This window comes from Mercenaria mercenaria, chromosome 2 (genome assembly GCF_021730395.1).
Source record: "Mercenaria mercenaria strain notata chromosome 2, MADL_Memer_1, whole genome shotgun sequence".
Lineage (NCBI taxonomy): Eukaryota > Metazoa > Mollusca > Bivalvia > Venerida > Veneridae > Mercenaria > Mercenaria mercenaria.
Genome location: NC_069362.1, coordinates 21,247,878 through 21,319,966, shown reverse-complemented (window position 1 = coordinate 21,319,966; position 72,089 = coordinate 21,247,878). Strand labels below are relative to the sequence as shown.

The 72,089-nt window shown below is 34.4% G+C and overlaps 4 protein-coding genes and 1 long non-coding RNA gene across 5 annotated transcripts in view; 3 read left to right on the top strand and 2 right to left on the bottom strand.

The window, feature by feature from the left end:
- Window positions 1-11,278, top strand: part of LOC123563465 (uncharacterized) — a 14,104-nt gene extending 2,826 nt beyond the window's left edge. The window contains exon 2 of the mRNA XM_053532054.1: window positions 8,727-11,278. Within this exon, the coding sequence (XP_053388029.1) occupies window positions 8,734-9,876 (1,143 nt within the window). The 5' untranslated portion in view covers window positions 8,727-8,733 and the 3' untranslated portion in view covers window positions 9,877-11,278. The remainder of the gene's footprint in view (window positions 1-8,726) is intronic.
- Window positions 11,279-15,966: 4,688 nt separating this feature from the next.
- LOC128551277 (toll-like receptor 4) lies at window positions 15,967-18,040 on the top strand. Its single transcript, XM_053532047.1, has one exon. It carries the CDS (start codon window positions 16,033-16,035, stop codon window positions 17,590-17,592), a length of 1,560 nt encoding a protein of 519 aa, XP_053388022.1. The 5' UTR covers window positions 15,967-16,032; the 3' UTR covers window positions 17,593-18,040.
- Window positions 18,041-22,018: 3,978 nt separating this feature from the next.
- Window positions 22,019-26,035, top strand: LOC123563464 (toll-like receptor 4). The gene is made up of 2 exons (XM_045356299.2): window positions 22,019-25,160; window positions 25,637-26,035. The coding sequence occupies exon 1, from the start codon at window positions 22,529-22,531 to the stop codon at window positions 25,118-25,120; it is 2,592 nt and encodes an 863-aa protein (XP_045212234.2). The 5' UTR covers window positions 22,019-22,528; the 3' UTR covers window positions 25,121-25,160; window positions 25,637-26,035.
- Window positions 26,036-31,777: 5,742 nt separating this feature from the next.
- LOC123563463 (cadherin-related family member 1-like) lies at window positions 31,778-38,204 on the bottom strand. The gene is made up of 9 exons (XM_045356298.2): window positions 38,072-38,204; window positions 37,414-37,533; window positions 37,104-37,182; window positions 36,190-36,311; window positions 35,241-35,444; window positions 34,720-34,878; window positions 33,613-33,754; window positions 32,919-33,003; window positions 31,778-32,786 (listed from the first exon to the last, which is right to left on the bottom strand). Exons 2-9 carry the CDS (start codon window positions 37,420-37,422, stop codon window positions 32,663-32,665), a joined length of 924 nt encoding a protein of 307 aa, XP_045212233.2. The 5' UTR covers window positions 37,423-37,533; window positions 38,072-38,204; the 3' UTR covers window positions 31,778-32,662.
- Window positions 38,205-62,390: 24,186 nt separating this feature from the next.
- On the bottom strand, window positions 62,391-64,458 carry LOC128551265 (uncharacterized). Its single transcript, XR_008368750.1, has 3 exons — window positions 64,340-64,458; window positions 63,624-63,789; window positions 62,391-62,516 (listed from the first exon to the last, which is right to left on the bottom strand). It is a non-coding gene; the product is annotated as an uncharacterized LOC128551265 (long non-coding RNA).
- Window positions 64,459-72,089: the final 7,631 nt, after the last annotated feature.

Below are 72,089 nucleotides of genomic sequence, written 5' to 3'. Positions count from 1 at the left end.
ACGATAGTCTTGACTCCATTATAGCATTTTTAAGAAGGAGTGGATAATCGTCGGTTGCGACGGATGCCTTTTAAATTTTGTTTGTCTTATCGAACGCATTTTGTTGTCCTGTTTGTCATGAGATCTTTAAAAAATGAAAGTGGTTTATTCAACTGGCGTATCCACCTTTGAAAACATGTATCTTTTTAGAAAATTTTAAATATTTTGTTGTACCTGGGTTAGGTCATATAGAAAAAAATTTGATAAAACCATTTTTAAAATTTCTTTGGGTGTTGCGCTCAAAAAGTTAGCAATTATGTTGGTGGCTTCATTTAAAAACTTTGTCCGCCTGTAGTCCCGTACTGACCCCATTAAAGGTGGCAAAAAATTTCGTTTTTCTATATGGTCTGCAAAAGAATTGTTAAAACCTTATGTAAAACACACCGTTTCCCAAAATATGCAGCATGTGTAGAAGGTTTATATGAATGGGTCATTCAACACCAGTTGGAGCCAATTATAAATTCATGTTTAAGGCTGTTTTCACTTATGTGTTTGGATTGGATCTGTATAGGACTGGTGTCCGAAGAGGGAACTTTGATGTGTTTTACTGTGCATGGCATAAAACTGTCTTCTCTCTATTACGGCCCTAATATGACAGGCTACATGGAACTGAATTATAGATTTGATATAATAATGAAACATGCGCCAGATGAACTTTCCCATTATTTGAAATCAAACATGGCTCTATCCCAGTCTGGAAATGAAAACTGTGGTGAAGGTGGAGATTTTATACTAGAAAGTGTAAACAAAGCAGTTAAATCCTGGATGCCACCTGGAGTTCCTACTGAGGAAAGATGGCTCCGCGTTTGCCGCAACTTAGGCGAAATGGAAAAGGTAATTCTAATTGCTTGCAGAAACCAAATATATTACAAAAAGTAAATATAAATTATTATCAAAAGTAATGTGAAAATAATTTTCGTTTCAAATAACAATTTAATAATTATTTACAATGAACACTGTGCGGATGCGCAGGCTGGTCTGGATGAATGCTTGTCACAGTGAAACGCACTATGTTTTATCGTGGCGCGGCTGAAATACATTTCAACTTCAAAAAATTTTTATGGCAGTCGATTGACATTTTCTCCTTATACTACTTTCTGTCAGAAGCACACAGATTGTCATATCTTCTGGAAAATGGTACATTGCTAAAAAAAAAATACTTCATTAAAAGCGAATTTTAAATTTTCTTGTAGAGATAAATAAATACTTTTTAAAAATCAGTGAATTTAAAACCTAAATCATTTTGAATAATTATGTATTGTCAAAGAACATGTATTGAATCATTATTTAATTATATAGATGAAAGGAAATATATTCAGCGGTTTTACAGAGGATGCACAAAGACAGTCCTACCATAGGTAATATTACATACAGTATGTATATTAAACGAAAGTCGGAAACATTACACGAAAGTCTGAACAAAGTTGAACATTACAAGAAAGTCTGAACAAAGGGCCCTGAACATTACACGAAAGTTGAAACAAGGTCTAAACATTACAAGAAAGTCTGAACAATAAACGAAATTCTGAAACAAAGTCTAAAACATCACAAGAAGTGGAAACAAATTTCAGAAAATACACGGATGTCTGAACAAAATCTGAATAATACGCGAAAGTATGGACCAAATGTTCAAGCCTTGGTTTTTATTTAGAAAAAAAGTGGAAATTATTAGATGTCCATTTTTAAAATATAATTTTTATAATAATTAAAGGACAAAACATATTGATATTCAATTTTAAAAGTACATTTTTTCGTTCAACTTTGTTTGAAATTATTCCCATAATATGAAAATACTGTTTAATTTTTCCATCTCGAATTTAGATTCATATTAGTAGTATATGCAAGTTATATTTATTTACAGGAGACATAACGAGCTTAAAAAAATTATTTTTTTAGAAAACTACAAAATGACAAAGAAATAGAGTATTGGCAGAGAAATTACGAGAAAATAATTATTTCTCTGCGTCTGTTACTCCACGGCTAGTTGACGACAAATTAAAACTTGATAATGAACTGTTTGGTTTGAGGAGAAGTGCAAAGATAATAAAAGCAAGTATTTGCCCGTACCCAAATTCAAAGAAACTGGAAAGGGTATTTACAGTTGTAATGAGCGGGAAAAAATACTTCAACATTGAGAACAAAACTAAAAAAAGAGCTGCAGCAAATGATCGACGGAGATTAGAGTTTGTTATGTAAAACTTTTCATTCAAACAGTTATCATGCGGAGATTCGATGGTCATATCGTTCTAGTAGTATTTCGTGTTTGCCATAATAAGTAAATGGGCGAATAGGTTTGTCTTCGTTCACCTTCAAAGCTTGAAATTCGCCATACTACGAAAATTTTGCTACAGTGCTTTTTAAAAAACCCATAATGAAATAGAGGATGCAGCTATTTTCAGAATTTCATGGTAGATTAATGGTAAAATTTATGACTATTTTTTTTATAATAATTATATAAAATGTTTCAGTCAAAAATTGACTGTGGTGGTGTGAAGAGAATGACACCCTGTCAGAACAATGGAAGCGTGAAAAAAGAGGAACTCAGAAAGTTATCATTACGTTCTACAAAAGGGAAATTATTCAATGCTTGGGGATGTATCGGGAAGACAAAGGGAATGTAAGGATATAAAAATTTTTATTTATGGAAAGGACACTTAAAATGGTAAATTTCTTGACAAATTTAGCGGTTATCTTATTGGATTTTCCAAGTAAACAAAAGCATGAACCCAATAATCACACTGGTCTTTGTCGCATCCCACCCACAAGTCCTGTGTATGCTTGCGTCATTCTGGAACATCCCGCCACAATACCGGCATTGTTCCGGAGGGAAATTTTCCGTAACCAAACTTTCCACACTATCTGCTAAATTGCACTGTTATTCCGACGGTGTTAGATGTAACCTCAAAAACTTGAAAGTGCTGAGGACTAAGAGCCGGATTATCTGCAAATGAAATACTGTGTTAAATTTTTTTATAAAATTATACATGTATTAAATTGACATCAGAACAACAGTATATTAAATGAACAAGAAATGCCATTCGAGATACATGCAGACGGGCCCCAGTAATTAGGATAGTTCTTAATTATTACTGTTATAGCGGAGGGTGGATATGAAATTGTTAACATAAGCTTACTTGGTTAGCACTAGCAGTACAAGAAGAAGTAGCAGCAGCAGTAGAAGTAGCAGGAGCGCCGGAACCATGAGCTGCAGGGATAGCATCATTGTTATCACTTCCTAAGTTAAACGTACATTCATCAACGTTCAAGCTTTTCTTTTTCGGACACCGTATTTTTCCCCGACTTGGGCCTTTACGTATTTCCCCGTCATGTGTTAATTCATAGCCTGTAAAAAAGTATAATTAATAAGGAGGCATGTTATATATATGGTGTTCATGTTGTAAGGATGATACATTTATAACATATGTTGGTCAAAAGATCTACATAGCTTATATTTATAATGTTAGGACCTAAAATGTTTACAGAGAATGATATATAAATATTGAATTTAATTGAATTGGTACATTTAAACATGTGTATTAATGGAAAATAAATTCATCACCTTCTTAAAAAATCCGAATTTTCTTGCTGAAGGCACTGCAACCTTTTTCTGGCGTTGCTTATATATTCCCCTTTCACGGACCCTTTTCTTCGTGGTAGATCGAGATCCTGGCCCTTGGCATGACTAGTTTTGCCTTTTTGGTTTGCATGGGTCACAAAAAAAACCTGTAAAAGCCAATTTAAAAATTTATTATACACATACAGTATAACTTAGTTATATATTGGTTCGTGTTAAAATAAAACTATGATTTAAAGTGTACTTAGGACAATAGAAACATTTAAGTAAAAGCACTTTGATACTTCAAGTACTTTGTATTACAGTGCTGCAATCGACGCAGATCAGCGTGAATAAGAAAACCCGTCTGCAGTAGAAACAATATGGCCGAACAGGAGCTGTGTGTGTTTTTCATCAGTATGATTTTGGTAATTTTAATGCCATTTTGGACTTTTTTTCCACCATTAGGCATATGGGTACAGTATACATACTTTATTTTTTTTCCCTTTAAATATGTTTTTATAACTATCATATGTATAAGATATAAATTTCATGTTAAAAGTTTACCTCTTTCGGTGTTTCTTCACTGTCGGACATTTTGCGGAAATGCCTTTTATTGAAGTAATTGTCAAAAACCCGTGTAAATCGTGCGTATATCTACAAATTTACGGACATGAGCAGTCTGTAAATTTGTGGATAGTGTGTGTATTTATGGACAGTCCATAAAAATCATGAAATCCTAGACCTGATAATTACTTTGAAAATTGGCATACACACGTAGAATTATATCACGTTTTGAATTTCCGGTGAATGATAAAGAACCAAAGAATATTCAGTTCTTTCCAAAAACCGTTATGTTATGATTCAACCAAATAGTTTCCTTTGTCTACCAAAAAGGAACATTTATTCCAGACAATAAACTAAAACAATAGAAATTCTTACGTAACTCCGGTGAGCTCAACAAAGCAATTTCAAGCACAACTATTAATGTGGAATGTAAAGTAAGTTACACACTACAATGTCCTACCAAGATACTTACAAAAACAATGCATTTGCAGAATGGAGAGATGAAAATAATTTTGATAGCTCGTGAAAACTAATGACAAATTTTGACAGGTGTATGATGACTCATGACCTAATTAAATAAAATCTGTTATTTCTAACTTCCAGGTTGATTTTTTTTATAAACGGCTCTTCTATTTTGTAGCTTACAACTCATAAATTTAAACAATAAAAGAATTTATTGTTACTGTCGTTTTGTCTATCCAAGTTACGTAAGAATTCCTATTGTTTCAGTCATTTGTCACTAATTAGAGCAACTCAGTGTTGCAATTATATAAAAAAAATCCTTTATTTTCACAAGGATATTGAGGATTTATCTAATGAGCACATATATTGGAAACAATTTTAATACCGATTGTGTATTACAATAATGCAAAACTATCTCAGCCGTGACGTGTCCTCAAAAGGATTTAAAAATATTCTATACTTTAAATTTTATGAATTTATTTTGCCAGTCACTTGAGATTTCCGCGCATATAGAATCGGGCGAAATCAACGCCCGTATATGTTTTTGCTTTCATAACCATACTAAATATGAAAACAAAATTCTGAAAATTGACATACACACGCAAAAATATATATTCTTAATAAAAACTCAAAAGGATTTTAAAAACTATTTATTACTTTAAATTTTATGATTTGATTTCGCTCATTTGATTTGATTCCGCGAAACAGAAACTAGGTAAAGAGTTACAAGATATCGCAAGAATATTCATCTTGGGGGATGTTTTAAGAAATTACTGAAGATGGTGCTGATATGTTTGCATGCGACAACCATTAATCGCACTGAGATTCAGAGGACACCTCAGTAGATTGCCTGTGTTAAGAAAGACACAAGCAGATATTTTCAATAATATGTTTTAAAGCGGCATGCCTCTAGATCGTTCGACAACAAAAAAGTAAAATAATTTTTTAGATATCTTGAAATAAATGCTATATTTCTTAAGAAGGCTTTAAAACTTAATTACTGACAAACTTTATGTTATGGAAACACATCAGAATTTGCTGTTTTTACTACTTTGAAAATCGAAAAGCGTTTATCACGCTTTTACTCCAGGTTAACTGTCTCGATTATATATATATATATCTATATATTTCGAAGTCATTATTCACTACTTAGCTATATAGCGCTATTGGTTACGACGACGGGAAAATGTCTTTATTGCCGCGGCGGTTCGGGGTTCGATTCCCGACGCGGTCATCTTTTTTTTCTTGATTTTGAATTTTTAAAAATTTTTAAAAACAAAAATTCATATCCTAATGTTCATATGTCCCCCGTAAAATTTTGAAATCGTGCAATTTTGAAATCGTGCAAACCATTTCGCGCAATTTGGAGGCATTCTGTGTGTATTTATGTGATGATGTACCATATTTGCATTTTATTGTATTTCTCTCTAATAAAATGCAATTATGGTACATCATCACACAAATACACACAGAATGCCTCCAAATTGCGCGAAATGGTTTGCACGATTTCAAAATTTTACGGGGGAGCATACCCCCAGACCCCCTAGCTCCAAGCCCTTTTTTGACTGCCCAATGCCATTTTCCCATGCTAGATACACTTTATAAGACACTTACCAGTGCCAGGATTTCTGAACTTTCCGCAACTGTTCCTTTTTCACTATTTTTTTTGTATTTCTAGAGACTTTCGGTAGGGGGAACTTCCTTTGCGGGAAACAATCTATGGGTTTCTCCCTACTTCCCAAACGGGAAACTTGATACTAATTATAGTAACTTGCTTCCCGGTTGGGAATCAAAATCATTGTTTGTTAATTCTTTATTTCAAAAGGCTTTGTGTAAAAGACTATACATGATATCATAAAATAAATTACACCAATATGAACCTGACATATTTTTCAAAGTTTCTACAATTCATTTTTTTTTAAATGTACTAATAAATTTTTTATTCAACTTTTTGGATTTCCGTGGCAGTTAAAATATACATTGTTCATTTTTTCTCTTCTATGTTGCTTTCCTACCTCTTTTTAGTGATTTTGTTCAGTTTTGTTTATATCAGCTCTTAATGTAATATGAGAACACTTTAGTAAATGTACTTGCCCACAAATTTAAATGCGATTTGATGTAAAATATTTATCTCAGTTTCTCGATCGGGAAGTAAAATTTTCATAACTAAATTGATTGCAAAGTATTATATTCTCATGAAAATATATAAAATTGTGAATCTTAATACAATTATTTGATGATGTCTTATTAAAAATACAGAAACTTTGATAAGTTTGTAAGTTATTAAAAAAGGCGAAAATGTAGCTCGTGTGGGTGTGGTATTTTAACCCCTAAAGTTTGGTAGAAATCGTCAAAATTTGGAATAAATTGTTACAGTGAGCCTTTAATTGATTTAGAACAGTTACATAAGCAAAACGCTAATATCTGAAAGTCAGTAATGGAACAATCTACTAAAACGTCGTGTTCAGCAAAAAGTACTTAAATTCAAAAAGAGAGAATTCCGCATTTTTCATACACAAGGTTTACTCAAATAAGTATAGTTTTTGTTTGACATATGGTAGAAAGCGACATCCGGCCTTAAAAAATCCCGGAATGAATGTATTAATGGCTGAAGTGGATGAAACTTTGCCTAATTTCTGGGTAACGATATCGAAAATCTAGAGGACTTACAGAAACTGGCCCACAAACCATGTCTCTTACCGGTCCGCGCGTCAACCCTTGTTTAGAGCTTGAAATTTTTCTTTGTTTAAGGTTTAGGTCCATGTTTTGGAGAAAAAAGTTCGAACGTCATCAAATCATAGAAAGAAAGCATTGTTTTACATGAAAATTTATTAGCGTATAAAACATTTATATTATTCTACAAAACCATTGTCAATTTGCTGATATATGTATTGAATACCGGAAAGGGACTGCATGAAGGGGCCACACTTCTGGACAGTTCAGCGCCTTTAAAAACTCACCATTTATTAAAAGCTGTTACAGGTCTTTGTTTTCATGCATTTGCGACATCGTGCGAGTATTTAAACTTTACATAACTAGGTAAAACATCGTTTTTGACAATTGTTTACATTTTAACTTTACAAATGGCATTCTTATTTAAAGGGGGACAACTCATTAAGAATAGTTTAAGTATCCAACCCTGTGGGACAGAACAGTAAAACATGTATTGGACAGATAAGTTGTTTGTCATGGTGCTGTTCATTTACTAAAAAAATCTGTTGTTTTGTGATATACTGCTAAACCTTAACTGGCAATCAAATCGAGCCATGTTAGAGTCTTTATTTCAAACTCCTGAGACATAAAATTCAGACAACTGCAACTTATTCACACAGTAATGCTGTATGTGTCAAAATGTAATTCTGAAGTTTTGAAGGGTGTAAATTTTCTTGTGTAGTCAGCAACATAATAAAATTGATCAGAAAATTTTATCGGACACTATTATGTAAAGGGACTTGCTTCACCTTGGTCTCCACAACAGCTTCTATTACAATTGTAATATGACAAATCCAGAAATTTGAAAATACTTCAAAACTTCTTTGTCAAGGTCTTATAATCCTACAGATATCAATACATTTTAACTTCAGTGCATACAACTGGTATTTATTACCGGCTTATAGTAGTAATTCAACTGGTAACACTAGTTTGTGGTAGTAAATCAACTGGTACAAAACACAGATGTGTTGTAGTAAATCAATTGGTAATACTGGTTTTTGGTAGTAAATTAACTGGGATAACTGGTTTGTGGTAGAAATGACATAGTAACACTGGTTTGTGGTAGAAAATGAACTGGTATAAAACACTGGTTTGTGGTAATAAATCAACTGGTAATGCTGATTTGTGATAGTTAATCAACTGGTAACACTAGTTTGTGTTAGAAATGCACTGGTCACACTGGTATTGTGGTAGTTAATAAACTTCTAACACTATTTTATAATAGTAAATCAACTGGTATTAGTTTATGGAAATAAATGCCAAAAATAGTTGGTATGTGAAACATAAAATAAAATAAATTACTTCATTATGAAAGGTGAAGTTTTAGCAAATAGAATCTGTATGTCTTAAAACACAATAATGTTTTTAACATTGTTTGTTTTGTTAATTTCAGATAAGCCATGGCTGTCCCTGGTAAAAAAGTACGGCAGCAATTTTCTTCAACCCTGTCTCAAGGTTCTGGAGAAGATTTTGAAGTTTTCTGTCAGCCATGCGACAGAGATGACCTCAGGCTACCTGCCGCTGGGTACTGTATAGATTGTGAAGAGCACCTGTGTGACTCGTGCTTTAACACCCACAGAAGACCAAAACCACTTCGACATCATAAACTTCTAGATAAAGACAACATGCCACACACTCAAAATCTGTCTACAATGTCTAGTTCTACTGATGCTGGACAGCCAGATAATACATCTCCTTGCTCTAAACACACAAGTCCTCCTTCAACTCCAGCTTTAAAATCAAGGACAATTTCACATCATAAAAACTTATGTGTCAAGACATCATCAGATAAAATAGATTGTTACATAACCAGAATTGCAGCTTCTTTTCCAAACCAAGTATTTCTAGCGGATTATAACAATTACTCAATTAAAATGGTAGACATTAATAGTGAAGCTATTCAACAACTGAGCCTAGATTCATATCCCTGGGATATTACCACAACCACCAGAGATGAACTTGCGGTAACAATGCCAGGTAACCACACAATACAGTTGATATCCTACTCCTCAAACAGACTCTCTAAGAAAAACACACTTAAAGTAGATGGATTGTGTTATGGTATCAGTAACTGCCAGGGAAAATTTGCAGTAACATTTCAGAGACCTGCAAAACTGCAAATCATCGACTTGAAAGGCACTGTACTAACAACAGTCATAACAAACTCAAATGGTGAAAATATTTTCAGTTACCCAGAATATGTTACCACAAACAGCAATGCTATCTATATATCTGACTATGCAATGCAGGCAGTTATCTGGTTAAACTGGCAAGGAGAACTAATGGGTAGTTATGGAGGGATGGGAGCTCCACAAGGTATTGCCATGATAGATGACGGATCATTCTATGTGAGTGATTTACGAAAAGACAAATGTAATATACTCAATGTAACTGGTGACTGTAAAGAGAGTGCAACTATATTGAAGGACTTAAATAATCCAATGGCTATTTGCTGGTGTGATGTTACCAAAACATTTTATGTCAGTAACCACAGTGATGATAAAAAAGAAATGAACTTCATTCAAATCTACAAGATGTCATAACACAGAGAACTGATTTGCTTCTGATGTAGAATCAAAGTGCAAAGAACATCAAAATAATGTAAAAGTTATTTTTAGATAATTATCATACCCTTATAATCACACATGAAAAAGCAACAAGCTTGGACTCAACTACCGAAATAATTTGCTGACCAGTGAGTTTATCCAACTGACTTCAGTGTACACAATTTCATGAAGGTGCACATATCGAGTCAGTTCATTTATTTTTTCCTCTCCAATTTTTACATGTTTAAAAAATATCCAAAAGGTTTTAACCCTTATCATGCATGAAACATGCGACCACTGCACTGTTCGCCATTCAGTCAGTATCATTTTAGTAAGCACCCCTTTTAACAGTTAATGGTACTGTTCAGCTTGAAATATGGCCAAGTTCATTATAGAAGTTTCTACGATCATTACTACGTTTGACTACGATTATCTACGTGTAACTACGCTTAGTTCGATCAACTACGACCAACTACGATCCCTCCTTACTACGATTAACTACGTGTAGTGTGACCACGCCATTAAACTAATGGTATGTGTTTTAAACGCGACACATTTTCGTGGTGTTTGATGAAGTTGTGTGCCAACTTAACTGGAATATCCATGTATGCATAAGAAGGTTACAGAGTGTATTAAATCTTTGACGCCAAAGTGTGCCCTTGATCCTTAAGCTGCTGGTCTTGACTTTGCACGGAGCACATTGCCCTGGTTAAGGCGTGTGCCAAATTATTTGCATAAACAGTAATACAATTGAAAAGGAAAATGAGTTATATTTTATTATTCTGATTCTGTGTGACCTTGACCTTTACGTAAGGGGTCTTGCACGTGACATGAAGACACATTGGCTACTTATGCTGAAAGCGTGCAAGTAATTTTGATATCCCTGCATGCAAATAGTTATGTCATTCAACAGGCTGTGTGTACTTTTTCAACTTATTTTTTGCCATTTTGATTTATATGTTAATATGTATAGAGTTCAAACAGGCTAATGGTACACTAAATCTTACTCTTAATACCGGAAACTTTCAACGTTACCGGATAGTGTTACAAAAGTGATACCCAGTAGGGGAATCCTGAACCATACGTACATGATATTTGAATACAGAAATAAAAAATTAATGTGGCATATATGTAAAGTGATAGCTTTATGAACCATAGACATATGCATGCGTTGGCTTTGCAGAAGGCGGAAAAAAGAAACATCCTTATTGTTAAAATACCATTCAATATATTATGCATTTTAAATCACTGTAAAAACACAGTAACTAACTGATATCAAAAGATGCAAGTATGAGGTGTTTTGTTTGTCCAAGAAGACTGAATATTTGCTTTGTGGTAAAACATTTACTGATATATTATTGTTGATATGCTTTAATTTAGTAATAAAAAGTATGCTTTCTACAGAGTTAGTACATTAAAACATAATTGAGCCGTGCCACGGGAAAACCAACATAGTGGGTATGCGACCAGCATGGATCCAGACCAGCCTGCGCATCCGCGCAGTCTGGTCGGGATCCATTCTGTTCGCTAATAGTTTCTCCAATTCCAATAGGCTTTAAAAGCGAACAGCATGGAGCTTGACCAGACTGCGCGGATGCGAAGGCTGGTCTGGATCCATGCTGGTCGCATACCCACTATGTTGGTTTTCTCATGGCACGGCTCAATTATTATCAAAGTAATATTCGTGAATGTTGTTCTTCTGTTTTTATTTCCTTGTTTAAAATTATACGTGTTACTTGTGGCTACGCTACTTGGTAAATGATTTAATTTTCAAAAGTACAAAAAATGAAAAAGAATAGAACAAATCTTTATCACCTCGCAGAAACAAATGCGTTTTCTATGACTTGAAATCGTAAAGATACTTGTCCCTCAGCTTGGGTATTCGCAGCTTCTTGGTAACCGAAAAGACAAAGATCCAATAGAAAAAGCCGTGTCAAATAAGTTTAAACCCCAGACTGAACTGTATGAATATAGATAATGATAGATTTTTTTGGGAAAGGGGTGCACATACAGGACTTTAAAAAAAAATATGCAAGAAAATACAACAAATAACATTATCATACTGGATTTATTAAATAGTTATGACAGGCACACCCGTCCCCAAGGTTTCACAAAAAAAAGAAACTTCTTTTTCCTTGGGGTCCTTTGTTTTGTGGTAGATATAGAGGGGCATAACAGAGTTTAAAGAATCTTTGGATAATGGAAACTGCGCAACTTATAATTTAAAAAATTTTGTGCCGAGGGAAAATGCAAAATTTTAAAAAAAAAGTAAAATGCGAGCTTGATAAATAGATCATATATCGAAAGCAATTTAAATAGTTAAAACACATTAATTAATTATGAAACTTTTTACAAATGTTTTAAAAACAAAAATTTTCTCGGTCTGTGCATACTAGCAGGCAACTTTAAACTGAATAAATTTACTTTATGTATTCTATTATAAAGGGGTATATCTACATAAAAACGGGTAGCACAAATAAATCAAAAAAACAACTTTTTTCTTTTTTATTACAGAAACAACAATTTCCCCGCATTGCCACATTAAATTACATCAATCTTTCTAGCTAAAGGCTTGTAGATAGGGTCCCGGTCCGAAAGGATTTCCTTCGTTTTTTATTTTAAAATTTTGGGAATGGTTTGATGCAAAAAATTTACATAAAAACATCTTATTCTTAAAATTTAAGGTTATTCAGACAGGGTTGAAGCCTTTAAGGCTATATATAATTTTCATGTCGTTTTGTCATCAAAACGGACATAATGTTAAACTTTAAAATTTTAGACAATAATCCTTTTGTGAAAAAACCCTACTTAAAAATGCTCTCCCCGGCATTTTAAAAATTTAGTCAAAAACATGCGACCGTACATTAATTTGATTATAAAATGACTTGTAGTGAAAAAATTTTTTTTCCTTTTTATTAAGCTTGAAATGTCTTTTCCAACGTCTTTTTTTTTCCATTTTTATATGCACATTTGTTTTCCCGAACGGTTATCGTGATGCTCGTTTTTATCTTTTCTTGGCAGCCTGTTTTTAAAAGTACATTTTGTTTAATGAAAAAGATTATTTTGGCAAAAATTTTTTTTTTCAATAAATATTTTTAAAAAAAACTGTTTTCATAAAAAAAAAGTTCCCTCCCAAGAATAACAAAAAAATACCTTAGTATTTCGCACTATATAGCAAGTAAGGGACCCTGCCAATATCAAGATATCAAAAAGAGCGCTTGCTGAAATTTAAAAAAAAATACTGTAAATTTTCAAAAGAACAAAAATAATAAACATTGCAAGAAATGTAGAAGTTCCGCTCTTGAGGCCATGAATTCTGTGCACACTGTGAGTATTCTCGAGAGAGGGGCTGAAATGCGGTTTTGTCTAAGGGACACAGCCATTGCGTGGTTGGGGGGGGAAAGCAAGAAAACACTATTAAGGCAAGGCGCGTCGTTAGGCCCAACGTTCTGCGGGTATGGGAATTAAACGAGAAGTGTCTTTCGGGGCCGAAATGCTTAAAAATGATCCGAAACCACATCTCCCCAAAGACATTTTCCTCCCGCATTTTCTTAGAAAAAAACAGAAACCTTCTCCGTGTTGTATCCGGGGAACTTTAGTGGGTTTTCCCCCTTACAACACAAGGGGAATGTTCCACCAGCACGTAAATACAATCAAGAACTGAGACTTCTCCCGAAATTCCCCACTGGCCGGGGAATTTTTTTTTTTGCCCCGTCTGCCCAAAAAATCGGGGGTTTGTGCAAAAAATACCTAGTTTCGTCAATTTCAGTTTTTCCTGGGCCAGTTACCCAGTCATTTCTATGTTGCTTGTTTTTGATGAAAATAAATGCGATCCCTGTACTTGAAAGGAGATTCTTGAAGCCACCAGAAGCACCCCACTATTCGACCAAGTGTTAGGCCCCCCAATGGGAACCATTTGCACAACGCTTGTCTTGTTTGGGATTTTATTTGGGGTGGGGGGCTAAATTCATTCAAAAAAGGTTTTAAAAACGTACATAATCCCATGTTGTGACGGCAACCAATACCTTTACCATCTTTAAAAAACTCACCATCCATTAACTAAAGGAAAATCGGTCATTACAAACAAAGACGGCGTCGCAATGACGGACAGTCACATCATGTGTTCTCAAAAGTTTTTGATCACTGACGGGGTTCTTGAAAAGAAAAAATCTGTCACAAGGCTTAAAAGAGAATCAGCCTCATTTCAAAGAAAACCTGTCGACATGTTTTTGTTTTTTTAATAATTTAACTGACAATTAAAGGTTGTTTCATTTATTTAAGTTCATTTTGTTTGTATTTGTATTCTTTAATATTTTTATCCTATTTTTTTTGTATTTTACATTTATTTTAAATTTAAAAACAATATGTTTTTGCAAATGTAAAAAATATTCTACCGCCTCGTTCTCCTAGGGAAGCCCCCGCTTATAGGGCGGGGGGTCGTCGTTCTTTCATGCCGGTCAAACCAAATCGTAAAAAGGTTACCGACTTCCTTGTTTGGGGCCCTTTAGCATTAAGGAATGTGCTAGGCGGGTCAACCCATGTCAGTATAATGTGACTGTGGGGGATCATGTTTGTGTGTACGGGTGATTTTCCCGGGAAAGGCCACCATAAATTTTGGGCTTGGGCCACTGCTAAAAGTAGAAACCGAAAAAAATTTTAAACATGAACACACACAAACCCCGCACGCAAACACAAGCACGAGCTATATTCCCCAATTTTAAGAAACGTTTTTGGTTCCTTTCCCCCGTTTCCGGGTCCCACTTTCAAATTTTTTTGGGGGGTTTTAAAAGGGGGGTTAAAAGGGGGGTAGCTACCGAGGCGAGAAAGAAATTTTTTGAGAAAAAAAAGGGGGGGGGCCCCAAAAAAAAAAAAAAGTTTGAAAACCGCCCGAAAGAACCAAAAAGAAAGGAGTGGAAAAAAAAAAGGGCCGGCGAAAAAAAAAAGGGGGGAAAATTTTGTTTTTTTTAAAAAAAATTTTTTTTTTAAAAAAGGAGGGGGGTGGAAAAAACGCAAAAAGGGGGCAAAATTGGACAAACCCCCACCCCAAAGGGAAAAAAATTCGCCCCGGAAAGGGGGGGGGCCGGGAAAAAAAGAAGCCCCGAGAAAAAAAACAAGGGGGCGAAAGGCCAAAACCCCGGGAGGAGGGGGGCAAGATCAGCGGGGGAAGGTTTTTTGGGGGGAAGGCGAAAGGAAAAGTGGGGAAAAGGGGAGGAGGGGGGAACCAGGGGCGCAGAGAAAGGGTTTTTTCCCCAGGGAAAAGGGGCAAAGGGGAAAGGGAAAAAGGAAAGAATTTTTTAAGGAAAAACCCTGAAGGGAGCCAAAACAGAGATAGGAAAAAAAGAAAAAAAGAAAAAAAAGGGGAAAAAAAAAGGGGAAAAAATTGGGGGGGGTTTTAAAAGTTTTTTTTTTAAAGAGGGGGAAAAGGGGGGCAAGAGAAGCGGGACAAGAAGAAGCAAGGGAAAAGGGGGGAAAGGGGGGGAGGGTTTTTTCAAGGAAAAAAGGAAGGGAAAAAAAGGGGGGGGGAAAAAAAAACCCCTTTTTTGCAGGGGGGGAAAAAACAAGAAAAAGTTTGACCGGGGGAGAAAGAAGATTTTTGGGGGGCAAAAGAAAAAGCCAAGAAAACCGGGGCGGGGGGGGGACGGGAGAAAACAAACCGGGAAAAAAGGGAAAAAAACAAAAAAGGAAAAAATTTTCCCAACAAAAAAGGCCCAAAGAAGGGAAAAAGAAAGAGTAAATGGAAAGATCAACGGAAAAAAGGAAAGGGAAAAGGGGGGAAAGGCAAAAGGGGCCAGAGAGGGGAAAGAAACAAAAACGCCAGCGGAGAGGAAATGAAACCGAAAAAACCAAGCAAAACCCCGGAGAAAGGGGGGGGTTTTGGGGGAAAAAAAGGGGGGGGCAAAAACAGCAAATTTTTAAAAAGGGGAAAAAGAATTTCCGGGGGGCCCCCGGGGAAAACAACAGCCAAAAAACAGAAAAAAAACCCCCCAAAGAAATCGTTTGGTATAGGAAAAATTTTTTGGAAGCCGGAAAAAGAAGAACGTTTTAAAAAGAAAGACTTGAAAAATTTTTTTTTGGGGGGGGAGAAGTTTAAAAATCCTCCGCTTAGAAGACAATAAATTTACGTTTGCACCTTATATACTACAATTTGCCTGTATGGTTAATTTGAGAGAAGTGTATGCTAGCGATCAAAATAGCGCTCATAATCCTCTTTTGTATGAAAAGGAACCGACTGAAAGCTATAGCGTAATTACGAGTGACGATTCTGGTTGTCCGTATATGCAAACTGAGTTCTTGCGAAATATAAGCAAAAGCACTGAAAACTGTCCTTATTTTGAAAATAACCATATAAATGTGTCCTACCCATATTTTCCAAAGAGCCTAAAGAAAGTGGAACTTGCTCGTAGTAATATGAAATATAATATTACAACATTTCCAGTTTTGCCAATGAATAACACGGCTGAATACTTGGATTTTTCTGACAATATCATTTATGCATGGACAGGGCCTATAGGACCATTTCCCAAACTGAAATATCTGTATTTATCTCGAAATTATTGTTCACATATTGGAGTTGGGTTTTTTAACAACTTTAAAGCTGTTGAAATTCTCCAGCTGGACGAAAATTTCCTAGGATTAGTTCTTTCAAATGAACACTATGGTCCCGTGATATTTGAAGGGTTAGTGAATGTCAAAATTTTGAACTTATCATCAAATATCATATCGTACTTACCACCAACAGTATTTACAAACATGTCAAGTCTAGAAACATTAGATTTAAGTGTGAACAGCATCGAATTTTGGACTATTGATGTAAATACATTAAACAATTTGGTACATTTGAATTTGAAATCTAATTCTTTTCACGCGCTCCCTACTGTACTCACAAACAAACTTAAATCAAACGCTAAGAAGATCGGTAAAAAGTTCTCAATTGATCTTAGGAACAATTCATTCACAACAAACTGTGACGAAAAAGTGTTTCTAGAATGGATGGTCAAACACAGAGATAATATGCTCCACTTTAAAGATTACATATTCCGCAACAAAACAGGCGCGCCACTTTCAGCTGAACTATTTGTTGAAGCCGTTAATAAACTTGATACAGAATGTCGCTCGTACACAGTTGTAATTGTTTTCAGTTCAATCAGCATCTCAGTATTTCTTTCAATTGCTGTTGGAGGTATCATCTACAAGAACCGCTGGAAATTAAGATATTTAATGAGGATTACTAAAATCAGACAATTAGGCTATAACAGACTTAATAATGATCTGAATGAAGATTTTACATATGATGCGTTCATATCTTATGCAAATGAAAACCTACGTTTTATACTGGACAAGATTATTCCGCGTCTGGAGGAACAGGAAATGAAGTTGTGTTTACACGATAGGGACTTCTTACCTGGAAACAATATTGCAGACAATATAATTGAAGCTATAAGAAACAGCAGAAAAACTGTTGTAATTCTATCAAAAGAATTCTTGAAAAGCAAATGGTGCTTATATGAGTTCAACATGGCGAGGATGGAAAGTATTTATTCTCGAGGGGGTGAAAATTGTCTTGTAGTTGTTATGTTTGAAGATGTCCCAACCAGAAATATGACCACTGAAATGTTGCAATGGATAAAGTCCAATACGTATATAGAATACACGACAGAACGAGAAGGGGAACTACTTTTTTGGGATAACCTTATTGAAGCGTTAAGGCAATGATTTCATGTCACCCAGTACTAGAAGTTTCAATTTCAAGAAATTTAATCTTCCGCGTTTATTATTTCACGTGATCATAAACATTATTTCTTTGTAATTTGAGACCGATGTCTTAACTACGACAACGCTCCAACCTAAATTAAGGTCTTCATTCTCACTGCTCATTATGTGCGATTTCATGAAACGTCAGTTGAACCAGTGACTTAAATATAGACGATAAATAAGTATATTGATTAAGGTTCTGACATACCTCCAATTCAACTTTTCTAAATAGCACTGGCGTAGATCTTACTCCGATGAACAAGGCTATTTGTTTTTAAACTTACATTTTATCTCCGGATTATATATATATTTAGAGAATGTCATTTTATACTTCTAAATCCTAAATCTTTTATTTTGACTCTCTGCTAAATAACTCTTCTGAAATCAATAAAATCTAAAGTATGTTTAATTCCTTCTTTTACCTATATTTAAAGGACATACAATTTTAATTTTTTCCGTCCATTACAACAGCATAAATACTGGTATTTTTCGTTTCAACATATTTAGGTATCATAAAGCCTCTCATCTTCAGTTATGATATAATACCAAGTAAACAGTCTGAGTTTAAGAAAAATCATTCTTTATGAGATTATTTGGTTATGCTGAATCTGGAAAATTACGGAAACAATGAAGTCGTTAGCATGATATACGGAGGACTCTAACAACGCTACATCGTAACCTTAATTAATACAGACTTGTATGCCAAAACACTTTACAACAAAACCTTTATTACATCTATGAATGGTAAACTCTAATTAAGATACCCTTACACACAAAGAAAACAAAATGTATGATGGTCGACTCTACATTGAATTTTATATAATATGATTTATAAATGTATGCATAATATAAGGTATATATCTGTATGACTGAAATATTGAATTTTTCAAATAATTAACTACATAATCTGCGCTAACTGTCTCACAAATATAATATTATTATAGTATTATTAGCAGTACTTGTACATTCTGTTCATGAGCGCTAATGGAATGTGCAACACCTATCACGCCCAACGGCACCGATTCAAACGGGATTCTATCATATAGATATTGAATTGGCTCGATGATCACAAAGAAACAGAGCATATAACAAAACTGATTCCAAATACGGAGAGATATTTTACGACCGCCATACGGCACTTAAATATTGTTGTAGTGATGTTTATAAAACAAGTAGAATCAAAGCGCTCAGCGCTGATAATGGCTGCTAATCAATTTGTAAAATATTGGAAAGAAAGTGACATCTGAGGAATTTTTAATATAAACCGGAAGAACTTCAGTTTTTCAAAATATTCAGCCTTTGTTTCAAAATTAATCCTTTTTCACTGCCAGTCATTGTTTACATACACACTGATTCAGTCTTTAGCGAATAGTTTGGGTCCTTTTTGATTATTTGTGACGAAAACTACAAAATAAATTACATCGACGGTGTTTTTACTATAAATACATAATATAAGCTTTTTTCATAATCATTCAGCTTTTAAGATTTCTTTCTTTAGAAAGCGTTTGGACAGTACCTGTCATTAATTATATACATGTGTGTACTGATTTAGTTCTTATCAGATAGCTGTGGTTTTCATGAGATTTTTGTGAAAGAAAACACCACAAACATGCACCACAAATGTTCCTCAAAATGTCAGTTCTACAACCAGTGCATTTTAGAGGTGCATTTTTATCACTCCATCTCTTATACTCAAAAGTCCGCTATACATAACAGCAGGCTTCGCAAAAATGCTGGACATTCAGTCAGACAAACTTACAACTTTAGTCAGACTGAGAAAAAAAATCGAAAAATATGTAACTGGGGAAACAAAACCGTTTTAATTTTGATACATATATTTGTATCAACCCAGACATATTCTTCTAGAAAATTTGAGTCGAACCATGAGAAAACCAACAAAGTGCGATTGCGACCAGCTTGGATCCAGACCAAGAAAGATTATATCCTCTTTTTCCAGCTTTAATACACTAAGTCATAAAAATATAAGGCAGAATGATCATACATTATACAACAAAGTTTTTTACTTATAACAATTGTGAGTATATCAAATAAAATTCAGCAAAATTTCGGATATCTAAGAATCCTCAGTAAAATTTCGGATATCCTAGAATCCTCAGCAAAACCTGATGTTTTCGATTACTCTTGACATACGTTTTGACATTAACTCTGAACTGTCCAAAATTTTAAAGAACAATTTCTAACACAACTACCAAATTTATTAGAACTGTAAGTTATTAAATTATGGTCAATTTTTATAATATTTAAAAACAGATGAATTTCTTAACCATACATAATTCTAAACAAAAAGTTCTAAACTAAAATGTTATATACAGAATCAAACACGAAAAAATATCTCTTACCTATGAAAATGTAATAAGAAAGATTATCTCCTCTTTTTCCAGCTTTAATGCACTAAGTCAAAAAGTATAAGGCGGAATGATACTGCCTGCTTGAAAACGGATGTTTTAAGGGGTTCTCTCACTGTCCATTGGTTATTTGTAACTGACCAATCAATATACTGCATTACTGGGAGGCAGGGCTGAAAAATTCTAGCTTATGGTTGGAAAAATAATGTGAAATTTCCAACATGCTAATCTATCAAACTTAGACCACTTAATTACTGAATCAGTGAATGTATTTCACTGTGCAAATGTTAGAATAACACTTTGTTACTTGAAACCTTTGTAACTGCTAAAAGTGATAAGTTATCAGCACTTAAGGACGCTCGCTATAGTTTCGTTATTTTTTTCTCAATAATAGATTTTGATGAAATGTTTTATATTAAAAGATCATGTTATGATGTATTGAAAAATGAAATAAAAACACTAGGTCAACAGCTTTGTTTCGGTTTAATTTGCCCCTAGATATGGTGCTATCTTTAACATTTTTCAAAATTTCTATAATCCTAAAATATATTTCAGTAAACAACAATAATCAGCATAAATTTGATATCTAAGCACTTTTATAACGGAAAACAATATTATATCTATTTGAAACATGCTCAGAGAAATCAAAAGAAAACGATTTTGTAAAGAAAGGAATACTTGTCAGCAGACCCAAGGGCTATTTTTGCATATTTTTGTCAATTTTAAGTTGGTACTTCTGCTATTTTATCGAGTTTCACATAATAGAATTTAATCAAACTCTGCACATACCTTTGGTTATGTCTACCCAATCTAAAACAAAAAGAAAATTGATAGGTCATCATATTAGATTTCGCTTAAATCAAATTACAACGAGGTGGGATGTGGCGGGCATTTATACAACGCAGGTTGGTACGAAATACTCTTTCAGTGTTTGAGCAAATGGCTTAGAAATATATCAAATTATCAAACGGCAGATTTCTTAATAAGCGGATTTTAAGGTGTTTTTGAAGCATTTTGATGTCATAGAACGATGAAAGTTTCCGCCTTTCTCCGAACAAAACCTATAGTTTACGAATACGGATGTACGGTATGGGTATGGTACAGGATTAGAAACAGCTGTAACTCAATGCAGAGTTGGGGCGCCGGTATAAATTACAGACTCCAGTATATGTCGGACTGAAGCAATTTGAAATAAAAGTACTTTAAATGTACATATTATGCAACCCTGGTGATACTTACCCTAACCTCTAGTCAGTATATTATACATATTATGCATTAAATGCATGCAACATACAATAATTTGCGAATTTTTGCCGTACGCGCATTAGATAATCACTTCCAGGCATGCGCAGAAGACCGCACCAACTCTGCAATGAGTTACATCTATTAGAAACACAAACAAATTGGCACGGTGTTGGGGTAAATATCGACCCGTCCGGAAAAACTGTAGCGAGTGCCTTTAAGCTGTTTCTGTCACTGGTTTCAGACATTCTAAGTGACCATTTAAAATGTATATGGCATGTATTAAGATTATTAAACAAGGAATCTAAGGAAATGACTTTCAACAGATTATTTCTGTGTAATGTTAAACACCAGAAACTTTTAAAATAGCTTACCTAAACAATTTACAAAAATCAAATAATAAACTGAATAATAAAATTAAATAAAATTAAATAAAATGCTAAGTATGCACAGCATAACATCTTCCTCAAACACAAGAAGCTATAAAATCGCCTTATGACATACATTGTTTTCCTGACTTAGAATTTCAACAAAGACACCATTAAGTACATGTACCAGTAGTACGCTCGTGCGTATACAAACACTAATTTTAAAAGATATATCTGTATTATGTAGTCTGTCTTGACATCAGTTATTTTATCCACATTCTCAGTGAATAAGGCCTTGTTTATGTTTTCATTCATCTATAAATGCTACAATACTGGTACTCTTGTAGATAATAGTGTGTATTTAATGAACCGCATGGTTAACTTTTCATAGCTGGTAAATTTGTGCAACTGAACGATTTCCTGTGAAATGTTTTCTTAAAAGTAAATAATTAACTTAGTGTTAAGGAGTGCAGGTCATTGAAATATTTTATGTACATGCAAAATGTGAACACAAATGTCCTGATCAAGCCTTTCTTCACCCCACTCAGTCTTTAAATATGATAACATCAACTTCTGTTCCCTTAGTTTTTTTGTGCATTATGTACTTTAATAATGTTTACAGTTTATAGCTACTCTCAAAGACAGCTTCACAAAAGATGACTGTAGTTCAGACCATTCATGTCATAATTTTGCAGCAACTGTTGAGAATACTTTGCTGGATAAAATGCAACGAGTATTTTTCAAACACTAGGATTAAATATCTCAACACGCAAGATGTCCATATCTTATTTCATAAATTTTCATTCAATTGATAAAGGAAGTACAATTATGCAAATAACGTTTAGATAAAACATGAGATATTTCATATTGAAAAGTGTTTATGCAAAGATTTTACATTAAAACGTTTCAGTAGCGGGCAAAATGGAGGCAAGATTGATTATTTTTCTTTTGGTCGTACGAGGTGTTGTAATTTCAGTTCCATTTTTTTGTGGACCAGATGGAATATGTTTGTGTGAGGCTTATAATCAGATGGATTGTTCCAAAACAAATTTATCGATGTCAAAAGTATGTGGATTTATAAGAAACTCATCTATTTTCAATGTTTCAGTCTTGCGTTTGGAGCTGAACGATTATCAAATGATAAAAAAGTTTGACTTGGAAGGATGTGATGAACTGAATGAGTTGTATCTTGGACAAAATGAAATAAGCTCTATAGAAAACGGTTCGTTTGCCAGATTTGATCGTCTTGAGCTACTTGATATTAACAACAACTGTTTGGCTATATATAATGGAACAGTTCAACAAGGCTTTAAATTTCCTCTAACAACAAAGGCACTTAAATTGAATGGAAATTCGAAAGCAGATACAAGTGGACAAGTATCATATCCGGATTTATCTTATTTAAGTAACCTTGAAGTTTTGTACATGGATGGTCTGAAGGACAAAATGTTTCCAGAGTTCTATCGCATGATTAAGACATTACAAAAGCTAGTTCTGTCTGGATTGAACGGAAACTGTAATATCTCTGTAATTACAAACTCTACATTGCAAAACCTTCTTCATGTGAGAACTTTGAATATGTCTTCTTGTAACATAGAAAACATATATGCCGGGGCTTTTAAAGGCATGCAACATTTAGAAATATTAGATTTATCTAAGAATTTACGTCTTGGATTTCGCATGTTGGAAAATATTTCATACAGCTTACAGTTTACTAGAATCAAATCGTTAAACTTCTCTAAAGTTTATAATACGTTTGGTATAGGAACACAGTTAAAACTTCGTGATATTTGTTACCTTTGGAATACAACATTGAATGAACTTGTTTTAAACAGTAATCGAATTCAGTTAGTTCAAACAAATTTGTTGATACTTGTTCCAAGAAGTTTAAAAACCCTCCGCGTAGAAGACAATAAATTTACGTTTGCACCTTATCAACTACAATTTGCCTGTATGGTTAGTTTGGAGGAAGTGTACGCTAGCGACCAATATAGCGCTCATAATCCTCTTTTGTACGGAAGGGAACCCGCTGAAAACTATACCGAAACTATGAAAGACGATTCTTATTGTCCGTATATGCAAACTGAGTTCTTGCGAAATATAAGCAAAAGCACTGAAAACTGTCCTTATTTTGAAAATAACCATATAAATGTGTCCTACCCACATTTTCCAAAAAGCCTAAAGAAAGTGGAACTTGCTCGTAGTAATTATAAATATAATATTACAACATTTCTAGTTTTGCCAATGAATAACATGGTTGAATATTTGGATTTTTCTGACAATATCGGTTATGCATTGACAGGGCCTATAGGACCATTTCCCAAACTGAAATATCTGTATTTATCTCGAAATTATTGTTCACATATTGGAGTTAAGTTTTTTAAATTCTTTAAAGCTCTTGAAATTCTCCAGCTGGACGAAAATTTCCTTGGAATAGTTCTTTCAAATGAACACTATGGTCCCGTGATATTTGAAGGGTTAGTGAATGTCAAAGTTTTGAACTTGTCATCAAATATTATATCGTACTTACCATCAACAGTATTTACAAACATGTCAAGTCTAGAAACATTAGATTTAAGTGTGAACAGCATTGAAAATTGGAATATTGATGTAAATACATTGAACAATTTGGTACATTTAAATCTGAGCTCTAATTCTTTTCACGCGCTCCCTACTGTACTCACAAACAAACTGGAATCAAACGCTAAACAAAAAGGGGAAAAGTTCACAATTGATCTTAGAAAGAATTCATTCACAACAAACTGTGACGAAAAGGAGTTTTTAGAGTGGATGGTCAAACATAGAGATAATATGCTCCACTTTAGAGATTACACATTCCGAAACAAAACAGGCGCGACTCTTTCAGTTGAACAATTTGTTGAAGCCGTTAATAAACTTGATAAAGAATGTCGCTCGTACACAGCTGTAATTGTTTTCAGTTCAATCGGCGTTTCAGTATTTCTTTCAATTGTTGTTGGAGGTATCATCTACAAGAACCGATGGAAATTAAGATATTTAATGAGGATTACTAAAATCAGACAATTAGGCTATAACAGACTTTATAATGATCCTGATGAAGATTTAACATATGATGCGTTCATATCTTATGCAAATGAAAACCTACGTTTCATACTGGACAAGATTATTCCGCGTATGGAGGAACAGGAAATGAAGTTGTGTTTACACGATAGGGACTTCTTACCTGGAAACAATATTGCAGACAATATCCTTGAAGCGATAAGAAACAGCAGAAAAACTGTTGTAATTCTGTCGAATGAATTCTTGAAAAGCAAATGGTGCGTATATGAGTTCAATATGGCGAGGATGGAAAGTATCTATTCTCGAGGGGGTGAAAATTGTCTTGTAGTTGTTATGTTAGAAGATGTCCCAACCAGAAATATGACCACTGAAATGTTGCAATGGATAAAGTCCAATACGTATATAGAATACACGACAGAAGAAGAAGGAGAACTACTTTTTTGGGATAACCTCATGGAAGCGTTAAGGGAATGATTTCATGTCACCCTATAGTAGAAGTTTCAAGTTCAGAGAAGTAAATCTTCCGTATTTATTATTCCACATTTCTTCTTTTATTGTAATTTCAGACCGATGTCTTAACTACGACAACGCCCCAACCTATCACTAAAGTCTTCATTTTCTCTGCCCATAACGTGCGATTATATATTTTATGAGAATGTCAGTTGAACCTGGTGACTTTAATAATAAGTATATTGATTAAGGTATCGCCACACCTCAAATTCAACTTTTGTAAATGACAGTGATGTAGATCTTACACCGTAGAACAAGGCTATTAAATTCTGCTTTATTTCTTATATTTATGTTCGGATTATATATATTGCAAAAATATGATTTAATACCACTACATCTTTAATTTGAACACTGATAAATATATACAAATCACACTTCTGAAATCAACAAAAATTTAATACATAATTATTTAAATCATTCATCTATATATATTGTATTTCTTAGTGATCATATGCATTTCTTCTTTTGTTGTAATTTCAGACCGATGTTTTTACTACGACAGCACCCCAACCTACTAATAACGTTTTCATTTTCACTGCTCATTACGTGCGATTTTATATTTCATGAAAATGTCTGTTGAACTCGATGACTTTAATAATGACGTCTTATAAGTATATTGATTAGGGTATCGCCACATTTCCAATACAACTTCTGAGCTTATTTAATGTCGCTTAATCAAATAAGCTCAGACCTTTTCCGCGTGCGTATGAGAAAGCGAACTATCGAGAACATACAAGGGTACTTTCTTTTGCTTGTTTAAATATAGATTTCATTACTCAATAGCTGTATGATGTGTAACTTGTATCTGTATATGTTTGTGAATCACTGGCGCCAGATCAGAAAGAAAATGCCTTTGTACATGTTATACCCTACCCCTAGGTATTCTATAAGAACCATGGTCATGAACGGGAAAATATACTAACCCATTTCAATCGCGTATTTCATACCTAAAACACGCAGTTCAGTAAATGTGTACTACTGATATTAAACAAGCGATAATTTATCTTCCATCGTGCACCAGTCACATTGTCTCAGTATTCCGTATTGCAGACATGCTCCGTATATTTTATGCTTTAGTCAACGTTACAGAAAAAACTTGCGAGAACTCCCCCAATGAACATCCGGTCTAGAGGTCACGGCAGTGTGCACATGTTAAGCGAAATGTAAACAAACAAAAACAGAATGCAATATATTCACAGTTTTACGATAAGACTCGAAATGATGAATGAAATTCATCTTGTATATGATTTTGAATTTGAAATCATACATTGGTAAACATCTATTCTGTTTATTTAATTCATTTTGCACATTTATGCTGCATATAAACATTTAGCATACACGTGTAGTAAAATGACGACTGACATACATTTTCACATCAGCCAATCAGAGTGTGTCTGTAATCTAGACCGGAACTTCACCAGGGAAGTTCAAGCAAGTTTTTTGTGTACCTTTGAAAAAAACTATAAACTACACATTGTTTTTCTAAGATAAGAAGTATTGAAGAAATGTGACCGGTACACAACGGAAGATAAATTACCACTTGCTTAATATCAATAGTACACATTTACTGAACTGCGTGTTTAAGGTATGAAATACGCGATTGAAATGGGTAAGTATATTTTCCCGTTCACGACCATGGTTCTTATAGAATACCTAGGGGTAGGGTATAACATGTACAGAGGCATTTTCTTTCTGATCTTGCGCCAGTGATGTGAATGCCTATTTGCTGCGTTTACTGTTCGGTACTGTTGTGATGTATGCATCTATGGGCTTGTTAGCCTAACTGGAACGAAATAAAATATCTGTCTGTCTGTCTGTCTGTCTGTCTGCTTGTCTGTAAATGGTACTGGTGTAGATCTTACTTCGATGAACAAGTGTAAATTTTTTGCTTTATCTCATATATTTATCTCCGGATTATATATATTGCGAAACACTAAGTCTTTAATTTAGATTCTCTGATAAAGATAAACAAATCACCATTCTGAAACCAGTAAAATTCAGCACGTGTTTAAATCCTTCATCAATCTGTATTCAAAGGATTTATAATTCTAATATCATTATTCCGTACATTACAAAAGCTGGTACTTTTCATTTCCAAAGTATATATGTCCAATGTAGCCACACATCTGCAATTAAGTTAAAATACCCAATAGACAGTCTACGTTTAGAAAATAATCGTTCGTGCAATGCAACATTAATTTGATTATTTGATGATACTGAATCTGGAAAATAACTGAACAATTCAACATGGGTTAAAAAGAGGCGTTTGATCTTAAGGATATACGAATGACAAAGAGACGCTACGTCCTAACTTTAAGAATTGCTTATATGCCGTTGCCTCGACACTGTAACACTCCGGTTCTCAGTTATCAGAATTCAAAAGACTTTACAATAAAACCTTAAGTACATCAATGAATGATAAATTCTAATTAGCATATCCTTATACCCAAAGAAGACGAAATGTATGATAATCGACTCTATAATGAAGGCAAAAAAATATAATACTCTAAAATTGAAAATGAATTTATGTAGATAATAATGCTTAGAAAGACATTGAATATTACATTTGATTTATAAATGTATGCATAGCATAAGGTATATATCTGTTTGACAGAAATATTGAGTTTTTGCATAATCTGCGCTAACTATGTCACAAATATTAGATGTTGTACAAATTATCTTAAAGATTCATTCTCGCACTTTGAAGAGCGTCAGTATTTGAAATAAAATACCTGCTGAACTTCGGCGTTAATATTTGAAGTAAAATACATACTAAAATTAAGCAATTAAGGACATAAACATTCAAAATTAATTTCACACAAAATTTGTACATTTTACCGTCCAGTGCATAGAATAAGGTTTCTAAGTGTTTCCAGAGGTTGAAGATTTTATCGTTTCTTTTTTTTTTTTTTTGTAACGTTTCGATTGTTTTATGTTTCTTCGTGAAATTGTAAATTTTTGTGTATACTGTACAATTTGAAAGCTTCATTGAATAAAGATTTTATTACTATAATATTATTAGCAGTAGTTGTAGTAGTATGAGATGTACATCTTGTGCATATTCCTGTACGTAACGTTTACTTTAATTCTTAGGAAGCAGATTGTGTGTAACGATGGCGATGTAATTCTCTTAAAAGATAAATGACTTGTATCGTAAATTATTTGTAACGACACACGATACCGTATTGTATTGTAAAGTAGGTTGTGTGTATTTATATGCGATACCGTGATGTAATCTCCTAAAAGAACAAATTAATTGTATTGTTATGTGCGGTAATGTGATGTTATTCTGTGATGTTATTCCATTAAAGAACAAAAAACCATTATTTAAGAATAAATTACTTGTATTTGTAAAGTAGGTTGTGTATATTCAAAAATGTTGGCAACTGATTACGCTTGTATAGCATGCAGCGGCATGAAGAACGCACAACTTCTGAATCGACATCTACCTGACAATTCCATATCGTCCTGAAGTGTTTGAACAAGATCAAGATTATTAACACGAACTCGCGGCAACTCTACTGTAAAATCCTGCCTTTGAAGCCATTTTATTGCTTTCTAGACACACAAGGTGCGGAATAAAATCTGGTTACTACTGCAACACATCTTGAACTCATTGCCGTCTGATGAATAGCAAAGCAAATTACAAACGATGTCTGGCGGTCGTATTTTCAACATTTATGCGAATAAAATAATTGTCTCTAGTCTCAACAGCTTTAGGTCTAAATTACATTTCCTGGCAAACCGAAAATTAAGTCACGGTATGTCCTTTGACCTTGTCAGTTGTTTTATAGAGTTTATCAAACCGGCTAATGACGCACTTAACTTTACGTTAAATACCCGTTAAGTTCCAAAGTTAACGGACAGTGTTATGAAAGTGATACTCAGTAGGCGAATCTTAAACTATATAAATACAGAAATGCAAAATTAATGTAATACACGTGCAAAGCGATAGCTTTACTAACCATATCCGCTTGCACTCAATGGTTTTGCAGAAGGCAGAACAAAAAATAACACCCTTCATGACATTGAATACATTACGCATTTTTAAATAAGCTAACTGATGCTACCATAAGGTACAAATATGAGGCGTTTTATTTGTCCAATAAGATTAAATATTCACTGTGACAAAATAGTTAGATTATTGTTGATTAAATTCAGAAATGAAGATAATGTTTTCTCCCATCTTATTACATATAAACAGACTTTCAAAGTAATGATCATGAAAATTGTTATCCTTTTTATTTCCTTGTTTAAAATTAAATGTTTTCGTTGTGGCTATGCCACATGATAAATAGTATCACTTACAACGTAAAAAAATGATAAAGAATAAATATTTTAATCGCTTTACTACGGCGTTCCGTTTGGGCAATCGTGACTTTTTATTTAAAACTAAACCGCGATGCGCGATGGCACGATGATGAAACAACGATGGTGCGATGGTGAAAACGCGATGGCACGATGATGAAATCGCGATGGTACGATGGTGAAATGTCGATGTAATATCGCGTTTTCGTCATCGTACCATCGCGTTTTCACCATCGCACCATCGTGCCATCGCGTTTTCATCATCGTACCATCGCTTTTTCATCATCGTGCCATCGCGTTATCACCATCGTACCATCGCGTTTTCACCATCGTGCCATCGCGTTATCACCATCGTACCATCGCGTTTTCACCATCGTGTCATCGCGTTATCACCATTGTGCCATCGCGGTTTCACCATCGTACCATCGCGTTTTCACCATCGTACCATCGTGTCATCGCGTTTACATCATCGTACCATCGCGTTTTCACCATCGTGCCATCGCGTTATCACCAATGTACCATCGCGTTTTCACCATCGTGCCATCGCGTTATCACCATCGTACCATCGCGGTTTCACCATCGTACCATCGCGTTTTCACCATCGTACCATCGCCTTCCGGTTAGAAATGCGTAGTTTCGTACACTTGAATTTTTATCAACAATAGATGAATGTACCTCAATGTATTTTGTGAGAAGAAATTTACCATTTAGATTCTGCTGTTTTGCAAAATGTTTTTCAAAATGTTCAGTGCTCAACTCATTAAAACTGTGTAAAATCTTCAAGGCCACGTCCTTTGTATTTATGTATGCATGAAAGTAAATAAAAAGCTGGATGTAATAGTTATTCTTGTTAGGATGTAGAAGGTACATAGTGCAATGTGAAAATGAGATTTATCAAGCCTGTATTACTGACACATATACTGTACTTACTGCGCATGACCACCGGAAGGCGATGGTACGATGGTGATAACGCGATGGTACGATGGTGAAAACGCGATGGTACGATGGTGATAACGCGATGGCACGATGGTGAACACGCGATGGTACGATGGTGATAATGCGATGGTACGATGATGAAAACGCGATGGCACGATGGTGAAAACGCGACGGTACGATGATGAAAACGCGATGGTACGATGATACGATGGTGAAAACGCGATGGTACGATGATGAAAACGCGATATTACATCGACATTTCACCATCGTACCATCGCATCATCGCGAATTCATCATCATGCCATCGCGTTTTCACCATCATACCATCGTTGTTTCATCATCGTGCCATCGCACCATCGCGTTTTCGTCATCGTACCATCGTTCATCGCGGTTTAGGATTCAATAAAAAGTCACGATTGTCCAAACGGAACACCGTACTTTGCAGAAACAAAGTTCATTTTATGGTTTGAAATCGTGAAGACACTTGCTCCTCAGCTCGGGTATTTGCAGGACCTTGGTAAAAATAAGGACATAGATCGAATAGAGCCACGTTCGAAGAATGTATACCCCTAGGACTGGAACTGTATGAATTTCAGTAACCCATCCGACTGTGTATGAAAAATGGTGTTCCCTAGATGCCCGCCATTCTCTAAAATCTTCCTTCACATTAAAGCTTAAAAGTTGTAATTTTACATTAATTGTGAGACTGTTGTTTTGTCCTAACACCATGAAAACAATAAGTTTTGCTTCTCTTAAAGATACGTAGTGATTACAAAAGCAATGTTGAATAACGGTTACCCTGTTTTAGTGATATATTATATAGAGAATAATAGGTTAGTGCCGTAGATGAGAAAGTTTATCTGGCGAGGTGGAGGAGGTTATCTTGTCATTACTTCATTTTTCGATATTTGGCAATTTATTTTACAAAAATAAGTGTGCGACAACCGCTTTAATGACGTCATATTCGTAATGACGTCACTTATATAATGATGTGATTACCGGCAAAATCGCAATAACTTCTTCGTTTTTGAATAAAAACTCATTATTTGACCATTCATTTTCTTAGTTCGGACATTTCCAACACAATGATGATGGTTTCGTTGCAAAATTTCTTATGACAACAATATCGATCATAAGGTCACATGATCAACTGACCGTATATCACTGGTCACATGATCAACTGACGGTATATCAAGAAAGATATACGGCACCCTGATATCGGGTCGAAAATACTGCAAGTGACAGGATAAAAACAAATGTTTATCGATGTATCGTCATGTAATCAGGGTGCTTCCATGATTCTAAATCTAAAAAACTTTAATTATTCAAAACATTTTACACTGTGTATTCTATTATAATAGTAGATATCTAAATGTAAACTGAAATGCACAAAAAAAATCATATAAACAACAATTTTTGTTTTATTACATAAACAATAACATGCTGGCAGTCTTAATGTTCAAAATCTTTTAACAATGTCAAGAGTATCAACAGAACTCATTAAAGGGTTATTAAACACTTTAATAAACAAAATACTCTTAATATAAGATGGAGAAAAATATATATTAATTGCAAGTCCAAACAAAGGAAAATGATTGAACTATGGCATTTGCTAGCGACTGAATCATTTTAATTTTGTATTTATATTATGAATTAGAATATCACAATTATAACCATATTTAGATAATTATTAATATTTCTATCTTGATAGGCTTAGTAGAAATGTTACTGGTCTTGTAAAAGTAGTTTACTGTTTTGTTTTTTTGTTTTGTTTGTTTTGTTTTGTTTTGTTTTACCTTTAAATATTATTTAAATGGTTTGTTGCACAAAATATATTTTAAAAAGGGTTTGATTCTTACAAGCTAACAAAGATTATTTAGACATGGGATGAAGACTTAAGATGTCATATATAACTCCTTTACCTGCCATTATTGTGCAAACATAATTGACATAAAGTTATTCATAAAATATAGAAAACAATTCACTTTTAACGACCTGTTTCAAATGTGATCTCGATGATTATTTGTAGAATTAGTCAAAATCACACGAGACCATATCATTTATTGATTATACATAACTTGTAGCCAGTAACGTATGTCTGAGTTTCTTAATCATGTGAAACGTCATTTCGACGTGCAGTGTCTATTCCTGTAGTTTCCTCATTCTGTATATGCACATTTGTAGAATTAGTCGAAAGCACATGCGACCATATCATTAACTGATTATAAATGACTTGTAGCCAGTACAATATGTCTGTTTTATTTAAGCATGTGAAACGTCATTTCGACGTGCAGTGTCTATTCCTGTACTTTCTCCATTCTGTATATGCACATTTGTTTTCCCGACAGGGTTATCGTGATGCCCAACTTTATTTTTCCTTGGCAGCCTGTAACAGATATTAGATTGTGTTCATAAACAGTTATTACCTTTTGACAGAAATATTTCCACAAATATTTAAAAACAAAATTGCGTTGCCATGAAATAGAATTACCATAAACAAAGAAATAAATTTAATTACCCATTGTATTTCAGTACTATATAGCAGGTAATTGATCCGGCCCATATCAATAATATCACTGCTATAACTGCACCCAGAACACTGGCTGAAATTCAAAAACGTTCTGTTCATTTGCTGTAATTTTTCAAAAGATTAAACAAAACAAAAATAACACTGCAAGAAATGTAGAAGCCCCCACTCTTTAAATATTTCTCCATATAAAACTTTCAGCTGATACTGCAATATGTGTAAGGTATGGAGCAAAATACACAACATTTAAAATAAATTATAGCTTCTTTTTTTTTCTTTTTCTTTTTTGTGGGGGGGGGCATTTTTTTTTTTTTTTTTTTTTTTTTTTTGTTATGCGCTTTTGAACACAGTAATTGCCACGGGTATGGTATGTTAATAGTGACATACCTGCTTCTAAAATTATATCTGGTTCAAAAATCATTGAAGATGAAATTTTTATAACTTTGAATAAAGAATAAAGTATGAAATGTATCTAATTCCCATCGCACAAAGTCTAGTGCAAAGTATTACAGCGGGTCTAAAGATTCTTAAAATATTAAAGCAGACTACTGCATGTGTCAACAGAAATATTTATGAGAAAATGATATTGTATCAACGGTAGCTAATATGCATGTATTAAACATTTCTAAAACACAATTGTAAAATCAATCATTTTATTACAATGCTACTATAACACGTGACTTACGTATGAATGGATCTAAATACTTTGGTGTCGTTATTCTCACAGTTGTTGCCGAAGCAGTTGTCGTGGCAACAGGGAGCACCCGTATGCTTATCGTTGCAACGGCGGTGTTCTTTTGCGGTGTATCACGCTCTATTGCATACAGCTTTGAAATTAATATGAATAATTTCATTGGCATTTACTTATTACTTGGTATAAGATGCCCAGCTTTCACTAGAATACTTTATCTTTAGATATTTTCATCAAATGCGCTTAACTGCACTAAATATATAAATAAATTGTATATATATAGAGCTACATTCACAATTAAGTTTCAGGCAGTAACAATATTTTGTTTAAAATGTTCCAGTATTTGTGAGGTACTATACATTTATATTGTTAAGCTATGCCTGTATAAGTGTGTACTATTTTAAACCTAAGAACCGTTAATACACATAAACTTGTTAATTTGATGTGAATATATAGAGGATATTACATGAGTGTCTTTCCATATTGAATTTATTAAACGAGTTGAATAAAATAATAAAATACGAGGCTCTGCCGAGTATTTTATCAATTTTATTCAACGAGTTTAATAAATTCAATGTGGAAAGTCACAAATGTATTATTCTTTTTTATCACATGTTAGCCTTTCCTGTCGAAACATCAAAACTGCTACTTTTTTTAGCTATATAAACAAGTCAATTTGACTAACGTCTCCTATACTATAAATGACGTCGACGTCAAAGCTTTATTACACTAGTGTATTATCATTTTTATTTAATGGCTTTATTACACTCCCGCGACGTCAAACATGTGATAAAAGGTATTTATAGTAATTGTTCATATTTTCAAATATGAAATTTTGGTCTATTGTACCTTTAACAAGTGAGCTGTGTGCTAACAGGTATGCTTTTTTGTTCTGTTGTGGTAAACTGAACTCAAAACTGACAATATTTCGAAACAGCAACATCTTCTCCCCAACCCTCTTGTAGTTACACAATTATCTTCCATTTTAAAACAGGGAAACTTGTGCAGATGATTGTATATTGTTTGATGACCTAAATCAGTTGATTTTTTCGTTTGACGTTTCTAAAAGAGCGTCTAATAATTATTTCTAGTTACACTTACTTTTAAGATTATTTCTTTTCGTTTATTAAGTAGACCTGGTGATTTTAAAGCTATTAAAGGCCTTCCACGTGAGGCAATAACGCTAGGTATCGGTTCAAAGTCGTAAGTTATATCACCGTCTTGACTCCTTAAAACAAGTTCCAGTATACCACTAGAGCCCTGAAATTTAAAACAAATCATACGGTTTCCATTTATTTTTATCTTTTTGTTTTGTTTGGAAATTATCATTAATTTTACTTTTAATTGAATAGTCATGAAAATATGATGCATTTCATATAAATGTTTTTCACAGCAAAAGTTGTATTATCGTTAACGTGTTTACCATTAAAACCACTGGATGTAACTGATTTACTTTAGAACTAATAAGTCACATTTATGTAAAAAAAAAAAATAAAGTATGTCTAACCAGATATAGATGTTTTGTTTTTGCTATTTTCATGTTTAGAATAGAAACTTTTTTTCTTCCAAAATACGAAGGAAGAAAATAGACATTATAAAGTAGTGGATAACTGTAATTTTACCTGATCCTTGTCTTCTATGTATATTTCTGTATCATTTTCAAACTGCACTGGATAGTTGAGTTGTGCAGTATCAGCTATATAAGCACTATAGTGTTCCTCATTAAAGTAAGGTTGGTTATCGTTTTCATCTGTTACAAAGATGCTAAGTGTTGTAGTAGCAGCGGTTCCACCAAACTGTGGTGTGTGTTCTTCTATTTCCGAAACCTGTTTCAACATATTCATTTTTTCTTTTATTTGTAACATGTTGCATTTAAGTAGCAATACGTATGGTATTGTTTTTAGCCAGTTGATTTATATATCTGCTTAATTGGAAAATTTAAAGCATCATTAAATGCTAAATTTGTGAAATTAGTGTCATAAGGTTTACATTCAAATCTGTATATAAGAAAACTTAAGTTATACAGAAAAAAACATAAATACGGATTCAGTGTTGTTATATTTTCTGGTCCTTTGGGATCATGGAGTCCGCTGAATATACATGTATGTGTAACAGAGTTCCGCTTAAGCCGGTGCTAGGGGCGTGAGAGGTGTTGCACATTTCATTACCTCTCACGAACAGACTCAATCAAATCGAGTCTGCTATCATTCTGCTTGGTTGCATTCTATGCTTCCAAAGAATCTTTTTACAGATTTTATTGTCTACTTGACAGAGATCTTCACTGAACTGTGTTCAAAGTCTCGATAAGAAATCACATTACAAACACCTATAACAAGTATAGCTTGTGTTGATGATCCGCTGATAACTAATATTTATAAATACAACAGTAACTTATCAAAACTCCGATTTTCAACAAAGTTTCCGGATGCAAAATAATTAGTATAGATACATCATAGTATAATAATCTTTTGTAAACTACAACATAATTTGGCCGATATTTGCGTGACCCGAATATCGATCATTAAATGAAGAAGAAATATTTTTCGAATTTTAACAAAATAGTCATCATACCAATATAGCAATTTCACAGACACCTCCATGTTCCATAATATCCCCGGAATCTCTGTCTACCGGGCCTGTAACAGTTACCTCGCCTGTATGTTCATTTATTGCAATAGAAGATAAACATGGTCCTGAAAAAAACATTTGCATACAATACAGTAAATGTTACTTTTAAGAATTTTATGTGCCATTTTATAACTAACTTGAATTGCCAATTAAATTAGCAGAATCAATACAAAAGTTATGGTAGCTCGTTTCTGCCATTTAGTTCTAGCATGTTGGTGCGTTTGAAGAGTGCCAACACGCCAGAACGACATATTTTCTTGCCAGTACGACGAATACCTTATGTCGTATCGACGCGTTTATTTGTCGTTCTGGCATGTAGGCGCCAACACGCAAAATTCACAGGTGTCGTTTAGGAGCCATTATTGGTCTTATCGGCTTACTTATTTATCGATCAGGGGTGTTGATGTATCGGTACCGTTCAAACGCACCCACACACCAAAAGGCCAGAACGATAAATAAGCACACTGATGTGACAAAAAAGATATTTGCCGTTCTGGCGAGGGCTCCAAAACGACAACTGCGAATTTGGATTGGCACATTAAAAGGGCGTTAACACGCTAGAACGACACATAAGCGCGTTGGTACGAAAAATAAGGTATCTGTTCGTTCTGGCGCGCTAATTTGTCGTTCTGTCGTGTTGGCGCTCTTCAAGCGCACCAACACGCCAGAACGAAATGTCAGAAATCAGCCACCATAAAATACTTTGAGGACATTTTAGTTAGAAAATAAATTACACTAAATTTTGGAAGAAAGGGAGTACTGCAATTGATGTTATTGGTAAGCCTGTCTTTGACATTTCTTACACCTAACTTCGAAATGTACAGTTCCTATGTTCCTAAAATATAATCTATAAATACCTGAAATAAATCGGAACGACACTTCATTCGGTATGCCTCTATCTCCATCTATAGCCCGTACTGTGAAGAAATGCGAGTTCTACACAAGCAAAAAAAAAACAAAATAGTTTTACAGAGAACCGTGACGCTTTTGTAAATATATATAATTTGTTTTCTCTAACATCTCTACATTAACATGTAACCATAATTAACTCGATGTCCATGTATGTTACTATATTTAAGTTTTCTTGACTCTACAGTATACTGTTGATATATTGTCATGTGTTTATTCTAAACATGAACAAAATGAAAATCGTGTGAAAGGGTTTACCAATGGCATATTTTCCAATATCGTCACAACGTAAGGGGTGCCTTGAAATTCAGGCGGAGTATCCTGAATGTCCAGTATTCGGATAGTTAAAACTTCGGACGAAGACAGATTACCGCCGTCCTGTGGAATTAAATTAAATACGGTAACAGAAAATGCAATTCTGAACGCTGTTTTCGATTGCAGATTATATCTATTTATGATAACTATGTGTCAACATCGCTATGATCAGCGTACTTCCAAAATAAATTTTTCGCTGTTAAGAAACTATTGAATGGGCAAATTCAGACAAAACATGAAATAAAAAGAAAATTGTTTGTTTTACATGTTAGATCAAAATATCTTTCACTAAGGAACACTCTATCCTACATTTTCACTTGTGGCTATGCCACTTGTGAAACTATTGCATCTAGTGAACACTCGTGAGAGACATTTCAAATTTACCCTGAAACAAACAAATATCCTCTATAACTTCTTACAGATGTTTTTAGATATTTACGAGTACTAAACCTTGTTCTCGTATAAACTACTTTATAGAATGGCACATTTTTACAAAATATAATTAACTAGTAGAAACAAAATGTGTTCAGATATGTTATATTTTCAATTCTTGTAAATGCTTCATAGAGATTCTAAGACAATAAGAAACTAAACTGCTTACCACTGCATGTATTTTAAACTGAAAGAATGTCAATTCTTCGTAATCCAGTGCTCTCTTTAGGTATATATCAGCTGATTTGTTATTAATGACGAATGTTTCCTTGAAAAGTTGAGCATCTTTTGTAGACTGTAAAAACAACGTTTACTGTTTTTTACACACATCAATGAGAAATATAATTATGTCTGGTCAAGTTGTCGAATACATGACTTTGTTAAAATTTCTTTTATATATTTGCTGTCATTCACTTTAACTTTCATGGTGTCAGTCCATACCATTCCAAGGAGCGGCCGCATTTTGGATTTGAAGAACAAAATATTGGGCTCGCTTAAAATTTATGACAGCAAAACTGCTTTTGTTATCAAAATGCTTCAATAAATTATACACTTTGCAGCACACAGCAGTAATTATGAAGTATGTCCTAACAATATGAGCAAAGATACATTTCTAACTGCCAACAATCCGTACTATTATGTGTCTATAAAATGGTAGGAATACTTGCCTGTGTGATTGGCTGAAAGAGAAGTAAATACAATAAGAAATTAATGTGATTTTATCTGTGTACTTTACTTTTCAAAAGATATATTGTAAAATATAGATGAAAGCTACTATATTAAACTGATCAATTGAAAATTTTCTATCATAAATGTACTTAGATTTATTGCATACGTTCATGCTAATGTGTACTGCCACACTGCCACTGTGTACTAGTATAGATTTACGCATATCACTACTTCCATGTGGAGTTCTGTAAGCGTGGCTGTGTTCCTTGAATGCGACTTTTCTGTGTCATTGTTACTTTAATAGTAATTATATATAAATGACTTTAATTAGTATCAATCAGACTTTTTCTACAGATCTGCTTATTCAAATGACCAATAAATACCTCCATCGAGTACAATACTTTTCCACCAATGCCATGATCTGGATCAGATGTGCTTATGTTTCTGTACACGATCGTATTACTAACTTGATCCTTCAATATATAACACTAGCATGTCAAACAGTTGTTCATAAAGCTACCAATTCAGTCCTTATTCCCTTGACATGCATCAATGTCAATGGATTTCAAATACTCGTTTGTTTAATGGGAAACAATTAAGTTACAACTATTTCATCAAATGGAAGATGGTTTTATCATGCCACTGGGATTTGTTATCTTCACTATAATGACAGGATTTGACTTTTTTGCTAACAAATGGACCTTTTTACGGGATGAGCTTTCTATTCTTAACAAATACTTGCTACGTACCTGTATATTTCGATATTAAAAAATAGAAGATTATCTACAACCCCCCCCCCCCCCCCCCCCCCCCCCCCCGCCCCCAACCTTGAAATAAGAAATTAGATTGAAATGTAGAACAATATTGTAGAAATAGTACACAGAAGTTTGTTAATAGTCTCAAGTGAAATATAATCTGTCAATAAGTCCTTACAAGATGATATCTTAAAGGAGAATTTAAAATAATCTTTTTTTGAGAATTTATCGTAGGGCCTTCTACAAGAATTACTTTGCAAGAAATGTGGTATCATAGAAATGAACCTAGTAACTATATTTAAAAAAAAATGCCATATTGTATCCGTTGTGTTTTAGCATTAGCAGTCCACCAACATTAAAATATTACACTAATAAATACTGAAACCCAATTAATGTAAAAGCTTCCTAGTGTACGATTAGTACCTCTCTAAGATCAAGTCTGTAAGGCAGATTCTCAAACACAGGTACCTCGTCATTTACATCTGTTATAATCAGTTCTATTGCTACTGTTATCTGAAATTAAATTTGCAAAAAGATGAAGACCCTTAAGACGTTTTGTATTATTAAGTTTATACAAAAGTATTTTAAACTGTTAAATCGGACCTACATATGTATAAAACGTTGTCATATACAAATATTTATTGACATGGACAACAAAACAGTGTAGTATAAATTACAGGTATGATGGTAGCTTAAGCTAAGATGAGGCGAATAATATTTATACCTGAAATTTATTTGAGCTGCTATCTTCTATTTCAAAATACAACCATCTTCTGTCAGGGCTCTTAAAAAAGAACAGTACACGGGTTTCATTACAAATTTGATACGGCTCAAGTGTTTTCAAATTACCTATTTTAGTTATGCAAAAGCTGATAATTTACAGCTGCGTGCATATCAAGATCGCTTAAAAGCTACTTTGTTACATATAACATTCAGATCTTCTTTAGGTGGCAGGGGAGCGGTTTCGTAGTTTGGCCCCGGTCGATTTTCTGTATAAACAGGACAGGGTAGATATAAAGGCATATCTATCTTACTGGTTATTTATCATTATTAATTCTTTAATATATCTGGGGAATGAGGAACGGTTAATGATTCTACACGGCGGGTGTTTTAAAATTCCTAGCTCCGTACTTCCGGTTGAGGCTAAAACATAAACATCAGAACAAAAAGTCGGCCAGACGCTCGGCTGTCATCCATCCACATTTTTTTCAAGTGAAAATTAGGGAAATAAAGTGGTGGTTGGGAGACACATTCCACACCACCTGGGTATGCATCTATGTTCGCACTATACATATATGCTACGAAATTGGATTTAAAACTACAAAATGGATGAATGGCAGAGTTCAAAGTGAGGCCCGGTTAGGCTAATTTTGGTCTATAAAATTTGGGTGATTTGGCCAATTTTCACTACATCTGGCATGGAAAGCGACAGGTGCATAGGACCGGAGAGTCGTCTTTATGTAGTCTATAGTATCTGCAATAGTCCATAGTAGTTTCAAAGAAAAATAAGCAAAAACGAGATTTCTATGGATATTTCAACACTGGTACCCACACGTCAATGTGGAATTCGCGAATCTGCACTCCCCTGCCACCTTATGTATAAAACCCCTCATAGGTAACGTGTTTTAGCTTATAGACGCGTTTCGTAAGATCTACTGAGAAACTACTTTTAAAACTATGAGAGTTTTTAAGTAAGGTTATTGGACCCAAAAGAGCAAAATTGATACAGTAGTTTCAAATTCATAATTGCTGTAAAATTAAAAGAAAGGATGAACATCTATCAATTTAATAAATTTGGGAAATGTGCCTTAATTAATGTAAAACAAGATACAACCATCATAATGTTTCAATTTTCAGATTCATTTTAAGATTTACTTAACAAAACCAACAATGTTAGGATCATTTTATAACACTTCCAAAGAGTAAAAACATATGATAGTTTCTTCACTACCCAATCAAGTACCGCAAGCGATCAATGAAGCATGTACAGATAAACTTTTACCTGTATCATGCCTGGGGCTAATTTCCACTACCGGACACGGTTTTATGGCTCTTCAGCCTGTGTATTGCTGCCAAATCAAGCCAATTGCGCTGGTGTATAAATTTGTTAATTGAGGGGCCCAAAGTAATAAAAATCGTAACTAGCCAGCCAGCTGGGGGGGGGGGGGGGGGGGGCGGCCCCCCTGGCCCCCCACCTGGACACGTGCCTGAATAAACCTTTACCCTGGTAAATTTCTAAAATGGACTGGTCCATCATTCAATTTGGGCAGTACCACTTATTATTCGAAGGGGTGTTTACTGAAAAATTACTGACTAAATAGCGAACAGTGCAGACCAAGATGAGCGTGCACGGACGTGGTCACAAAGGCAGAATCACTTGCCGCCAGCAAGCTAAAGATTAATTAATTGTTAATCAATGTAAAATTTACTCCAGAAATGTTAATACAGAAATCGCATACATAATCTCTATCGAGTTTTTCTTGTAGAATGATAGATGCCGCTGCTGAGCCTGGTCCAAAGCTTGTCTGATTGATAGATACTAGTGTTTTAGCTTCGGAATCAAAATCGGGAAATCTTATCACAAGGTAGTCTCCGTCTTCGTCTTCAGCTTCTAGCACAGCCAGTAACTTACCTGAATATAGAAGTTGATCAAGGATTGATCGATCGATCTCTGTTCTTTCCTTTTAACATTATGCTCTTGTAATAATTTCTTTTGATTTTGACTTTATATAAATGGTATGCCATTAAATAACTGGTAGGTTTAATTCACAATAATATATACACGTACATGTTGTTGAATATTATTAAAGATGTAGATAATCATCGTCATTTAATTAACACTGTTCTTTGCTTATTGTACTGTGGTCTGAATGTTTGAACGAGATATGATAAGATATGCAAAATGGCCCCCTAAATAATTAGAATATGAAAACTCCATAATTGAAATTTTAACTGTCTAAAACAAAAAAGAAGATCATAATCGTTAAAACTATGACTTTTAAAAACTTTAAAACCAAGTTATTTGTACGACTCAGACCTTTAGAATAGTCGTAGTCCGTGACTTTTACCGTTTTACCACGCGATTTACACACTACATGCTCGATTTTCATTGTGAGCCGGACCTGGTGTCAAGCTAAAGTTTTGCTGAGAAAATAAGGTTATTAAAATATACATTTTCAGAAAAGATCAGCTTGACACCCGCTCCGGCTCATATTGAATTTCCATTTTTTTCGCAATTTTTAGACTCACTTTTCTTTGAAGGAAACAGGATAACGTGCTCATCTCTAAGCAACCGAGCATCAAACAGACACGCGGGAGTTTTGTTCTAATCATGTAACTGATAACTAAAAGTTGTTTTTATAAGAAAACTAAATGTTTAGAGCCGAGTTTAATACAAAAGTGAAACTGAAAGTAGATCTAGACATTTTACTGATCAGTTACGTGTTTTAGATCTACGTGAACTGTATTTCGGGATTATATTCAAGTTTAAAAATAAAGTGTAATTAAAGTTGTTTAAAAAGAAAATTGTTATTGTTTACATAAATGTTACAGAGACAAGAAAGATAACTCATGCACACCGCAACTAGTAGACACATGTAAATAGTTCTTTTATCTAAAAAATATGACGTAGTTTGTACATAAGTCTCTGTGACGCAATCGGTACGCACGGCGGCTGAAATGAAATATTATGCCTGGTGTCAGTGGTATGCGAGATCAATTCCCAAATCTGGCAAAAACGACAGAAAGTACCATTCTTTGACAATTGCAAACCATATTTAGAATTTATATCTTTAGCCACGAGTTAAAATATTTTAAACCATTTAACCGCGTTATTTCTATAATTAGTCAATTATTCTTTTACTGTATGTCTGTGATAAAGTTATAAACATGTGTTTTTATACTTCTTTTTTATGACGTATGAAAAATAGTAAGTCAACAACTCAGAATTGTTTCAACAACTCCGTTTCATCGCCGTACGAAGTTTCATAAATAAATGTATGTTGAGTCAATTAATGTCACTGACATGTCATTTCCGGTGTGAAATATTTTATTTTATGAATAAAAGATAAAATGATTTTTCCCTATAGATTCTATAATCATTTTAAAAACAAAATAGCTAAGATATATTTGTGTTTAAAGAATATCTAAAATATCGAAAGACGCGTCATTTTATTATTGTTTTTAATGATTTATTATAGGTTGATTGTGATTTGTTTTGTTTTGCGTTTTGAAGCCGTTTTTCAACAGTAACGGACAATTAACTTAACCAGAGTTCCTGGATTCCGTGCCAGTAAAAACTTGTTCTCCGCAAGTAATTGTCAACTTCCCCACATGATTATGAGATGGAGGACAAATGATTATCGTCACAATACCCCTTATCAAATCGCCACGGAATTAGAAAAACCTCGCCCGGGGATCGCACTCGCGATCCTGCGATCCGCAAATCTGCGGTGGCCTTATTGAGCTTGTGAAGCAAGTTCTACAACTTATATAAATCAATTTCGACATTTCATTCCTGATGAATCAGGGTAGGAGCAGAGAAACCAGTTTCCCGTTTAATGACAAGCATCCAAGCAAGGGAGCTACTGGTAACATTTCACACGTCTTTGGTATGACGGGGCCGGAGATCAAACCCAATACCATCCCCGCCCCAACGGAGTCGAAGCGGGCCAAGACTAGGTAGGCTCTCTGCACTGTTAATGAATAGCTTTACGCTTTTGAAATGAAGGCACGTATGCAGGTGTTATGTTTTCTCTCTCTGTAATGATTTGAAAAAAAACGGAGGAATGTATATACATGTAGTTAAGGTATCACAGAGAGGGACATGGATGTTTTTGTCATACTAAAACATGCGCACGTATTAATTACTTCGTGCTCACGTAATATCTATTACTTCCGCACGTAATAAGAATGACGTTACGTGCGCACGTAATAGTATTAAACATCTGCGCACGTATTAGTATAAAAAATACCTCTGCGCACATATCACTTGGCATGATTGAAAACTTACTATAGAGATCACTTATTAGCTATTACGTGGGCACGTGCATAGCTGTTTCTTAGACTAACACGTGCGTACTGAGCAACTATGCTGGTTCTTTATCGCTGCAGCCGTTTCGTCTCGAATCTGTCTGTATTTTCTATCTGAGGAAAGGAAAAGCGGTAATCCAGAGGAAAGTCGGGGCATCTGCTTCTCATTGTGCAACTATGACCTTTTGTTATTTTGTAAACATACCTACCGCTCTAATGAATTCAGTGTTTAATACCATTAGAATAAAATCAAATGTCTTCATGTGCGCATACAAATGTTACTACTTGGGTATATCAGTATATCCAAGGTCGTCTTGTAAACTGATTTTGATATAAACACAATATATAATATAAATGCAACAATTGTAATTTTAATATAACATAATGGAGTAAAATCAAAAAAAATTTCTTTCATCTATAACCAAAAATCTTTTGCAGGAAATCGGAAGCATTTTACGTTACCTATATAAGCGCATTTTGGCGGGAAACTGCACGTGCCTTTCATGTCACTCCTTCCGTAATGATCTGACATACGCTAATGTATATTTCGTGCTTCTCATATCGATATTATAGTTTCGTGTCAAAGGAAAGGTTTTTGATTAAATTAAGTTGAATAAACTACATAGATATGCTTCCAGAGTTGTAATACCGATCTAACTCGGTTCCGGCGAAATTTCTGCGGGTACGTGTTTTAATTATGTGGTAAGGATTTAGTAATATTCAACTCGTATATTATTTATTCAAGTAAAATGAACACTGTCGTTTTTTCAACTTACTTAAAGAAGATACTTCATTACATATTTAAATAAAAAATCACCGAAAATATGAAAACTTGTAAGACAAAGTCATGCCTCTTGATTTATTCGACGAAGGTTTTGTTTTATACGAATGTCACACAACAAAAAGAACATTCCGTATACGAAACAAACAAAAAAACCAACAAAGAAACACTAAATATGTAAGGAGATATAGAAGCAAAATTTTTTATTTTAAAAAGTTAATATTTCATCAAGTATGTGAAATAACTCGCTAAATTACTATAAATCCAAAAAATGCAAAACTGTTTCTATGTTGCTATGGTAACGCAAATGAAATGAAAGTTTTGAATTTTAGTTTTAGAAATTTTCTTGATACGAAATAAAACGAAACAGACATAATAGTTAGAGAATAAGCCAACGTAGATGTATAAAAAATAAAAATCTTATTTCTTAAAAGAGTTTTCGGTCGTCCTTACATGAAAGAGTTATCTCCCTTGTTTTTGCACAATCATTCTGTCTTAGAATACAAAATAAAAATTCGCTTCAAGAAGTTGGATCACTGTGTATTGTGACGACATACAATTTATAGGGTTCAGCAATATAAACTAAAATATATTGCAAAATAGTTTTCTATACCCCCATTCTAAATGATCAAATATCTTTTCAGCGGAAGTCTTAGATAGATGTAATAATCAATTATTTTTGGTTCATTACCGACGTCTGGTCATTATATCTTGGTGGATTTTGAAAAATATAGTTAATTACCAATGGAATGGTGTTGTTTTACATGCATATTTAGTGGAGACCATATTTGGTCCTTATCATATCCCGTCCTTTGATTAAATTTATAATTTTACAATGGCATGGGTAGTATATATTTCAATTGTAATCGGCAGTATAAACTAATACGGTTATGATCGAAAGTTATAAATTTACTATAGTCTATGATTAGTGCTTTATAATCCCTCAATTGATAATGTACGAAAGACAACCTAGTACGTCTACTGACACTGCTATGCATAAGTCTGATAAATGACAGGGAGAGGGGCAGAGGGGGAAAGAGCTTCTTCCTTCAGTGTATATAATCATATTTAGTTTACAATTTATTCTTACCAACGTTTTCCTCTTCCGATACAATGATCGGTTTGTCTGAATCATTTATTACAACAGGTGGGTGGGGCTCTCCGGCTATTTGTAATACTGGAAATAGATAAAATGATATATAAAATGCTATAATCTTTAAGAGACCTCTTCAAAAGTTATATAACGAGAATAGTAATAAACAATATACAAAAGGGCCTTAATGGCCATAAGTCGCTCACCTGACCATGACTATTTGACCTGGATGACACACTCAATCATAAATGTAACATTTGTGTTTAGTATAAAAAATAGGGCCTCTAAATGGAGCCAAGCTTAACCATATAATGATAAAAAATCGTATAAATAAAGTGGGTTTTTTTTCATTTTGGCTTCAACGGCCTCTAAAAGGGAACCCCCCCCCCCCCCCACACACACACACACACTCCACACACATACGCGCGCGTGCGCGCAATTTGAAAATTTTGGGAGAGTACTTCTAAATAATGTTACAGACCTAGATTTGTGATGGTCAGTCGGTGGTTAATAGGAAGAAACCCCTAAAAGGAACCAAGCTGAATAATTTGAACAAACTGATCGAGGCCCATGCCAGGATGCCGCTGACCCGGTTTGTTGTAATTCTGGCAAATATTTTAAGGAATAGTTAAGTAAAATGGTTGACACAGGACGATGTAAGACGGACGCCTGATAATGCAACTGTACTAATAACTCTCCCTGGACAAAATTCAGGTGAGCTTAAAATCACCTCTTTCTTTTAAATCTTTGTCCAGTTGGCCTTAATCGATGTAAGACATTATTAGCACAGTGATATAAGTATAGATGTTACATAGCTGTGCTAAGAATTAAATATCCTGATAAGGGACACAAGGCCGGAAAGTCGAAATAAAAACGTCAAAAGACGGAGTTGACATAGGCATTATGGTTCGAACAGCCAGGTGTGACGTATATTTTTAATACTGATATCCTCAGACACCATGTCTTAAATGCAGGTTTTAAATGTGTTTTGACGTTATGAAAATTTACAGCTTGGATAGTAATGTCTGGAAAATGAAGACAGACACACAATAATAAAACTTCTTCAATAATTCATGTTATTTTAACATTCGCTAACATATCAAACTTAAGGTATTTTAGCAGTGACGTTTGTAATCAATACGTTCGCTACAGCAGAAATGATGACGCTTATACTGGAATAATTGTCTATTCTACTGAAAGAAGCTTTAGTTAACTTATCACAAAAACAAGAGCTGTCAGAGGACAGGAACGCTCGACTATTCAACAGCCTTGTCAATTGAATGAATACAAAAGTCGAAAAAGGGGCATAATTTTGTAAAAATGCAAAACAGGGTTATGGAACCTGCACATGACAGTAGACAAGTATGTGAAGTTTCAATCCATTCCTATTTGCGGATACTGAGATACCAGCTTACATACAAAAACTTAACCAAAAACTGTTAAGTTGAAAAAGAGGCATAATTTTGTAAAAAATGCAAAATAGACTTATTGAACCTATGTACTGCATGTCATATCATGACAGTGAAAGAGTGTGTGAAGTTTCAATCCATTCCCATTAGTGGATGCAAAGTAGAGTTATGGAACCTGCACAGTGCCTGTCAGATCATGACAGTGAACAAGTGTGTGAAGTTTCAATCCATTCCCATTACTGAGATACCAGCTTAAATACAAAACCTTAACCAAAACTTTGAAAGTCGAAAAGGGGGCATAATTTTGTAAAATAAAGCAAAATAGAGTTATGGAACCTGTGCAATGTAAGTCAGTTTATCACAGAAAATAAGTGTGTGAAGTTTCAATCCATTCCCACGAGTGGTTACTGAGATACCAGCTTACATACAAAAACCAAATCGGGACGCCGACGCTGATGCACGGGCGAGTCCAATAGCTCTACTATTCTTTGAATAATCGAGCTAAAACCTACTAAAGAATTCCTTTTGCCACATAATATATGCAACAAATAATTTATGCCATAAATTATTCCATTTTGTTCAGGAATACATGCATATCATTAAGATGAAGATCATCACATCACGTGACTGACGCCGTGTGTCTAAAATTAGGCCATTACTAAATTGTATTATACTAGTTTATTACATGAGTACTACAAATATTACCAAATTGTGCTAGAATTCTTCTAAGTTATTCCACGGAACGTGTTATTTCCTGTAGTTTAACATTGTTAAAACCTTACGCGTTAACGTAATGTCGATTTACTCTATTTGGCGCCATACATGCCCCACGAAACAGTGCTTCCCTTTTCCATCTACTTGTTTACATAAAAGACATATTAGATATGCTCGATATCTTAAACATGGTTCTGCTATTCATTATTTCTTACATAAAAAATTAATATAATTAAGTCAGTAGATGCAATCACACATAAATATTGCATACCAAACCTTTCTTTATATGTTATAGGTAAAGATGTAATAAACAGGCAAACATTCGGGAGAGCGGTGCCTTTGAGTGATAATGGCTCTTGAAGAAGATGATAGACCTTGGTTTATTATCGCTGTCTTCAAAGGCACTGCTCTCCCATTTATTAACCAATACGTAATATTATTTTAACGTTGACGTATTGTTTCAAGCATAGAAGATATTGGTACATTTGACGTTGCCTGCAGCTGGTAAAGAAGTAAAAATTTCAATGTTTCAACGGAAAAAAAAACGTGATGAAAAGAAGAACTTTGCATTTTATTATTTTATTCAACAAGTTTAATAAATTCGTTATGAAAAGACACTCAAATGGTATCCCTATTCCCTATATGCAAACTAAGGTTACTCTACTGTGAAACAGTATATGTATTTCTAGTTATTCTTTTGAAGCTTAAATGAACGTTGTAATTCCGTTAATAAGCACGTAGAGAAGAAGAAATGGATTTATTTGTCGTCTATGTACATCAAAGCCATGTTATTAAGTTACTTTTATATCAATTATGACCGGTTTTATCTTAATCAAGGACATGAGTAGTCAACTTGCCTTCAGGTACAGACATACAACATATAACAAATTTCTACTGTTTTCCTAAAGTCAATAATTTGACTGATCGTTGCCATGTTAATGAAAATTCAGAGAGAATTTCTCTCGTTAAGCGCATTAGATCTGATTGAAATCACAATTTTACCTGCGCACAAGCTTATTGATGAGACGTCTTCTATTAAGGAAAATTGCCGTGTTTTCGTTGGTTGCTATGGCAACAAAAATGATTCTGTTTTATGGAGAGCAATTTATCCTTCGCTATAAGACACTATCTGATTGAGTTATAATATTTATATTTAGATTTTCACCCAAGTGAGTAATGTACATGACACCTTGCAAATAACTGAATATAAATTGTCTTACGAAATGAACATGCATAAAAACCTGAAATATTCCTACTACACGTACATAAATGAGTATATATCTAGTGATTGTTCATCTAAGTAATTCTTTTGTTGCACGTCTTATCAAATTTGACGTTATAAGACAATGTGTTAAATCTTGTCCTTAGAGAACCGGGTAACAAAGGATAGGAACAATGTAACATTGGCGTTTATTTTCTTACAGACTATTTTTTTACTTTATTTTATAGTTTATGACCCGTCGTGAAAAAAAAACAAACAGTCCCGTTTTATAAAAGTTGGATTGTGTTTTTGTATTTCTGTATAGTCTAAGGAAAACACGTTATTTGACTAAATAAGGCCATTGACAAACATATTCTAGCATAGTATATTATTGTTAAACTTTTTTATGATATATTTAGATACATGTATATCTGGTATTCTTTCAGAAACGGTTGTACATTGTTATATATACCATTAAATTTATTTTTACACCTGCAAGGAATGAAGAGTGTTGTTTTTCATATTTTTGTTCAGTCCTCGTTGATTTTTATAACTATTTTAAAAAAGATTTGACCAAGTTAGAAAAGTTCATTGCAAGGTACTTCAACGGTCAAAAAAATGTCTTGTCGGCATTCGTCAGTTGAATAATGAGTTTCAAAAAGAAATGCACAAAGCCCAAAATAAGTCGTGCATATCTATATCATTAATAATACTATCATTACTCGGCATATTTCCCTTAATTTAAGACATCCCCTGTATATAATAACGAAAATGACCGTAATGTACTACATGTTTACGAGAAAAAGTATATTGTTCAATGAAAAACTTGTAAAATAACAGAAACTTACCGTTTGTTGTTACAATTATGATTAAGAAAATTTCCATCGCCTTGCTTCTACACACTCATAATCATGTTTTATCCTGCAAAAATATTATGTTTTATTACTGACACATGAATAATGATATTTTAGAGCAATAACTCTTTTTTACGAGTTTTACATCGACTGAAAACACTGGAATATGATACAGCGTCTGGAATACACAGTCGTTTTCAGGATTAATTGACCTTTATTTGACATTTGAATTTTTAAATGAAAGAGATGCATGGCGTTAAATTAACTTTATAGTATCAAAATTAAAGTAGCGTCTTCGAGACAAGCAACTGTATCGAATTTCTTGATTTCAGCGTGGATTACCTGTGAACATTTCACAATTAACCATCGAACTTTTGTAGAATGACAACTTAAATATTACTAGTACTAGAAAATCCGTGATTTAAAGAATCCACCCAACGATATTAAGCAAAAATGAATTGTCTTTGTTACCTGTCATGAGTCATGAACTATTTTCATGGAAAATAGTTCATGAATGCAGCGTCTTATCCTTGAAAAGCAAAGCTATGGTAAGCGGATTTTTGTTGTTGTTGTTGTGTTTGTGTTTTTTAAGGGGGTGTTAACGTCACATCAATTGAAGATCATAAGGCGACTTCCAAGCTTGTGATGGTGGAGAAAACCCCCACATGCACCTCCAGGCATTATTTCATCACGGATAAGCACCTTGGTAGAACCATCAACGAATACATCTTGTGTTTGTGGTTCGATTTTTTGTCGTGGATTTTTTCCGGATTTTGTTGTTGTTTTCTTAGGTAACGGAATACTAGTTCAAACAAACATATCAGCATTTTCGGAAAGGTACCTTTTAAAGTATTCTTAAAATGAACATTTTTCTGAACTATAAAAAACGTTACATTTTTAAAAGGGTATATATTTTCTCAATCCTTATAGGTTTGACTGTCCGTTAAGAAACAAAATATATAATCTTATCAATCAAATGTCTAATAAGAAGTATTTTCCTATTCACTTCCAGTGATATTTGTACAAGGTTTTCTACAACACATAAATTCACCACAAAGTATTGTATTGATAATATATATTCCAAATTTATTGCTACTAAAAGTAAATAAATTTTTTACAGTACCTTAATGTTATCCAGAGATGCTGACCGCATTCTAAATGTAGAGCTATCATTCAGCGCAGCACTTCTTACTACTTCGTTAAACAATTTAGTACCTGCCAGATATCCTTTATTTCTGTAGCTAATTACTCTAATTTGTTTATCACGCCCAATATTGCCTACGATTGCTTCCTTACCGGAAGGCGACAATGACACTCTCTCAGACTTCAGTAGCGCGTTTAACTGTCAAATGCTTTTTCAAAAATCAATACGCGTTAACAGGTGCTCGAGGAACAGAACATTAAGACGCATGCCTACATACTCTACAACACATATAAAATGCCAACGTAAAAACATGAAATTAAGAATAACCGACACAACTTTATATATCAAATTATCCTGTACACATTGCTTTATCGTCTACTCAATGTACCAAATAAATAAATGTGCTGCAGCGAGAACAAATGAAATGATTCATAATTAAACTGATGTACGGCAATATTAAAACATAAATAACAGAGACATTTCAATTGGTTTATTAAAATGCTTTTGCAGTTAGATTAACAATTTTACTTTTGCCTAAACCGCGCACCTATGCCTAATTCAATTTATTGGAAACCACAACGATGTATTAACAAGAAAATGTAGCACTGAAAAAGTCGAAAAGTATTATTCTAATACGAGGGCCGTTCAATAAGTATTGCAACTTTGCCTGTAAAACACAAAATAACACAAGCATAGGAGATTATTTTATTTCATACCTTCGAAGTATTCACCCATTTCCTTTATGCAAAGTTTTAACCTTTTGATCTAATTCTAAAAAATTCCTTCATAGTCTTTTGGGGTATAGTCTGGAGATACTGGAAAATCGCTGACCCTATAGCATTTCTGTTGTGATATGTGCAACCCTCAAGGAATTTTTTTTGAGTTTCGGAAATAAAAAGAAGTCACAAGGGGTAAGGTCGGGCGAAAAATGAGGGTGTGGTAGACAGACACGCCTTTGTGCTTCAAACACTATGCCACTATAGAGGACTTGTGAGCCGGAGCATTGTCATGCATTAAACCAAGCACTATGCGTCTCCTTTTCAACCTTTTCTCAAGCTTTTTCAGTAAGACTTCACAATATACTTTGCCAGTAACTGTCCTACCAGGCGGAATTGCTACCTGAACAGAGTACATGACCTTCTTTACACTTATAATTCTCTTAGCTACAGAAGGTCTCTTTGCCTGTTTGGTGGCCCATATTTTGTTACTGCACTTTCTGCATGGCTGGAAATAATGCGCCCATGTCTCAATGTCTCGTCACCAGTCACAAGGCTGATTGAATTTAGTGTACAGTTTCAACAATTTTCGTGCGGCCGAAACACGCTCTTTCCTTTGGTCCTTGGTAAGCAAATGGGGTATCCGCCTGGCTGCAAGACGTCGTACTTTCAAATCGCGCTTCAGGATCGTAAAAGCTGATCCTGTCGAAATGCCGACACCCTTAGCTATCTGACACGTAGTCAAACGTGCATCCTTTTTCAGAAGAGTTTCTACTTTTTGTGATTATTTTAGAGACAATTGCACTAGGTGACTTTCATTGCCTTGGTGCACTTTTCACTGACTCGATCCCATTTTTAAAGCGCTTAAACCATCTCGTGACTGCTGAATATGATACAATGCGATGTCCATATGCAACACATAATTCATCAAATATTTCTTTGGCACGTTTCCCTAGTTTAAAACGGGTTCCACTTTTCTCTATTTTCTTATATACCCTCTTATTTCTTTACTTTTCTTTTTCCATGACATACACAGTGAGTACGAGTGCACACACTGAATAACTGCAAAATAAACACCAATGCACCGATTTTAAGTCATCAACACCTCTTCGAAAATTATTTTCTGTATCTTGAAAAATTGCTCACATGCTGGATCGGCAGTAGAAAGAAATTATGACATATTAGAAAGGATTTAGGCTATTTAGCTAATAATAGTAATCAGGAAACTAGAAGTATTTTCGCTCTTAGCATTCTTACAAAATAAACAAACGCACCACCGCTCTATAGAGTAGTGGTCTACATTTGTGTTGAATTTCATGAAGATCCATTTATGGATTACTTTGTTATGTGGGAAGTCATGGACTGTAAAACAATTAAAGGACAATAACTCTGAAGTAAATAAAGTAATACTGTCAAAGTTGCGCACGTACCACCGCTCTATAGTGATCTATTTTTGTTGTACATTTTATGTAGATCCATCAACAGGTTACTTAGATACATCAAAAATGTCTACTTTTTTATCAAATAGAGAAAAAAACTCTTGTTTTACTATAGGTCAAGGGGGTGATATTAGATGTGAGCAAAGGTCTAATTTTAATAACAACACTTGTCATTAATACAAGCAGTAACTATTGTAAATATGAAAAATCATGCAGCATTTTGATTTTTCTTTTTTCTTTTCTTTTTTTTTTCTAGCATTTTCCATCGGCATATCTTTAAACATTTAAATGGTCGGAAGCCTAAGATGTTTTGTTTATAAAAATTGTATATATCACTCTTGATCCGTGTTTATATGTATTTAACTTTGTTTTGAATTAAAGCATTTGGCATGTAAAAACGAAAGTAAATTGTAAATTAATGTGAGCATCTATATAAAGCTGGAAACGACTATTTTATGACGCATGATGGAATGCTGTGAAAAGAAGATGGCTACTGGAAACAAAACAAAAAGAAATGTTGCCCAGAGAGGTTGATGTCAATAAATATGCCAACAGTTGTGAAGTTAGACGTTTAAGTCATCGGCTGTGTTTTATTCACTTGTCGCTTGGTGCGCTAGATTGTGAATATAAGTGGACTGCATTTTCAAAACAAAAGCAATCTTATAGAACTTTCAAAGGAAAAAGACAAGTACCGGAAAATATTGTTGAATGTATAGTTATTTCAAACTCTTCTTTCTTAAACAGTGATGGCCTGTTAGGGGATGGGGTCATATCCTTTCTTTCCTTATATTGACATTGCCACATATATAGGAAAAACAACTAAGATAATTGTAAAATTTTGCAAATATGTGTTAGTATAAACATTGAATTAAACTTCTACTTTTATCTTATTTTTCCCATCAATTACATATTTGTAATAACATTGTAAGAACAGAACGACGACGTTTGTGTGTCCGCAATACTAGGTTGACAATACAAATACATGGGGATCATTTTTCTTGAGAAATTAGACTTTTCAATCAGCTCTAAAGTTCTTTCTACAGGTGCTGGACGAGCACTTGGTGGTATTTGAGCAAAAGTGAACTGTATTAAAGTGTTCGGTTTCTCTACTTTTGAAAAGCTTTATAATGGTTATGTTATCCCAGTCCTAGACTATAACTCCTCTTTGTGGGATTTTAAGCCGCAGCTGGCCATTGACTATGTGCAAAATAGAGCCATTCGTTTATTTTGGGGTGTGCACAGATTAACACCAACTTTTGCAATTAATGGTGACATTGGTTGGCTACCAGCTACTTTGTGTAGATGGCTTAATATGGTTAGATTATGGAATAGACTTCTTTCGCTTGAAAACACACGGCTTACGGAGAACATTTTTGAATATGGCTACAAACATTCAAATACAAATTGTAACTGGTGTTCAGAAATGTGTCAAGTTTTTGAGTATATAGATCTGCCTAATGTTTCTGTTAATAAATCACAAGTATATATTGCCGAGGTAAAACAGAGACTATTTCGTTATTATGCAGATACTTGGCTAGGCAAATTGAACTATTCGCCAAAACTTAGAACTTATAAACTCTTCAAAAGTAGCTATGTAACAGAAATTATGTGAAGCTTAATTTATCAAGAAGTGAACGCTCGATTATTGCACAATTCCGCTGTGGTGTGCTCCCTTTAAGGGTTGAAACTGGTCGCTTCACAGGTTGTGCAGACAGGTGTGGAAAATGAAATACATTTCTTGCTTACATGTGATACGTACAACGATCTAAGACAGAGACTTTATGGTGACACTGTGTCACATTTAAACTTGCATTCAGAAGAAGAACTTATGAAAACTCTATTGTTGGACCTTCCAAGGAGAACAGCTAAATATCTGTTATGTGCGTTATCCAATGTGTCTCATAATTTCCTACATATTACGAGTGTCATGTTTCCAGATTTTTTTTCTTCAAACTACAAGTAATATACATAAAAGATAATCTGGATTCAGTGAAAACCATTCTTGCAATACATCAGATTGTTTGATGATTTAATCAGATATATTGACGGTGGAAATAACTTGACCGATCAGACCTGTTGGTCATGATACATTACTTTAGAAATGAAACATTGCACAATTTCTCACCCTAATCAATCTGGTCGATCAACTGGCCGCTTTACAATCGGGTATACGTGAACTTACAATCAAATCGGGGCTTCTAAGAGCGTTTTACTATATACTTATATGAGATTTTCAGTATTTTTAGATGAAGCTATATACAACTGGTGCACTCTAAGCTGGCATACATTTTATGACCAAAAAGGCGAAGCGTTCTAGGGGCTACAATGCTAGTTTCCACTGAAAACATGCGTTGTGGTGCGACGTCAGAACGAGTCATAGCTAACTGGCGATTTTTTTTTTAGAAAAGGTAAAGTAAGTCGATAGGAAAGATAAGGAAACAAATCTGCAAATATTAGGAATAAATTGTTACCAGATACGCCAGAAGGTCGTATAATATCGTTCAATTAATGCAGTACTTAAACTGCTCTCATCCGATTAACCTCTGTGTATATTATAACCTTTTCTTTCCCATTAAATCATTTTGCCATTTCTAAAGAATAATCAAACATGAAACTTATCTGTAAGCAGATTAAAAAAATAAAATATAAAGTCCCCCAAGCTGCTTCAACCTTTACTGCAATGTTTTGTTGTTTTGTTGTTGTTGATGTTGTGGTTGTTTTAGGAAATACTTCTATAAATAAAGGCAATACTTATTTAAAAAGCACAAGTTTTTGTCACCGTTCGCACTGAAAGCTCTTGTCATTTCTCTACTGGCCTAAAGAAAGAAGTTTTGGTATGGGAAATATTGAATTTCATGACAGTTAATCAGTTAAAAAATAATAAAGTGAACATTTTACGTATTAGATAATAGCTCAAAAACTTATGTATGTGCGCATACGTATGCGATAGGAAGCGAATTTGTTTGTGAACTAATCATCAATTTTATTCAAGACACAAGAAACGCTTGAACCGGTGCTAGGAGGCGTAAGAGGTGTTGCGCAGCATTCCATTAACTCTCATGAAGGCCTCAGTGAATGAAATATAGAAAGACAGACTTTTTACGAACAAATCACTAAGTTTGAATACTCTGCTCAAGTTTGAAGCAAATCAGGCTGATAGTGTAGGAGGAGTTGGACACACAATATGTTTCATTATATTCTATATAGCAAAACTATCAAAGTGCCATAACTGCTGTATAAATATTCACAGCAAAAGTTTCTTCCTTTATGATCATCTGTGCATCAGGAGGTTGTCCACCTGTGAAAGTTTGAAGTAAACCAGGCTAACAATGTTGGAAGAGTTGGACACACAAGATTTTTTCTATATTTTATTTAGCAAAACTATCAAAGGGCCATAACTGCGGTAAAAATATTAACAGAAAAGAAATCTTCCTTTATGGTCACCTGCACATCAATGTTGTTCATCTATGAAAGTTTGAAGCAAATCAGGCCAATGGTGTGGGAGAGTTGGACACACAAGATTTCGGGAAGTACGGACCGCTACAAACGTAACTAAGTCTAGGCGAGTGAATTCCTTTTATTGACATTTTAAAGTGAGCTGTTTATTTAACACGTATGCCCCCATGATAGGTTGTCCCATTTTCAGTACCGTGATCACTATTACCTTGACCTACTTATCTCCAGAACATTAGGGGTCATCTACTTTATTATTACAATCGTGAAATCATGTTTGAAGATACTGAGTCATGTGGTTCTCAATTTATTGAGCGGAAACGGTTTTCAAGGTTCAGGCCCATGTGAACTTGGCCTTTGACTTACTGACCCCTTTAACAATAGGAAACATGTACTTCTTAAGTTTGAAGATCTGTGTCAAGGTATTCTCAACTTACCGTTCAGAAATACTTTTTAATGTTTAGGCCTCTGTGACCTTGACCATTGACCAAAAAGAATAGGAATAATTAACTTTATAAGCCCAGTCATGCTTCCAAGTTTGAAGATTCTGTGACAAGTGTCCTCAAGTTATTAAACAAAAACCGTTTTCAAGGTTCATGCCCCTCTGACCTTGACTTTTGACATATTGACCCCCAAAATAACAGGGTTCATCTACTTGATAAGCTCAATCAATACCTGATATGCTCAATCATGCTATCAAGTTTGATGGGTTTTGGTCAAATGGTTCTCAAGTTATTGAGCAGAAACCGTTTTCAAGGTTCAGACCCCTGTGACATTGACCTTTGACCTATCGATCACAAAAACAATAGGGGTTATCCACTTTATAAATCTATCTGTCAAGTGGTTCTTAAGTTACTGGACGGAAATCGTTTTCAAGTTTCAGGCCCTTGTGACCTTGACCTTTGCTCCATTAAACCAAAAATAAATTTAGGTCATCTACTTGATACGCCCAATCACGGTATTAAGTTTGAAGGTTCTGCGTTAAGAGGTTCTCAAGTTATTCGGCAGAAAAATTTTTCAATATACAGACCGCTGTGACCTTGATTTTTGACCTATTGAACCATTTAGGCTGTAAGCTCAATCATGCCAATACCCAACACTTTGCTAATATTTAGCATATATCGTTTTATGACCACTTATTCTTCGATTGTCTAATTACGATTTGTTCAGCAAATACCGAAGTATAACGTAATCAGCAAATTAAGGATTTTGTATATTGGTAATGTCCAATTCAGAAAATATGGAAGTAAAGGGTATTCGGCTAGATACAATCATTAAACAAAAGCTGTGTAACTAATAATACCCCACAGGGGGTATAATGACGGCCATAGAAAGATTACGTAACGAGTGTTTGGAAGGAATTACATTCAAAATATGATCAAATATTGCATTATGTATCAGGGTCATAGTTCTAATATTTCTTCTATCGTTCCAAGAGTTGTTTTCGACGTGACGACACGCTTAATTCATTATGCCTGCAAGCGCTACAAAACGTGTCTTTGTTAATGAAAATAATGGTCACACCAACTAATTATTCCAACGTATTACAAGGTTTTCATATCCTACCTTAATCATTTATAATTAGTTCTGACAACATTGATTTGTATACGTTGGCGATTCAATTGACAAAATGGTTCTTCCAATGAAAAACACTAAACATAACATTTCCAAAAACTAACTTTAACATCTTTAAATACCTATATATTTCCACTAAGTTGATAATTCATGTTTAGAAGATGACAAAATCATCTCTTTTTTTTCCTCTTTTTTTCTATTAACTTATTTTCGTATCAATCATTTTGACAATGTTATAGAGAAAAACAAGTTAGTTTTATTATAGAACACTAGTATTTAAATTGTAACCGGCAAGGATGTTTATTTCTTTGTAAGTTTATATGTGTATAGTTGTATAGAACATGAGCTTTAAATTTAACCGTTCTGTCTACTGAAAGAGTATGTAGTAGCTTCCACGCTTGGCGCTCAGCATCAAGTGGACAGTTCTAAACTGGTTAGCCCAGGACTAGTATAATGTGATTGAGTGGGGTATAACGTTACGTGTGTATAGCGTGATATTCCATTGCGGAAGCACTATAAAGTTGGGAATTTTGCTCACATGAAGAAACAGTCGTATATAAAAATATTAATTACTGAAAAAATGTGGGAAAGGACGCTACAAAGGATAAAAGGTAAAGATAGATTTCCTGGAAGCACAGAGCATCCTAAACTGTCATAGAGCCATGCATCGCTAAGTAGGCCCGAAACATAAAGAAACTAACACATGCTACATGCAGTTCATTAACTTCACTTAAATCAGCGTAGCCTTTTTTTCTCACATGGTATCCGGAAGTGCTGTCTTTCCTCCAACTCACGAATTATACTTAATGTTTATAGATATCATTTAAATTAGTCCGTTTTAAGATAGTCTTATCACGAATCCATTTCTCTTCTCTTACGTCTACTAGTACTCTAAAATAATCAATATTGACCTTATTCCGCATCGGAATAGGGAATTTATCCATTTCTGAATCATGTCCTTCAACAATTTTCTCCAAACCGAAAGTTACCTGAAATTAAAAACAAAGAAAAATATGTTAAGATATCTCTTAAAATGGTTTCATAAGAGAATTGACATTCATGGCACAAACTGTATGAATAGGTTGTAGTTTGTAGACCTATCGATGGGATATTCCAAGTAGTACATTATTCTGTGGCAACAGTTTTAAAATTCGTTAGGCAATCGGCAAATTTATGTAAAATCCAAGCACAATAATAGAACGGGAGATCAAAATGAAAATGATTTCTCGGAAATATGCAGACACCGTTGTTGAATATGACGCTATTATTAGACAAAGATGATTTATTTTCCATGCTTTTCTTGAGTTGTTTCTATTTAGTACGGTTTACTTCAATGTTAACACTAGACCAATTTTATGCTATTTGAAATATATTCACCTTTGTGTGCTCAACATTCTATTCAGAACCCTTTCTGAAATCAAAAGAAAATTCCACTTATATTAAAGAGGTTGTATAACTGAAGTGTCGCACGAATATAACTTAATGTAACTTAATGTGGTTTCAAGATAACATATAGACCAAGAAACTGTGCCAACTGTTTTACTAAATCCCATCCTTTAGGGAGCAATACTACCAAGCCCTCACTCATTTCTCTTCTCTTCGTTTTATGGAATTACAAATGGATTTATGGAAAGGAAATATATATTTTTTAACAACACGACTGAAGGCAGTCTGAGGATAAGGTATTTGACACAAATTGGTGCCGAATTTAATTTACATCGCATGACAGATATAATTATAAATATTTATTTCCGATTTTTGTCATGAATCCTCTTGCGGGAAAATATATTTGTATTAAAGAATGTTGAAAACCTGACGAAAAATGAAAAACAGACAGGTGTAACACAAAAACTGATAAGTAAATTGAGTCTATAACTGCCGTTTTATGACATCAAAATATATCAAATTAAATACATTGTAATATAATACAAGGTTATAAAGTAAAAACATACCATATATTTGAAACCTCTGTTGGCAACATACTTCCTGGTGCAATGTATTGTTAATTGTAATGTAAATCCGACAGCGACTCTATTTAAGGTAGTTCTGCACGTTTGATTTAACGGATGTGAAGGCATTACGTCATTTATCTGGAAAACCTAGGATAATGCCTTGTAGCCGTTATACGGTTAGCTTAAATGTTGCAGGGAACCTATTTTGCCCTGTGTATTAAATGTTAAACAGTCAACGTTACTGTCTCGCAAAGTTTTAATTTTAACAACAGATATGTTTTACGTGAAATAATTCCAAATAATAAGATAAAATTAGGCAGTAATTTAAGGACTCCAATTGATTTTTGACGAATTGTGAAAAATCAAGGACACAGACCTATACATTTTTGTTGACTATATAATTGAAAATAGTACATCTACAACTAGGAAAGGTTTCATTAAAATTTATATTTTTGCACTTTTTCCCATAGAAGCCCATTGTGAAAATGGACCGGGTGACCGATATTTTCAAATCGGTCTAACAAAAAATCACGTACACGGCCCAGTATTTTTTTTAATGGCTGAATTTCCTTTGGATATATGGTTCTTCGATAAAACATGGTTTAATAAAATTCTACATTGTGTATTAATATTAGTTCCAAGCTTGAAACACATGATAAAAGACAAATTATGCTCGTGTCAATATATATAATTCAAAACCCCATACTTATTCAATGACTAAGCAGAAGCCATTCCACAAAGACAAAACGAGGCAGAAAAAGGAAGTTACTATATTCTCAAAGTGCCCTACTCGCCCACTCCCACATGTCTCATCGTTGAACAATTAAATAATAAATGTGCAGCTGTAAGTGAGATAAACACTTAACTTACCCTGTATTTCAGAACAATAAAGTAATGGCGTTACAATAAAACATTTGGTAATTTTAATGAAGAACTAGTCAAATGGTGTTTTCCGTAAAGCATTGATTAATTTTCCAAGAATGAAAACTCGATTTATAGTTTGGTGTTCACGTAAAGTATCGATTACCTCTGTATAAAGGAATTTTCAACCTCACAGACCACTGCAATACCTTGTTGTTGAGAAGACGGAAAGGTTTTATTTATTAGCTATTTTAAACATACATAGCGTACCTTATGAACCAGATAATTTTATATAATGGTCAATATGTCCATCAAGTGTACTAAGGCTTCAGTGGCCGAGTGATTTAGGCCGCCATTTGCGTCACTTATCGATGTCTGCTGTGACATCATAGTCGGATTATGGAAGGTCAGTGGTTCTAAAAATGTCCTCGGCTGTGCTTGAAATAATGCGGGAGGAACACCTTGTGTTTTTATTCCCAGTTAAAGGTGGAAAGTCTTAATACCAAACCAACAAACAGTTTGAACAATGACATCGTACCACACTTAAACTATAAAAATGATAAGCACATAATTAGAATGTACCTTTTTGATATTTCATATCGCTGTTTGTCAATTTCATGAAATAGCCGAAGAAGCAGACCATTCATTTAATCCAATATCCACGTAAGAATTCCAGGGAAGGACAACAAAACTACATAATTTAATATTATGAAAATATCTTTTGGCATGTATTGTTACAAGTATATATAATGTTTTTTCACTTCTCTAATCCTGACTTCAAGCTATTTTTATTATTATTACTACATGTTCTTTTTGAAGTCAGTCGGATGCAAGTAGTCCTGTATAATGAAATTTTATTGCCAAAACTCTTATGACATCGCTGTACTTGAATGCGGATGAATATAAGCAGGATTTGCCCCGCCATATGTTGACGAAGGGCAAGCAGAAGCACTCGTTGAACGCTGCACTAAAATGATAATAAAGTATGCATTTAAAAATAAGCCTTGTTACCTCAACGGGGCCTTCTGTGGCCGAGTGGTTAAGGTCGCCGACTTAGAATCACTTGCCTCTCACCAATGTGGGTTCGAGCCTTACGCGGGGCGTTAAATTCTTCATGTGAGGAAACCATCCTGCTGGCTTGCGGAAGGTCGGTGGTTCTACCCAGGTGCCCTCTCTTGATGAAATAATGCACGGAGGGGCAATCTCGGGTCTTCCTCAACCATCAAAGCAGGAAAGTCGCCATATGAACTATACTTATGTCGGTGCGACGTTAAACCCAACAAAACAAACAAATATTACCTCAACACTGAACTTCTTATATTCAGAAAAAAAGTTAAGTTACCAATGTACTGTTGAATTAAATAGTTCCGCTGTCACGTCATTACGTAATTAAATATTAAACAGCCCGCCCGCTCAGCTCAATAAGGAGAGCGCAGATCTATGGATATCGGGGTTGTGAGTTCGATCCCCGGGCGGGACGTATGCTCTCCGTGACGATTTGATAAAAGAAATTGTGTCTTAAATCATTCGTCCTCCACCCCTGATTCATGTGGGGAAGTTGGTAGTTACTTGCGGAGACCAGGTTTGTACTGGTACATAATTCTGGAACACTGATTAGGTTAACTGCTCGCCGTGACATAACTGAAATACTGTTGAAAAATGGCGTTAAACCCAAAACAAACAGACAAATTAAATGTTAGAATTATTTAGCAGTGTACAAAACGAATGATACATAAAGTGTAAATATTTGTTGCATATAACTTCGAACAGTAACATAAGTCTTTTGTACATTTTTGTATATTTGTATTAAAGTACATCTCGTTTGTTGTACTGGACCTTACGTGCCTAAGTGTTAAAGTCAAAACATCCACCCTTGTCACTCACTTCTGTGGGTTCGATACCCGGTCATGACGATTGGTGAGAAAGCTATCAAACTGAATTGCATTCTGTCCGTGTTTGCAAAAACGTTTGAAGAGGCACCTGGGGCTTTCTTATACTTTTCAAGCATGATGTGAAATTGTGTCTTTGTGATTTAAGCGTTGTATCAGAAAAAAAGATTAAACTAGATAGTTACCATTATTTATTGCCCTTAGTTGTACGGTTTGTCTTCGGCGCAGAGCATTTGTCTGGAATAGCGGCTTACTGGGACATAGTTTATCTCTTATCAGGCAATACAAAATGAAGGCGGCAGGAATCAAAACAGCAGCACCGGCAATAATAAACAAAATTATGACCCAGAGCTGGTCAAAAGAAGAACTGACAATAATATATTACACAATATGCAAGTAAAAGATTGCAAAATTGTAACGTAAAATATAATTCTTATTTGAATCACCAGCGATAAATTTACTGAATAGCTGACCAATTAATAGTGGTGTTACTCAATCCAATTGCGTAACGAAGCCCTCCATAATAATTGAGTAAAAGGTGAACAATTCTGTTATCAATCGCTAGGTTTATATGGAAAGGTTCAAGAAAACATTTGCTGCTTACATAACTGAAATATTGCTGGTATAAATCAAGTGAATGAACATATTGTTTCGGTTTAACTTTAAGCCTGCTGACGGCAAGTGATTCGGCCCTTGCGACCAGTGCAGACCAAGATAAGCATGCCAGTCCATTTTAGAAATTTAGCAGGGAAAGGATTAACTGCAACCCTTTCTACAATAATGCTGATACTGAATATCGCATGTTGTATAACGCTCGACTTTATTATATATATCACTGTTTATTAAGAATCCGGATATTTACGAATAAGAAAATAAATTACATATCATGCCCTATGCTTACATTAAAGGTACAGCAGTATCTATCTAGTTTCTCACCACAGCAGCCATACTGACAGTCTAATGTTGTACCGTCTCCATCGAGACACAGTTCATTGCAACCGGCAAAATAAAAAACCTCAGAAATCGTTATACAAAATATATCAGATACTGATACTGTTTTTAGAAGAGCGAAAGTTACAATGAACACCTAAGGTAGTTGGAAAAATATATGTCGGAGAATATCAGAATTTTTCGTAGATTGAAGGTGCAGATCGAGTAATGTTTAGCGGTAACGGAGCTCTGTCGAAGCAATATTTCCTTACTGTGATAGATTCTTTTCTTGCATGCCTTATCTTCAGCTATAGAAAAAGAACAACGAATGCTTCTTTTAAGCAGTATTTATTACAGTTCATTCAAAATACAGCACGTGAGTCATCTGAGTTTAAGACGAGTTTTTCCAGCACAAACACGGGAAAGTCCTGTCCGGCATGCAAGAAAGGCTTATCTTATATGACAATTGTTGAATGACCATGTTATGTTTGCAAGTATATGCAAAGACATGTTGTAAGATTTATAAAGCTTCGTTGTACGACGATAGCGCAAATAACAGTTTTAAATGAAAAGAAGTAGATATAATATTTTTAGAGATTATAAGAATCTTTCATTGTTCGGGTAAGATGGGAATATGGCACGAGGGTAACGTTTAGTAACAGGCCAATATTCCATCTTTACATCTCCATGATTGATTTTTCTGCATGCCTTATCTTCAGTTGTAAAGATATAAAGACAAAGCACTGAAAGCACAGAAAGGTATAAACCTTTCGAAAATCTGAAGAAAAACATGTTGTTCTGGTAAGAAATTAGTTCAATAACACTAAACTTGCACAGGACGCCTTTAAATATTTGGACGTTCAACATGTCCCTGTGTCAAGTGTAATCGAATGACAGCCATTTACATAGCAAAAAAATTCAACCTTATTTTATTGAAGTGTAATGTAGGAAAACTTTCAAACACGTGATATATTGGTCTACCGTAATTTAAACTGCATCACAAATTACTTCCCCGACACATTACACAGACTTGTCTAGCGTAATTTAATTAAATATCATAAACAATACAACACTGAAAAAATATTTAGAATCAATTATACATGCTTAGACGAAAACAAATACGTTTCACCTACGGCACTAGTAAAAAATCTGCGGCCATTATTTAACGCACGTGTCCTGCCGAATGCATGTAGACTAGCCTTTTAAACTGCTTTTAAATGAAATTATACCTTAATAAAATAAATTTTAATTTAACACAACCAATAAATGCTGTTACACCCATCGATTATAATCACATGCACACTACATAGGCAATACCTTAGTAACGGGCCGCATTTTTATAAAATCCGACCATGAGAATATTTTTCATCTAAAATCATTCTTTATGATAAAGAAACTATGACAGTTTCGTGTTGTGTTGCAAAAGTGAATGTAAATTTCACTTTCAAAGTGTGGACAGGTCTTCGCTAATTTCAATAAGAAAGTGTGTTCAATGGATGTGTAAAAAAGGTTTCTTTGTCCGTTGTTGGTATTTACCTATCACTTTTTAGTCAATTCCACCGTGAAATTTATAACTTCGATAAAACGTCGGACGGTTACCCACCCTTGCTTCTACCTTGAACTTGACCCTTCCTTTCCCTTTCTCTACATCTTTCATCTTTCACTCTTTCCTATTTAACTAACATTATATATGCGATACCTGATATCATTGCAACTATTATCATTGTACGTATGCTGCTCATGCTGCTAAGCTATTCATCCAAGTTTTTATTTATTCCTTATAATCAACCTTTACTTTACATATTTATTATTTGTTTTACGTAGGTTTAAACCCACATAACTGAAATGTTTGAAACACCGTATTAAAGTGCAGCATTATACGATCTTCAGAAGCGAGGTATTAGTATAAGCTCCAAGCATGCTCCTCAATTCTGTGAGCAATAATTAACACCATTTGAAATTTTTTCTGTCATATTGTACAGCTATAACTTTGTAGTGTGTGTATTGTAACTCATTTGAAAAATAAATATTGTATAAACCAAACGTCGGTCTAAATGAAATGTCAAAATCGTAAAATACTGAAGTCCGACGTTTATTTATAGAACTAGTAAGAAGTGTGTATGTAACCTTCACTTCACGGGAGCTGCTATTTAAGGCATGAAGGTAGTTATTTGCCGGATATGCCACCATGGTCTATTCGAATTTAGTCCATATTAATAGATTTTTTTCGACTAGTAAAGGCTATTTTCATGTCAAATATCAGCTTTATTTATGCTTCATTGTAAGGAAGAATGTCTGCTGATGTTTAAAGCTACGTTATATATGCTTCAAAAAGTTAGTCGAAGCTGTTTGGTAAAGTGAAAGTAAAATTTGTATTTCCTGATGTCTACCTATTCCATATTAGCGTTTCCAAACCATGTTTATTCAACAATAACTACAAACTCATTGTGTACATAAATGCGCTTCCTTTGTTTCCAAACTGCGCTTATTCAAGAAAGATAAAACAAACAAAAGTGTCATTGTGGTCCTACTGCTCACCAGGGTATCAAACGCTATTCTTTAAGTAATCAGATCTCCAATAGTTCAACTCCAATATTATTTATGTTTGCTATGTGTCAAGTTTTTTTCTATACTTGTAAGTTGGAACATATTTCCAAGAATTGCTAAATTGTGGTGATAAATTAGTAAATCAAAAGAATTATCAAACGTAAATTAGAAGGATATGAAAATAATATCGTAAAAGCAGACGACTACAGGCAATGCACATCGTACAGTACCAGAATGCACTTACTGCAGGCACAACACCCAGAAAAGTTCAATTCCAAGAATTCAACACCTCAAAAGTTAAACTTCAAGATCATTCTCCAAGTAATCAGATCGCAAAGATTTTATATAAAGCGAGAATTATGATTTGTTCTAGCAGAATCGGCATATAAGTGAGAACTGTTCTAGAAAGGTTCAGAATTCAAAAGCTACACATGTGTACCATCTTGGATGTACCTCTGCGTGCCGGTCTTTGGATTACAGTATGTTATAGCGTTTCGAAAACTAAAGAACAAATCTACAGTTGGCAGCGGGCAACAACAAAAAATATACATTCTTGACCTAGTCAATACCTCTTTCTATGTTCACCAGTCTATTGTACATATAATGTTTGAGTGAATGTTTTCTTGACAAATCGTTATGTATTGAAAAATAAGGATACTTATTAAGAAGAGCCATTGTGTCGACTTCCACAAATCAAAAAACACAATTTTCAGATATATAGAATAATGTTTTGACAAATAAGGATCATGGGTCTATTCTCTTATTCTTAACTTAGTCTATAAGCAAGAAGACATACTTTTAAAAATATTTCTATGTAGCTAGGTTCAAACTATCGAGTAGAATAGAAAAATCTAATTATTTTTCAAAATTTAACACGATATCACAAAATACACCAACTTTCACAATTCTTGGAGCAAGGGTTTCTGCGAATTCAACTTCTTGTTTAGCCGACCCTAGAAATAAAATGTATTGATGCCACGACTTAATCGTGACACCAAAACATTGAAAATGTTGCAACACCACTTACTTAATTCATGGGCTGTTGTCTTTAAACTCCGCTACCTTGTTAAAAAGGTTTCTACAAACGACCGATCGACCCTGCTAAAACAACAGTAGAGGTCAGTGGGGTCCACCAAGCTAGAAACTAGACCTATCTACCCCAAGATCCTGCTGTTTCGACTTCCGCGCAGCTTTGAGATAAGAAAAAGAACTATACACATGAAAATCGTCGAGAGAAGACACAGATGTCCCCTTGCTATGCTTTGATTCAATTTTGCTAAAATGAAATCAAACAGTTTCATTAATCGAGCACATATGTAGGCCAACATCGAGAAACTTCACTTCATGCAAACACCCACATTTGATATTCTAAGATCAGATAAGATAAGATTTATTGAGTCGGAAAGACAATTACAAGTAACATAAGCTCTGATGAGCTTTTTAACCGACTATAAATTCTCGTTATGTACTGCTTTGATTCTATTTTGCTTAACAATCTATTTTAAAGACTCTGTAGCTTTTACTCTGTTTTATTAACGTTTCGGCCTTATGGCCTTTATCAAAATGACAACTTTCGTGTAAATTTTTCAATTCAACAACAATTAAAATACAAATCCGGAACTGACGAAATGTTGTTAAAAGTCATAGTCAAGTACCGCTAATATCTAGACATATTCAGGATTTACTAGGAATGTTAATTATTTATCTTGTAAGAAGTTTAATAGGTCTTTTTCACATTAAATATTGAGACAAATATGTAATTCCAGAAGTGCACATGCAGCAAGACCATTTGCTTAACCTTTAGCGTGTGGCTTTCCGTATTGCATTAGAATAATGTAGCAATTTCTATACTACAGTTATATTTACTTAAAGGTCCATTACTAAAACCCGAACGAGTATTATATGAAATGCAGAGTTTGTAGCTGAGACTTCCTATTTACTGAAAATATGGCCCACTGTATCGGATCTGACCAAATAGTCATGAATATGTTCAAGAATAACTAACAAATAAACAAAAAATGTTGCCTATGTCAAACCGAATGTATGTTTTCCGACTGCTTACGAACCCGTCGAGCATCTTCGGATTTTTTCGGAAGAATCCTCCGAAACGAGGCTATAATTTATAAATAGATACAAAATATATTATATGCCCAAACGATAACGTGATTTTTACAAACTTAGCACATGGGATTCAACATTTTTGTAACTCACAAAACCTTCATGAAAATCATTCTTATATTACAGGTAATAAACAGCTATACTACAAGTTTGCGGGAGGACAATTCAGGCCCTTCCCGAATAAAAGTGTTTTTACAACTTCGTCTGCATACTTTTTCAATTAATCTCTTTTCAGTATAGTTTTAAGAATATAAATGAATAACTGTCTTACACTGCCGAAACAAAATGTGATTGAAATTTACCTAAATACACTGATTTATGTACATATGGCTACATTAATTTAATAAGATTTTAGACATTAAACACATTGTCTTGGCCTAATATATGTCACTGTCAATTTTAAACATAAATTTTGTACATTTCATATTTTTCGTGCAAGTCGTGTATAATTACCATAATGGAAATACAGTTATTTTGTCGCGCGTCTTTAAACGGATATTCGTTTGAAACAATTTTAAAATCACGTGATCCCGAAGAATTTCCGACCGATTACGGAAAAACGATAAACATGAAAGTAGGACAAAATGACCCCCCATGTCCACACTGGTTATTCGGGTACCTACTCGTGTGAGCGATACCGCCCTCATGTGATTTATGATCATGTTGGTGAACAGGAAATTCACACATTTAACAGGTTATTATTCCGTATTTAACTGAAGATTTGAAATGTTTTAGTACCTTAACTATATCCATGTCAAATATCTATCTAATATAATCTGAATAACTGTGAAAACAAAAGTTGTCTCCGTAGGATGACACATGCCCCCGATGGCACTTTGAATGAATAGTTATGGCCGATGTTAGAGTTTAGGACCTTTGACCTATGGAGCTTTGTCTTGCGCGCGACACATCGTCTTACTGTGTCACACATTCATGCATAGTTATTTTAAAATCCATGCATGAATGACAAAGATATGGACCGGACATGCCCATCAATGCACTATCATGAAAAATGATCTTTAACGTCTAAGTGTGACCTTGACCTTTGAGCTACGGACCTGGGTCTTGCGTGTGACACGTCATCTTATTGTGGTACACATTCATGCCAAGTTATTTGAAAATCCATCCATCGATGACAAAGATATGGACCGGACACGCCCATCAATGCATTATCCTTTAACGTCTAAGTGTGACCTTGACCTTTGAGCTACGGACCTGGGTCTTGCGCACTGCACGTCGTTTTACTGTGGTACACATTCATGCCAAGTTATTTGAAAATCCATCCATCGATGACAAAGATATGGACCGGACACGCCCATCAATGCACTATCCTTTAACGTCTAAGTGTGACCTTGACCTTTGAGCTACGGACCTGGGTCTTGCGCACTGCACGTCGTCTTACTGTGGTACACATTCATGCCAAGTTATTTGAAAATCCATCCATCGATGACAAAGATATGGAACGGACACGAAAATTGCGGACAGACCGACAGACTGACAGACCGACAGACCGACAGACAGACAGACGGTTCAAAAACTATATGCCTCCCTTCGGGGGCATAAAAATACGTTTTTTGCTGCGAAAATGAAGATATTTTAAGGCGATGGTATATATTTTCACGATTGATGGTATTATTTCGGATTATATGAGGAAATTTTTGTTAGGAAAATGAAAAGCAGTCATTCTATGTGTTAGCCGTTACTTTCATTTCACAAAAACTGGAATCACAGTAAAATTAGATCGATTTTTACGAAGACAGTGTGTAGAAAAAAGATACCTCTGACGACGTACCATGGTACCATCCTCGTTGTTTCTGTCAATCGAGCGGATACCGTCCTCGTTTTTGAAATGAGCATTACTTTGAGGCAGACCCATTTTCTAATTTAGCGATAACATGCAATGACCAGCCAAGATAAAGATATAACTTTGGTCTTTTATGTCCTCCAGCTACTGGAAGCAGCCTATCCGGAGAAAAACTTCTCACCTCGCTTCAAATTCGCTATCAACTTAGTATCAAGATCCATCTACATAGACACATTCTTATGTGTATTTTCAATTGAATATTGCTTCCGTACATTTTGTCTTGTTATTTAACCTGTTACGGGATATAAAATGTTCATAGCAAAAACAAAATTAAATTTGTTCAGAAATTCTATGATTTTGTCAAATATTTTATTGCAATCGACCCATGTTTCTAAGCTTCGTTTTGAAACTTTTGAGGAATAAAGCCAGTAATTCGGTCGAAAATGTGCTTCTTCAAGGGGGCACCAGTCTTAAACGAAGACATCACTGCCGAGGTGCAACACTGCAAGGTATTGAAGGTGGTGCCTTTGCCCATGTTAGACGTTAGGCAGGGGTTCCAGGGTCGGGGGGCGGGTCAAGGAGACTCCTGGAAATTTTTGAAATACAGGCAGGAAATGGTGTCCTCTGGTGTATTTTAGGTTTAAATTTTGAAGTATTGGAGGGGTACGATACTTCCCTATTGATTGGGGGGTCAGCCCCCCCCCCTACCCCCTGGAAAATTTTGAAATACAGGTATGAGATGGTGGCCTCTGCTATATTTCTGGGTCTAAATTTTGAGAAATAATAATTCCTTTGCCAAAATAGTAGGGTGCATCTTTGATAAGTATGTCACTTCTCGGCCAACTGGGGAGGCACGGGCCCACTCGGCCGAGCCCTGGATCCGGGCCTAGTGCATGAAATGAGATGGTTTATATTTATAGGCCTACACTCCACACTGCAAGTTTTGCGGATCGAAACCGAAAGTAGGGGTTTATTGTGTGGACATGAGCATATTTTAGGTAAGCAGACCACAACTGACTGGCATTTTACTAGGAACTATTACACACCCTCTTTATTTTCATCGTTACTTTAAGTTATGATCGAACTTTCATGAAAAATAGGTGTTGGAAAAAGTGATGTTCTATTAACAGGCGCGTAGCTAGGGCATTCTTCATAGTACGCAGAGGTCTTGGTATCCTCCCCATGATATTTTTTTCATCTGAGAACCGCAAATGGTGCATTTTGGCGTGTATTTGAAGCTAAACATTGCACG

Excerpts from the sequence above, each read along its gene's own strand:
- LOC128551277 (XM_053532047.1), top strand. The coding sequence starts at position 16,033 with ATGGTTAATTTGAGAGAAGTGTATGCTAGCGATCAAAATAGCGCTCAT.
- LOC123563464 (XM_045356299.2), top strand. The coding sequence starts at position 22,529 with ATGGAGGCAAGATTGATTATTTTTCTTTTGGTCGTACGAGGTGTTGTA.
- LOC123563463 (XM_045356298.2), bottom strand. Across the intron at positions 36,312-37,103 it reads GTCGTTCCGATTTATTTCAG|GACCATGTTTATCTTCTATT; the intron begins GTATTTATAGAT and ends TGTTTTTTTCAG. Across the intron at positions 34,879-35,240 it reads ACATAGAAGACAAGGATCAG|GGCTCTAGTGGTATACTGGA; the intron begins GTAAAATTACAG and ends TTTAAATTTCAG.